Here is a 72,089-nt window from a genome sequence, read left to right on the forward strand (position 1 = left end):
TCATAAATTTAATGGTGGCAACAACACAAGACACATTGATAAATATATACATATACATATACAAAGATATGGAATATATATATATACATATATATATATAATAAATTTAATGGTGGCAACAACACAAGACACATTGATAAATATATACATAAACATATACAAAGATATGGAATATATATATATACATACATATATATATATATATATGTATAATAAATTTAATGGTGGCAACAACACAAGACACATTGATAAATATATACATATACATATACAAAGATATGGACCTATATTACCTGTTGGTGGATACTTTTAACTGATTTAGGGGTGATAATCTAAGCTGGTTTTAAGCGAATTCATTGCTGCAGATTTTCTTTTTGCCTCCTCAATTTGCAGTTATTTTTTTGAATTGACGTGAACACTAGAATAGTTCAATTAAAAGTCAAATATGAACACATAAAATTATAGAAGAATAAAAGACCAATCAAATGAGGTATATTCTCTTTATACAGTTACATTAAATTTAGCTTAAATTTGCAGTTTTTGAAAAAATTAGTGCTGGCTTTTTGGACGCCATCGAAATAGCTTTCAGTAATGCGATTCCTTTGGGTTTTTACTTCTCAATACCGACTTTTTTTTATTTTATCGTTATTGGATATTCTACTCTTCTCTAAATCATTTTTCCTTTTTCCTCCATTCCCTTTGCTTCACTATTTTTTAACTTTTACCAAGTAAGCTCTATGTCTTACTTGTAGTTTCATTAAATACTTTGCAAGCAAAATCCGATTCAACATTTTGCTAATTCTAACTTTCTAATGAGAAGGAAAGTATTTCTTTTGAAACTCTGCAGAGTAATAGACAATCCACTTAATTTGTGTTTTCTTTTTGAAAATTAAATGCTTTTAACGCTTCTTAAAGGTTTTTTAACATGTTTTATTAATTCTTTGTTCTTACACACACACACACACACATATATATATATATATATATATATATATATATATATATATATATATATAAAAAGGACATACTGAAGATGATGGTTTTCGTCGAAATATATTTATTGACTTTAACATAAATTTCTAACAAAATAAATATCTGTTTATTTTGTAACAATGCATTGGGTCTGGCTTCAAACGTATATAATACGTATCTTATTTAATTCAAACTCAACCAGCGCTTCCAAGGAACAAAATCTTTACATATATATATATATATATATATATATATATATATATATATATATATATATACACACATATGCATATACATAGGCATATATATATATACAAACATATTTATGTACATATACCTGCACATATATACAGATATATAAATATTTACATATACATGCAAACAAATGCATACACATGCATATAATTATATTTAGGCAGCATTTTTCTTTTAAGCATATTTTCTTAAATAGTATAGACCTTTTTTTGGAGGGGATCATTGCAAACTTCAGAATAACGGTCTTTACTTCTGGCATGAACTGGCTGATGCAATTGCGATATTTGGCATAAGTATGAGTACTTGCAAATCATTCTGGATTCATAGCCAAGAATAGATTAACTGATATTGAACAATATATATATAACGTTTTATGGTGCGTTTAATTTATGATTAGTTTATTATTTTATAAAATTTCGAAACATTTCAGGATGTTACTAACATTGGTAATGTTTACATTATAAATATTAGTTTTGGTTCGTTTTTATTGGTAATGATTCCAGTATTTCAAGTTGACATTTATTATATCTATTCCTAAATAGGGACAAAAATACGAATGTTGATTAGTCAGGTGGTTAAATATAGCACTGTTTTTAGAGCGATGCATGGTTAATCTCCTCGACAAAGTGGTGGCAATGAAACCTATGTAAATGTTTTCTTCTTTATTGTCGGAGCAAGTCTGTCAAAGAGCATTTGAATTCATAAATTTTAGTCCTATCAAGCAACTCATTCGATTAATGCTAAAATAATGCCGTTTTTAGTCACATGCAAGCAGCTCTATAAGTCATTCCGTCGGTCAGTCGGTCTGTCAGTCAATCTGTCGGTCGGTCTGTCCATAACACTTTTGTGCTTGACCTTTTTGGGTAAGATCAATGGTCTGTTGTTAATAGATGCCGTTCTTAGCTTTTTAAGCTTTTCTTTGTCTTTTGGCCAAGATCAAAGTGTAGTATCTGTTCTTACTACATGCTGTACTTATTGTAATATAAAGTGGGGGATCAGTTTTCTGTATTAATTTAATGTAAAATGATCACCCACTTTACAACCAGTCATTCTCAAAGTCATTCAAGTAATTCTCCAGATTATTTAAGTTGTTTTTTTTAACGCTTCCAGTTATTTTTTAAGCATTCAAGTCATTCTTAAGGTCATTCAATTCATCCTTAAGTTCATTAAAGTTGTTCTAAGTCATTTACTTTTTATTTATTTAAGTCATTCCAGCCCATTTTTCAGTCATTTTAGTTTATCTTTAAGAATTTCATGTCAATCCTACATTCACACATTCATTCATTACACGAGAGCATGCGACTAATGGCTATCGGCCTGTTTGACTTGACGTTGAACGTCAAAAAATGATATTAATTTTGCACAAACTTAATATATAATAAGGTTAGATGTTTTAAATTTATTATAGTAAATGATTAATTTTATATTTTGTTATGGCCTACGGTTTGCACATTTTTATTAATATTTTAATACTGTTTCTCCTACTATATAGTTATAATTAATTCGATAATGATAGAATAGTTTAATATGTGTAGTAGATTTGGGTGTGGATTATGTATTATTTTGATAAATATTGCAAAATTTCCGAATTTATTCATCCATTAAAAAAGCTACAGTAAAATCTATACGTTTTAGCATTGAAAGTATAATCCATAAAGAAAATAAATAACCCACTTTTAACGGAGAAATTACGAGATTTTTATATTTTATTTACAGTTTCGTGTTAGGGGTGTCAAAAATTCCTACAAAAATTTTGATACTTGATAGTTAATCTATATCTTTAACTATACATTAACAAATACTTTTAAAATAATACAAAAGCTGCTTCAAAGAAGGTAATTTTTCTCAACCCTGCAATTATTTGGACAATCGAGTATGCTAGATGTGTATATGGTAATTATTATTATTATTATTATTATTATTATTATTTCGAGTTAAATTATTGTGTATATGGTAATTATTATTATTATTATTATTTCGAGTTAACTTATTGTGAATATGGTAATTATTATTATTATTATTATTATTATTATTATTTCGAGTTAAATTATTGTGTATATGGTAATTATTATTATTTTGAGTTAAATTATTGTGTATATGGTAATTATTATTATTATTTCGAGTTAAATTATTGTGTATATGGTAATTATTATTATTTCAAGTTAAATTATTGTGTATATGGTAATTATTATTATTATTATTATTATTATTATTATTATTTCGAGTTAAATTATTGTGTATATGGTAATTATTATTATTTCGAGTTAAATTATTGTGTATATGGTAATTATTATTATTATTTCGAGTTAAATTATTGTGTATATGGTAATTATTATTATTATTTCGAGTTAAATTATTGTGTATATGGTAATTATTATTATTATTATTATTATTATTATTTCGAGTTAAATTATTGTGTATATGGTAATTATTATTATTTCGAGTTAAATTATTGTGTATATGGTAATTATTATTTTCTATGCTATCATAAGGTTTACTAAAATAAACACATTTTGTACAGTGTGTTAATCTATAGGTGTGTAAGAAATTTCGTGAAAATAATGAATAATTCCACCCCATCTTTCCAAGCTTATAACTCCTCGAAAAATGTAATTCAAGCCCTATTTTTTTTTCAATTAAAGGAGCAAGGACCAAGGTTTCATTAAAAAAAAAAAGTGTTTTTTTTTTAAAAAAAAGGTTTTAAACTTCGGACTTTACTGGTAAATTTCTAAAAAACAGTTCTTTTTTTTGTTTTAAATTTGAATATATTATTTATTGACCTTTTCTCTTCAATTTGTGATTTATAAGACTTTGGTACATAAATTATTTACTTTTTAATAGACATTTCAAAATGGGAGGCGTGAACTATTCGAGCCCCTGTCTTTCGAAGCTTATAACTCCTCGAAAAATGTAATTCAAGCCCTAATTGTTTTCAATTAAAGGAGCAAGGACCAAGTTTCCATTAAAAAAAAGAAGACAAAACAAATAACGTGGTTTTAAAAAAAAGATTTTAAACTTCAAACTTTACAGGTAAAATTCTAAAAAACACTACGATCTTTTTTGTTTTAAATTTGAATATATTATTTATTGACCTTTTCTCTTCAATTTGTGAGTAAATTAATTGTTTACTTTTCGGTGAGTAAATTAATTATTTACTTTTTAATAGAAACTTGAAAATGAGGGGGGGCGTGAATTTAAAAAAAAACATTTGTCTAAAATATTATATTCGGTTTGTTGGAAAGAACATAAAATTTCACATTGACCCTGAAAATATCGTAAAAATAGAATCAATAGAAAAATTTTGATAGATTTTTAAAGTTTAAAAATTGAAAAATATTGAGTTCGGAAAATTCATTACTTTAAAAAAATATATATTTCTATTACTTTTAAAACAACTTTAATAGTTTATTTTGGAAGTATAATCCATAAAGAAAATAAATAACCCACTTTTAACGGAGAAATTACGAGATTTTTATATTTTATTCGCAGTTTCGTGTTAGGGGTGTCAAAAATTCCTACAAAAATTCTGATACTTGATAGTTAATCTATATCTTTAACTATACATTAACAAATACTTTTAAAAATAATACAAAAGCTGCTTCAAAGAAGGTAATTTTTCTCAACCCTGCAATTACTTGGACAATCGAGTATGCTAGATGTGTATATGGTAATTATTATTATTATTATTATTATTATTTCGAGTTAAATTATTGTGTATATGGTAATTATTATTATTATTATTATTTTGAGTTAAATTATTGTGTATATGGTAATTATTATTATTTCGAGTTAAATTTTTGTGTATACGGTAATTATAATTATTTCGAGTTAAATTATTGTGTATATTATTATTATTATTATTATTATTATTTCCAGTTAAATTATTGTGTATATGGTAATTATTATTATTTCGAGTTAAATTATTGTGCATATTATCATTATTATTATTTCGAGTTAAATTATTGTGTATATGGTAATTATTATTATTTCGAGTTAAATTATTGTGTATATGGTAATTATTATTATTATTATTTCGAGTTAAATTATTGTGTATATGGTAATTATTATTATTTCAAATTAAATTATTGTGTATATTATTATTATTATTATTATTATTTCAAGTTAAATTATTGTGTATGTGGTAATTATTATTATTATTATTATTATTTCGAGTTAAATTATTGTGTATATGGTAATTATTATTATTATTATTATTATTATTATTTCGAGTTAAAATATTGTGTATATGGTAATTATTATTATTTCGAGTTAAATTATTGTGTATATGGTAATTATTATTATTATTATTATTTCGAGTTAAATTATTGTGTATATGGTAATTATTATTATTATTATTATTATTATTTCGAGTTAAATTATTGTGTATATGGTAATTATTATTATTATTATTATTATTATTTCGAGTTAAATTATTGTGTATATGGTAATTATTATTATTATTATTGTTATTATTTCGAGTTAAATTATTATGTATATGGTAATTATTATCATTATTATTATTATTATTATTAGTATTATTTCGAGTTAAATTATTGTGTATATGGTAATTATTATTATTATTATTTCGAGTTAAATTATTGTGTATATGGTAATTATTATCATTATTATTATTATTATTATTTTGAGTTAAATTATTGTGTATATGGTAATTATTATTATTATTATTATTATTATTATTTTGAGTTAAATTATTGTGTATATGGTAATTATTATTATTATTATTATTATTATTTCGAGTTAAATTATTTTGTATATGGTAATTATTATTATTTTCTATGCTATCATAAGGTTTACTAAAATAAACACATTTTGTACAAAATTCTATATGTTAGATTGAAAAAAATATTTTTAGGAGATTATTTTGAAATAGAAGCTTCACACATTTTTTTTATTTGCGAAATCAATATTTTTATTAGATTGCAATAAAAAAAAAACCGGGTTTGTATTACTGTACACATAGATTCGAAAAAGTTGTCAAAAAACAAATATAGAAAAAATAAATGTTATCAAAGGCAAGATAAGTTACTTTTCTACCTAACTGGATATATTTTTTGTGTTTTTATTCAGTGTAACATGTTTATTCAGCTCGAAAAACATGCAGTGTTTACCGATATATTCGAAAATTCAAAATGGCGCCCGACCGTCTCTTTAACACGGTAAGTTTGGGAAAAGATGTTATAAATAATAAACTAGACAAAATACTATTAAAAATCACCGAATATATGTTAACTTATGTCACGGTAACATATATTGAGCGAATTTCTAACAGTATTTTTTCTAGTTTATTATTTATAATACCTTTTCCCAAACTTACCCTCTCCGAGAGAGAATCGGCCGCCATTTTGAATTTTCCAATACATCGGTAAACACTGTATGCTCTTCGAGCTGAATAAACATGTTACACTGAATAAAAACACAAAGAATATATCCAGTTAGGTAGAAAAGTAACTTATCTTGCCTTTGATAACATTTATTTGTTCTATATTTGTTTTTTGACAACTTTTTCGAATCTATGTGTACAGTAATACAAACCCAAATAAACTTATTTTAATGTTTCTAATTAATTTAAAACTTATTGGATTTAAATTTTTTAAAGTGTATAAAGAAAGAAAAAATAATAACTTACCTTTTTTTTTTCCTGGAATTCATTACGAAAAAAAAAAACATCGGAATAATTTCGTTTTTCTTTTGTCTTCAAAATACAAACATTGTTTTGTTTGTTAGGATTTCTTCAGACAGTTGATACAATTTTTGTTTTGTGTGTCCAATTCATGAAGAAATTAAATATGTAAAAATATAAAAGAATCAAAATTAAAAGATGAAAAACACTATTTAAACATGAAATTGTTAAAACAGAAATTCAACTGCTAAAGAAAAATGAATATAGGTCATCGTAACACGGTGTAATCATTATTTCGTTCCTCGTGTAAAAATGTCCGTTTATTAGTTAACCGTGCCGAATTGTTCTGTTCTCCTATCAAGTTTAGATTATATTTGTCCACGCTTCAGGTTTGCTGTAAGATTAAGACTGGGCATTTAATTATTTGGGCTAGTCGAACTACTATTAACGTCCATTAACGAGAACAATCGTCTGAATAATCCAAATAGTTCTCATAAAATATTTCACATAAACAACTCAAATTTAGGTTAATAATCGGCGAAGCTACCAAAAAGTAACCCTTTCGAATGAAGATGGATATAAACAATATTTTTTATATAATTTTTTAATTTTACTTAAAATATATATGAACAAAATATTTTAGAAAATACTTTCTTAATTTTAAATAAAAATTGATTGTAAACATTTTTAAAAAATAATTATTGGAAAATATTGCAAAGTGTTTACATAGCTGGTTCTTTTAGCGAATTCTTAATAGGATGCTATAAAAAAGGTATAATCAAGGACCAAGGTCTGAGGCTAAGAAATTTATCCTAACACATCAATGACAACTGGCTGAGAGAGAAAGAGAAAAAGAACGTCTTACCTCTTGCAACAGATGCCGTCGGTTGCGACCTCAGGTATTAGTCCTTGTGGTCCCGTAATAATTCTTTATCAATACAATAATTGATTGAGAAAGAAAAAACAAAGGAACTACCAAGACGGTGTCCCAATAGTAAATAAGAGAAGAAGAAAAGAAAAGGAAAGAGAAGAAAAGGAACAACTTCAGACACGGTGTGAACCGATTGTAAAGATGGGGGTAAAAATTAACACACAAGCTAGTCAACCCATACAATTTTATAGAAGGTCTAGGGTCACATGATTTATCCATTAGTATAAAAAACAATCACAAAGGGAAAGACGCTTTCGCATCCATCTCTCAAAACCCGAGGTCATTGAAGGTAGGAAAGATTTTCTTATACACTCCCGTCTCAAGAGAAAAAATAAATAAATAAATAAAATAAATGAATAAATAAATAGTAAACAGTGAAGTTGTCTGAGTACATTTTAATACAAATAACTGTTAATTTTGGGTCCAAACACTCAAAATTCTAAATTTAGATTCCCGGGACATGGATCCAACTTGATAAATTGAACACATCCAAGAAAAATAAGTTTTAAGGGGTCGAAGCAAAAACCCCCCCAAAAAACTGAACCTTCAGCCAATCCCTGGTCCAAACATTCCAAACCAACATAAAGTGTATTCAGACATAGGGCAAGCTTCGTAATCGGTTTTTGTCAAAATTTGACTGCCAAGCCGGCTGAACTGCTAGTAAATAAATAAAAATAAAGGATAAAGAGAAAAGGAAGAAAAAAAAATGGGAGAGGTAAATAAATAATTACCTATTTTCTGAGAGTGGACTGTTAGTGAATTGAATGTAGGCAATTCCAACAGTACCAATTCTCACCCTCTGGGGGAACTTGCTGAATACCTACGCAGTTGAAATGGTACCATTGATTGCATTCATCACAGCATATCATTGGACTACCATTATCCGGTAGAACACATCCTGGGCAAATACATGCATGTTCAGCATCATTTAATAAATTATCCACCATCATATCATGGGATAATGAAGGATCCTGGTTGAGGCAACTTCCACACCGCCAACTCTCCTCTTCTGGTGGAGGTCGATATAGACCAACACAGGAAAAATGGTACCAGTCATCACAGCAGTCACAACATATCATGGCACTGCCATTGTCTGGTTCACCACAATCAGGGCAAATCCAACCAAGCTCTGTGCCCTCTTCAATAGGGTCTTCAAGTACAGATGTACAGCCATTCAGATTGTCATCAGCATTCCCCATCAAGGAATCAAGTCCATCAATGGGTTCTTGAATAGACGACTCCAAGGGATAGAGGTGCTTCAGGGAATGAACTTGCAAGGAGCCATCTCCTCGTTTTATCTGAGCAGATCTCACCAATCCGTCATCTCCTGTAAATAGACGTGTGACCCTACCCAATGCCCAAAATGGTCGAGGTTTGTTAGGGAGTTTGATTGTGACTACATCTCCCACACAAACAACTGGTGAAGTCCCTCCTTGTTGTCTTTGAGCATGCTCTCTTACACTAAGCAGATAATCTTCGTACCAAATTTTCTTAAATCTTTTTAATGCATCATTCCTGCAATTTAAGGACTCTAAGAGTTGTTTCCGAGAGGGAGGTTCTAGTTGATAAATACCCTCCCCATCCATTCTCAAAATCAAACGAGGGTTTACTACAGGGCGTAAAAAGTGATTTGGACTTATTATTTCCAAACTTGAGTCAGATGAACTTCTGTAAGTCAAGGGACGGTCATTTATGGCATTTTGTACATCAGAAATAATTGTCAGGAGATCGAAATAATCATGACTAGCTCGTCCAATTAATTTATACAAGCAAGACTTGATGGTTTTAATCAGTCTTTCCCATACACCTCCATACCAAGGAGAGTGTACAGGGATCTTAACATGCTTGATTTGGCATGTCCCCAATTTCTCCCTGAATTCACTGGAAGCAATCACCTCATGAATCATGTCACATCCAGCCACAAATGACTTAGCATTGTCACTATAAATATGCAAAGGAATCCCATAAATATTTGAAAATCGAATCAAGGCCATTAGGAATGAGTGAACAGACATATCCTCAATCAGTTCTAGATGAACTGACCGTACCTCCAAACAAGTAAAGACCAGGATATACATCTTCACCCTCTCCCCACCTCTCAGAACCCACAGATGACCCGTATAGTCTACTCCTGTGTGCAAAAATGGTCTTATCATATTCACCCGATGTTTAGGTAAATCAGTCATTTTGGGGTAGGTAAATGGAATAGAGTTAAATTTCTGGCACAAGGAGCATCCTGATAAAATTCTCTTTACCGCCTGCCTACCCTGGGGTATCCAGTACCCAGATAACCTGACCTTATTCAAGGTAGCAGGAACACCCAGATGCTTACACTGGTGGTGACAGTCCAATATTATGAGATTAGTAAGATGGTGATCCTTAGCAATAAGCAAGGGATTAACTATTTCGTATTCATATACAGAGACCTTCCCAATTCTTCCCTTGGATCGAATTAATCCTTCCTTATCCAAAAAAAGGTTTAGACTTCCCACTCTCGGTGGTATTGACCTACCTGAAGGATTTTGTAAGTATTCTAATTCCTCCCAGAAGGATTGTTTCTGCATTACTTTCATCAAGTGTGTCCGAGCCATCTTACCAAAGTCGGAGTCTCTTTTCCTCAACCTATTAATAAACTTGAACACACATGTGGTGACATTTAATAGTTTAGACAATGAAGAATATCTATCATATTGCACAACTGGCTCCTCCTGGCTGTGCGAAACAGCACAAACCATCGAAGATACAATCTTTTTGCTTTCTGGGCTCAAACAACTCAAAGGATTTTCAGGCCAAGAAATCGGTTGGTCTCTTAGCCAAGACGGTCCAGATACCCAATATTCCAAATTGGCCCTCAGTTTAGAGGTAGGAATACCCCTGGTGATAAGGTCAGCGGGATTCTGTGCAGTAGGCACATATTTAAACTGAATGGCCACACCAAATTTAGACATCAATTCAGCCTCCCATTGACTAATGTCCTTCAATCTATTCATGGCAAAAACATTCTTGCTATTAGTCCGCCTTGTGACCAACCAGGATAATACTATTTGTGAATCAACTGCAAGAAATACCTTTTTGAAACTTACATTAGAATAGGCCTTCAACAAAGTCGGAAGGCACTTGATGGCCAAGAAGGCCGATAAAAGCTCCAGAGTTGGTAAACTCTTCGATTTAAGAGGCGCCACCTTTGCCTTGGAAAAAACCAGAGATGAAACCTTCCCCTGGACTGCATATGCTGCAAATCCATATGCCCTTTTGGATGCATCACAAAACAGAAATAATTCAGCTTCCCTCCCTTCGTCAAGGGTTTTTCTAGGGAAGGTAACAGAACCAAATTCTGACAATTCATGAGCGATGACTGCCCATTTGGATTGAAGTTCACTTGGCACAATTTCATCCCACTCAAAACCTAATTTCCACAACTCACTAACAAGAGTACGTGCCTGTATAGATACCGGCAAACATAATGAGAGTGGATCGAATATCCTTGATGCTTCAGACAGTATATGCCTTTTAGTTGCTGCTTCAGGGTTACAATTATAGGAAGCAATATTGATGGTATCAGTAAGAGGATCGTAACGATAACCTAATACCTTCTCCCAAGGACAGCTGTGACTCACAAGAGTACCATCTCTCCTCATTAAATCGTGTAATTCTGTATGATTAGAATTGCAAGATTGGAGTATGAATCCTCCTTCTTGCAATCTTTCTACTGCTCGTGTATACAAGCCCGTTAACTCATCCAAGGAATTGCTCGTTTTAATCAGATTATCTACATAAAAATTAGACTGTAACATCCCAGTGCAATCATCCAAAGGATAACGCCCAGCATGAAATTTTAGTATGCAATTCAAGATGAATGGGCTTGCACTAAACCCAAATAAGATTGTTGTGTAACGATAACACATTAGCTTATTATTTTTTCGCAGAAAGAAACAAAATTTATTCTTATCAGATTCACTAGATAATCGAATCATCAAGAATGCCTTCTTGATGTCTGCTAAAAATACATACCTATTTGTTCGGAAAAGCAGAGTTAAATCAAGCATGTCCCCTGTTAAGTTGATCCCAGGATAAGCAGCATCATTTAGAGAGACAGAGTTCTTAGTTTTAAAAGAACAGTTAAAAACTGGTCGAATTTTAGTTGTAGTTGTATGCTCGTCTTTGAACACAGGTCTATGTGGAACCCACACATAATGCTTGTATTCCTGAGGGGAGCATTCTAGGGGTTCAATTATCCCTTCTCTTTCTTGGTCTTCAAAAACCTTAATATACTCCTCATATAAGTCCTTCTTCTTTAAATTGAATACTACTCTGTCCAGCACCTTAAGTGCTATATGATGGTTAGATTGAACCTGAGATAACTTGTCCTTATGCCAAGGCAATTTAACCAAATAATGACCATCTTTATAAACTATGTTTTGCATGAATTCTTCCATCTTTTGATTGTCATAGTCAGAAACCGATTCTATGTCAGGCAGTCCCAAGGATTCTAGACTAAACATCCATTCCAAGCCCCGATCCACAGTGCTTCCTTCAAAAATGTCGGCAAATGGATCCACATAGGTCGGAACAGGATTCACAATACTATTAACCAAAGAATCGTTACAATAGTACTGCCTGTCAATTTCATAGCTCAAGGCTCCCGGAGTTATAGCAATCTTACTGATTTGGTTCTCATGCAAAAAATGTTTTGTATTTCCTATGGGGATAATGCCAGCGGATGTCTGCCAAGCCGCACCATTCATGCATCGTGTTATCTTCATGGGACGCATATATTGAATCAAATCAATTCCCATGAGACCCCACAATTGTACACTGCCACTCTCTATCTCTGCAGCAAAGGTATAATTCAGTTTTCTTAGGTTTTCCCAAACCAGAGGAAGGTCTGGTACTTTGTGAGACAGATTCAATTCGCAATCAATTAGAATAGGTAGTTGGGGGGCTACTCCTGGCAAGACCTCTACAACTGCTGTTAACTGCTTGAAAATGCGACGTTTTCTCCCCACAAAGGTCACAACGTCCATGGCCACCTCCTCCCACGAGTCTGGATCGCACTTCAGGTGCTGAAGAACCCTTTCAGAGAAATATGACCTCTGACTGCCTGAATCAATAAGGCAATTCAGAGAAACTGAGGAGGCTCCCCTTTTAATTGTGATGTTGACCATTGGCAGTAGGTTTTGAATGTCCCCAAGTTTTGTACTTATGCTAGTATTTATTTCTGTTTCCTCTAGTACAAATTGAGGACACATAGAAGCATAATGCCTCCGAGACTTACAATACCTGCAAGGGAATCTAAATCCCTTGACTCCTGGACAGGCTTTCTGATCATGGCTGGCAACTGTGCAGAACTCACATAATCCAAGTTGCCTACAGCGTTGCAGGCGCTCATTGTATGAGGGATAGGTAGTACACTGAGAACTAGTGTGTCCATTTCTTGCACAAAAATTGCAATAAGGAATCTTGTCTTCCAAGTCTAGGTCTGCGTGAAAACTTTGTAATGCAGAATTTTTAGATGGGCTTCTCGTCCAAACAGCATTTGACCTTGGCTTAAACCGTGGAATCAGTTCTGTCTTAGGAGTTGAAATAGGTTTAATCCGGAGTAATGCTTTAATAACTTCGTGACTATACTGCAGTATGCAGTTCAAGCCAGGATATGGTGTGCTAGAGCCTCTAATGAGCTCTGCCTTTATCTCATCAGGGATCTTATCAAATAGGATATGAGCCACCAGACATCCACTTCCGGAGTCCTCAACTAAAAAATCATAACCATAGTCTGAATCTAACTCACCAAGTTCATACTGAACCTGGGAAAGATATTCCTTTAGTTGTTCGTAAGACTTGTCCACCTTAGGTGTAGACTGCACTATTCCTTTAAAAATTTCTTCCCTAATGGCTTCTCTGTCCCAGTATTCCTCTTTTAAAATATTTATGGCCACATCATAATTATGGTCATTTTCTGACAGGTGATGGATCAGATGAAATGGCCGACCTATCACATATGCCTTAAGGCATATGAGTTTTTCCTTCTTTGAGCTCACTCCAGATGTGCAAAACTCAAAACGGGTTAGGAAATCCCGCAGGGCAAATTTATTGGTTTTATCAACGCCAGTAAATGTTGGACATGTTATTTTAGGCTTCGCTAATTCAATGCCAGATTGAGCTGGGGAAGGTAGAGTGGGAGGAGTTGAGGTTAGTAAAGGGGAATGGATCTCTGGAACCGGTAAGGAAGCATCTAACTGCGACAATAATTTATTCACCCTGGTTTTGTAAGTGAAACTGTCTGTCAAACAGCTCCTCATCTCAATCGATGGTGTCTCCTTCATTATTTTCTTGTCAATATGCAATAACTCTTGGAGCCACTGGAGAATGTCTCGTTTATGAAGTTCTAATACATCTCTCTCAAGAGGTTCAAGTCCACTAAGATTTTCTAGTGTTAAGTCTATCATCGTACGAGTGACTCTCTGATCTTCCAATAAGGATGACCGTGATGATTGTTCAACCTGTAAGGAATTCATTTTAATATAAAAAACAGTACCTGTTGCAATGTTTAGCGAATTCTTAATAGGATGCTATAAAAAAGGTATAATCAAGGACCAAGGTCTGAGGCTAAGAAATTTATCCTAACACATCAATGACAACTGGCTGAGAGAGAAAGAGAAAAAGAACGTCTTACCTCTTGCAACAGATGCCGTCGGTTGCGACCTCAGGTATTAGTCCTTGTGGTCCCGTAATAATTCTTTATCAATACAATAATTGATTGAGAAAGAAAAAACAAAGGAACTACCAAGACGGTGTCCCAATAGTAAATAAGAGAAGAAGAAAAGAAAAGGAAAGAGAAGAAAAGGAACAACTTCAGACACGGTGTGAACCGATTGTAAAGATGGGGGTAAAAATTAACACACAAGCTAGTCAACCCATACAATTTTATAGAAGGTCTAGGGTCACATGATTTATCCATTAGTATAAAAAACAATCACAAAGGGAAAGACGCTTTCGCATCCATCTCTCAAAACCCGAGGTCATTGAAGGTAGGAAAGATTTTCTTATAAGATAATAGGGGCGCCTCCTCAACCCCATTCCAAAAAAGGTTGAATCCAAGCCGAATGATTTTGTTTACTTTATCGACATCATGTAAATTGAAAATAAAAATGTTCGCTTGTCTTCGTCATAAAGTCATTCTTTGGTCTGATTAGTCGATTTTTTTTCTTCGAGAGTAACCTGCCCTTTGTCTTTTGGAGATGGGGGGGGCTCCTTTATTATTATTATTGTTATTATTGTTATTGTTGTTGCTGTTGTTATTATTATTATTATTGTTATTATTATTATTATTATTAAACAAACAAAAAAATTATTAAACAAGATTTGTTTTCTTTTTCCTTCAAGGAGTGGGGGGGGGGGTTTATTTTACATTTGTACAGAATAAAATAAATTTATTTTACATCTGTACAGAATAAAATAAATTTATTTTACATCTGTACAGAATAAAATAAATTTATTTTACATTTGTACAGAATAAAATAAATTTATTTTACATTTGTACAGAATAAAATAAATTTATTTTACATCTGTACAGAATAAAATAAATTTATTTTACATCTGTACAGAATAAAATAAATTTATTTTACATTTGTGCAGAATAAAATAAATTTATTTTACATTTGTACAGAATAAAATAAATTTATTTTACATTTGTGCAGAATAAAATAAATTTATTTTACATTTGTGCAGAATAAAATAAATTTATTTTACATTTGTACAGAATAAAATAAATTTATTTTACATTTGTACAGAATAAAATAAATTTATTTTACATTTGTACAGAATAAAATAAATTTATTTTACATTTGTACAGAATAAAATAAATTTATTTTACATTTGTGCAGAATAAAATAAATTTATTTTACATTTGTACAGAATAAAATAAATTTATTTTACATTTGTACAGAATAAAATAAATTTATTTTACATTTGTACAGAATAAAATAAATTTATTTTACATTTGTACAGAATAAAATAAATTTATTTTACATTTGTGCAGAATAAAATAAATTTATTTTACATTTGTACAGAATAAAATAAATTTATTTTACATTTGTACAGAATAAAATAAATTTATTTTACATTTGTGCAGAATAAAATAAATTTATTTTACATCTGTACAGAATAAAATAAATTTATTTTACATCTGTACAGAATAAAATAAATTTATTTTACATTTGTGCAGAATAAAATAAATTTATTTTACATTTGTACAGAATAAAATAAATTTATTTTACATTTGTGCAGAATAAAATAAATTTATTTTACATTTGTGCAGAATAAAATAAATTTATTTTACATTTGTACAGAATAAAATAAATTTATTTTACATCTGTACAGAATAAAATAAATTTATTTTACATTTGTGCAGAATAAAATAAATTTATTTTACATTTGTACAGAATAAAATAAATTTATTTTACATCTGTACAGAATAAAATAAATTTATTTTACATTTGTGCAGAATAAAATAAATTTATTTTACATTTGTACAGAATAAAATAAATTTATTTTACATTTGTACAGAATAAAATAAATTTATTTTACATTTGTACAGAATAAAATAAATTTATTTTACATTTGTACAGAATAAAATAAATTTATTTTACATTTGTACAGAATAAAATAAATTTATTTTACATTTGTACAGAATAAAATAAATTTATTTTACATTTGTACAGAATAAAATAAATTTATTTTACATTTGTACAGAATAAAATAAATTTATTTTACATTTGTACAGAATAAAATAAATTTATTTTACATTTGAACAGAATAAAATAAATTTATTTTACATTTGTACAGAATAAAATAAATTTATTTTACATTTGTACAGAATAAAATAAATTTATTTTACATTTGTGCAGAATAAAATAAATTTATTTTACATTTGTACAGAATAAAATAAATTTATTTTACATTTGTACAGAATAAAATAAATTTATTTTACATTTGTACAGAATAAAATAAATTTATTTTACATTTGTGCAGAATAAAATAAATTTATTTTACATTTGTACAGAATAAAATAAATTTATTTTACATCTGTACAGAATAAAATAAATTTATTTTACATTTGTGCAGAATAAAATAAATTTATTTTACATTTGTACAGAATAAAATAAATTTATTTTACATTTGTACAGAATAAAATAAATTTATTTTACATTTGTACAGAATAAAATAAATTTATTTTACATTTGTGCAGAATAAAATACCCCCCTCACTCCTTGAAGGAAAAAAAAAATCACCGGCTTCGATATTTTATTCTATGCTTAAAATACTTTTTAGCGCAAAATAATTCGTTTGGAAATAGTGCCGATCCTCAAAAATATTCTCTGGAATTTGTAACGCTAAACTTGGATTAAATCACTTTTTTCTTTCTTTTTTAAAAGTTTAAACCACAAGTAGTGCCTTTAGGGACTGCTAAACGAATGTGAAGAGCTGTAAAAAAAAGAATGCATGATCCCGTGACGTCAGACTTTTGTGTTACGAACTATGGAAAAGCAGAAGCGACTTGATGATTTTTTTAAAAAAAACCTTTGTTTATCTTCTTCAAACTGCAATAAATTCTTAATCTTTGTTATAATTTTGTTAGGTGTTAAGATTTACACATGTTACAAGGTGAGATCTTGCCCTGATGCGAGAAACGGAAGTTGTTGTCATCCCGAGTGCGGAGAAAAAGGGATTTTTGAACATCTGCAGGGGCAGGGCCGGCCATCCGCTCAGTCTTCCGGAAAAAAGAAGAAAAAAAAAAAAAAAAAAAAAGAGGCAGCACATACATGGCTGACCGGAAAATCGCAGCCGCTACGAGATTATCTATTCACAAGTGAGCGGTATTTATTTGTGTGCTTTTGTGGTTATTCCAGATTTAATGTATCACACGGCATCTCCACAACGTTACAATCAAACAAGCCACACCTATACCCCGCATCATCAAAACAATCACGTCTTAACAGACGAGCCGTCTCTAAACCCTGCTCTCGCCTCTAGACGACCCTTACAACCCGACAAGACTTTATTGTGACTATTACGGGTGCCGGGTAAAACCAACACAAAGTCAAGTATCTGCAGAATGTCTTCTTGGTTCCTCCTCTTCTCTTTTCTCTCTCCCAACAATCGAACACAGCATATAATAACAAAACTCTAAAGCACGTCTGACAGCACTGACTTCTGCCAACAGTCTGCCGCTCCTCTTAACAACACAGGCTTGTTATATCGCAAAATCGTTCACCTCTATTTGCATATTCTTCTAACTCACGTGGTGATCACTACTCTATAAATAAGAGTCTTGACCATTTCTTTTCTTTCTTTTTATTTATTTTTGGTGACCGACCCGCACGTGGTCTATCCAGGTAAGTCACGCATTTCTCCACACTCCCCCCTGATCTCATGATCACAAACAGGACATGCGGGCAATCGTCGTTGGCGGGTACTCCTTCGAAGAAGCACTTCCTCATTGCTGTTTTCTTCATTACCACCATCATTACTACCAGTCTGTTCCATTATCCCGTCTCGTGGTTCCATAGGCGGTGTCTCACAATCAGGGCAGGGGGGCAGTATCCGTCTTTGTCGGGTACTTCTCCGAAGAATCGGAGGCGTCATCTCCTCGGTATGCTCCATCATCCCTTCTCGCTGGGTTTCGCAATCACGGGGGGTGGGCAGTATTCGTCTCTGTCGAGTATTTCGATGAGGCATTACTTCCTTGTGTCCATCGCTCTCCTCACTATTGTCATCAGTATGTCCCATCATTCCCTCATCTGGTTCTGTTGGTGGTGTTTCTATGCTCACCTGAAGGGGCAGTAAGTGATCAGGATCATCTCTGAACGGTGTGTGATCCTCCTCATCGTCCTCAGAATCAGAAGAGGTATAACAAGGGCGGATATCTTTTACGTGACGTGGTATGCCACCAATCAACATGGTCTGAGGACTTATGATTTCATCTATTTTTCCCCGGAAAAATTTCGTAGTGCACCCAGCATTTGGGGTTTTTATCCAAACAAGGTCTCCCACCTGATATGGTGTATTGACAACACTCACCACTGATGGTATGGCATCAACTCCTTTCACACGCTGTTCATATTGGTAAATCCCATTGGCTGGTGCAGTTGCTGGTGTTGCATTGTCCTTGGGTGTTATATTATACCAGTACACAGCTTCTGGAATAGAGCACTGCGTCCTGGCTGCAATTCTTTTGATGGTGCGGTGACACCGTTCTGCTATACCATTACCCTCGGGATAATATGCACACCGATAATGCATTTTAATCCCCCATTCGTGCACGAATTTCTGAAATTCTTGACATCGAAATGTGGCGGCATTATCAGTCAGAATTTCAATCGGGGCACCACGTTAAAAAAAGACGGCTCTCAACTGTTGTATAATGCTGGCTGCATCCTGTCGTGTCAACAGGCGCCATATTGTGAAACGCGTCGGGCCACAATCCGTCATGGTCAAAAAATGTTTGCCCCCATAATGTGTTATGTCTATCCCTACTCGCTGCCAGTTGCCCTCCACCTCGAGCTTCCCTTTTTGCCATTGGGATGGTGCCGGATCAATTCTCTGACACTCTTCACACGAACGTATGGCTGCTTTCACTGATGCTTTTGTAGTTGCAGGGCATACTCTTCGGACAAAATATGCAGTCCTCTGAATTCCAGGATGTCCAATCTGCTGGTGTATCATACGGATCTGGTCAGGTGTTAATTGATCCGTTACAGTCGCGCATGTTTGTTGTTGAAGATCGGATCCCTGCCTCATTGCATCGATCCACCTCTTTGGTACTCGAGTCAAGCTATCAGCCAAATTCTGCATCGACGAGACTAACGTAATGTCTACCTGCAAGCTGTATTCGTCAACTAGACGCTTAATTATTGCTAGTCTCCTTCGTACTAGCATTTCACTTGCAGCTCTAGTCTTAACTCGAGCCTTTCCAGTCAAGGTGTCGGTTAACCAATGGTAAACACACAATGAGTCAGTGTGGAGATGCACAACATTAGTCTGCCATTGCAATGCGAGATTAAGACCTTTTAACGTGGCATCAAGTTCTGCCAAATTTATATGTTGGGCATCATTTTTCGGACGAAGCCAGCATGCATCTTCCACAACAACACCTAGTTGCTCCAACACGACACCTGTAGCCAACGAACTTGCGTCAACCTATGCATTTAGTTCGTTTCCAGACACTTGCCACTCACCCCGGGCAGGGTCATTCCTATGCACTCTGGACAACATTTCAGCCATCATTTGTTGGAGAGAATCATCATCCGCAACATCGTCCCATCCTTTTGTTACTGTAGTCACTCGTCTTTTCACCACTCCTGTTGCCGATCGGAGCCATCCACAGACAGGTAGATGTCCTACCAATTTACCACAGATAGAAAACACAGTACGTCTTGTTAATACATTGGGTAACTTTGGAAGTGGGCTCCCTCGTTTCCATCGCAACGTATTGCCCTCCTCCCAGACCTCGAGGCCTAGCACGGGCACTCCATCCTTTAGGCGCTTAGGGTCTTTGCTTATTAACCCAAACGCTTTCAGTTTTATTCGAACTGCATCCGCAGACATTATGTCCTCATTAACATAGATGTCATCTATGTAGGCTGAAGCAGCTTTTGCTGTGGTCTCATCCTGCATCAAAACAGTTTTAATAATGGTTGTCATAATCAAGGGTGCTACGTTTAGGCCAAAACCCAAACGTGTCAAACAATATAGTTTTCCCTTGAGTAGTACTGTCTGAAACGGCCATAATGACTCATGGACACGTATCTGCAGGTAGGCCCTCTTTAGATCCAGAAGTGCTACATTGCTCCCTTTTTGACGCCACTCTCTCAGTTTAGCAGCGCACACATCTGCGTTTCCGGTAAACGCATCAACATGCCGATTCAACTCTCGGTAATCCATTACGGGACGAATTTTTTCTTTGGTAGGTTGTTCAACAGCCATGAGCGGAATTAATCCCTTGGGTGGTCCCAGACGTTCCTGTGGGTATGGTATTAACCAACCGTTGTCAATCCACATCTGAAGTTCTTCTTCATATGCGGCCCTATTCTTGGTAGAAACTGCATACTCTGGAATCGTGTTGCACAGCCGATCTGGTTCCTGGCCCATGGCCCATTTCCACTTTGCAGTCCACACCCTTTCGTTGTCATCAAATGTAGCACAGAAGTCCTTTTCTTCAATCGACATGGCTGCACAGACGTCTTTCCCTTCTCCAAGCCTGATACCTCTAGCTGCTGTGATTGTAACGCCTCCTAGTGCTTGTATTGCATCAATTCCAAGCAACATGTCGTAGCCAAGGGGTTTCTCCTGCATCACCAGAACGTCAACTTTAGCTGTGTCACCCTTCTCAGTGCAGATTGTGACTGTCCCTTCACCACAACATACCCGTGATAAGCCATTGATGGTCATAACGCCAACTGGGTTCCTCCGCCACACCGGACAGCAATGGGCACTAACTATAGACCGGGAACACCCCGTGTCTATAAGTGCTGAACACTGCACATCATCAAGTTTAACGCTAATGACAGGCAATCCTGTGTTTATTGGTTGGCAGGGGGCAAGGGTAGCGATAGTACCTTGCCCCCAACTTCGTTTCCCGAACAGTTGCGAGATATGTGCCCAAACTTATTGCAGCGATAGCATTGCACTGGTCTCTTTGATTGTGGATATACACCTCTCCTATCACTCCGGCACTCTTTAGCAAAATGATTGGCCTCCCCACATTTATAGCACACTGGGGTGGCATGCTTATTACTATCTGGAAGAGAGTCCACATTGCCTCCATGTCGAAAACGAGCTGCTGCTGCAATTGGTTCCTGTTCCTTACAGATGTTTCGAGCTCGGGCCAATAACTCATCAGTTGACAATTCATCGATTCTTGATGATGCCCGCAACAGTTTACTGACCTCCTCGGGTAGGCCTACCAAAAAAGCACAGCTTAATATTTTATCGTCGACCCCACCAAACGGTACAGATAATTTTCGCAGGTCGGCTAGGTACACGTCGACTGTTTCCTTGGGTTGAAGTGTCCGGCTTGTGAACTGTTGCCACGCAACAAATGGATCTGTACCAAACGCTGTATACAGGCTCTGCTTGATTTCATCCCAGTCTGGTTCATCCCCGAGTTGTTGGTAGACTGCATAGGCCCCTCCGGTTAGCCTCAAAGGGATAACTGTGGCTGGTTCTTTAATTTTGCACAGTTTACAGATTTTCTCTGCCTTTTCAATCCATTCAACGACAGCCGGTCCAGTGGTAGATCCGTCGAACTCGGGTATTAAGCGAATGTCGAATCTGTCCATTGTTAGTAACCGCACACCAAGCGCCGAAATAGCTTAAAACCAACACAAAGTCAAGTATCTGCAGAATGTCTTCTTGGTTCCTCCTCTTCTCTTTTCTCTCTCCCAACAATCGAACACAGCATATAATAACAAAACTCTAAAGCACGTCTGACAGCACTGACTTCTGCCAACAGTCTGCCGCTCCTCTTAACAACACAGGCTTTTTATATCGCAAAATCGTTCACCTCTATTTGCATATTCTTCTAACTCACGTGATCACTACTCTATAAATAAGAGTCTTGACCATTTCTTTTCTTTCTTTTTATTTATTTTTGGTGACCGACCCGCACGTGGTCTATCCAGGTAAGTCACGCATTTCTCCACACCGGGAAATGATCCAAACAATAGCTCATTTGATTTGTGGTAAATAAATATATGTTCAACTTACTCAGTTATCGTATTCTCGTTTTTTGCAACCATATGAATTTTCTCGCCCACAATATATAGAATATAACACACAGTTTAGATATTAATAATAGTATAAACATTTGTATATTAAATATGCAATACGGTTTAACTAAATACGTGTAACCATAATGAATGGGGTTTATTATTTATTACTTATTATCCTAACTTTTACTAAATGTTACGAGTCTGTGTGTTCTTATCAATGTTCTTTAGGGACTGCCAAATTATTATGAAAAATGGACCGCATGTTTCCGTGACGTCAGATTTGTGTTAACTATATGAACTATGGAAAAGTAGAAGCAACTTAATGATTTTTTAAAACCTTTGTTTATCTTCTTCAAACTGCAATTAATAATTAATCCTTGTTATAATTTTGTTAGGTTTTAAGATTTACACAGTTTAATGATTAATAATATTATATAATATTATTAATCGTTAAACTGTGTAAATCTTAAATTTGTATATTAAACTGTGTAAATCTTAAATTTGTATATTAAATATGAAATGCGGTTTTACTGAATGTTCATTTGGTTACCTACGGGGTTCCATATTTTGTTCGGTAGAAAGAAATATACAAAATATGAGGCGGGGGCTACAAAATGCTTAATATTTGTGCCATAATATTTCCAAATTGGTTTTAATCTGGCGATAAAATAGCTGACAAGAGTCATGTTTATATTAAAATTAATATTAAAAAAAAAAATTAAACACAATTAAAAATCTATGTTGTAACGAAACATTTTGAAATAATGGAAGTTTAATCTTTTAAAAATTAATTACTTTTTAAGAAGTTTCTTTTTCTTAGCAATTCAACTGATCATAGTATATATTAATTCGAAAAAACGTTATTAAAAAAACATAATAATATTAAATTTATATCATTTTCTTAATTGCAACTTCAAGGTCATTTTTTGTTCAATATGTGTACTTAAATTTAAAAAAAATAAATATGTTTTACTTATTTGAACTCTTATGTTTCATAATAAATAGAAATGTCGACAGATTTAAATATATTTTGTTCAAATTTCGAAAAAAATAAATATGGGAGGGGGCACACACTAAAAAAAAATTCCCTTGTATATTTTACGGAAACTGCATTGTGATTTCATTCTAAAATGGATAAGTATCGAAAATTTCACGAAAATCTTACCATTAGTTGATTTTTGCTAGATTTATTAAACATAGCGATGTTTTCACGTTCCAAATGCTTAATACATGGGAACGTTATTTTAAAGCGCCAATTATGTAAACACGATTTTCGTCTCGCAATTTCATTATTTTCGTACGATGAATTTTTTTTTTAAATTATTACTAGTTTAAAATATCTCCCTATTTTATTAGTTGCACACGCCAGGCGCGGCATTTTGAGAGGTCAAAAATAAAAAAATAGAAAAAATAAATAAAAGCTAACAAAAAATCGTAATTTTTTTTACCGAAAATGTAGTAAAAAATCGGAACTTTTGGCGGTATCGGAATCAGAAAAATGTGTCCCTATTTGACGAGTGGCCGATGTCAGGGGGCGGCATTTTAAGAGAGTAAAAATAGAAAATAGAAAAAATAAATAAAAGCTAACAAAATATCTAAAATTTTATACAGAAAGTTTTTTTTTTTTTATAAAATCGGAACTTTTGGAGGTATTGGAATCGGAAAAATGTGTCCTTATTTTACGATCGGCACATGCCAGGGGGCGGCATTTTGAGAGGTGAAAAATAGAAAATAGAAAAAAAATAAATATAAATAAATAAAAGCTAACACAAAATTTGAAATTTTATACCGAAAAGTTTGCAAACAAATCGGAACTTTTGGAAATATCAGAATCAGAAAAATGTGTCCCTATTTTACAAGCGGCAAATGTCAGGGGTGGCATTTTGAGAGGGTAAAAATAGAAAATAGGAAAACCGAATACAAGTTAACAAAAAAATCTGAAGTTTTATACCGAAAAGGTCGTAAAAAATCGGAACTTTGAAGGTATCAGAATCAGAAAAATTTCCAATTCAAAGTGTTTTAAAATTTAATTTTTCATTATTATTTAATTTTTCATTATTAGTTAATTTTTCATTATTATTTAATTTTTCATTATTATTTAATTTTTCATTATTATCTAATTTTTCATTATTATCTAATTTTTTATTATTAGTGCTAATGATAACATTTATTGTTTTTAAACAATCACTATCATTAAAATGATAATAGCATCAAAATACGATGGAAATTTATTTTATTTGTAAAACAAAGTTTTAAAAAAAAGTTGTATAAATTCTCTAAGCAGTTGATTCCAAAAAATGTTGAAAAATTAAACAAAACATTTTTACCAAGTAAAATACTTTCAAACACCACTGATAATCAAATGATACAACGGAAAGTTAGCAACAGAAAATTATGTAATTTTGGAATTGTAGAAACATTAAGCAAGTGCGGAATAAAAATTGATAGTTTAAATACTGACGAATTTCTGTCAAGTTTCGAACAATCACAGAGTAATTGTTTTTTTTCAAACTATTAACAAAGCTTTATAATCACTGACGTATTTATAATTAAACCGAAATTTATTAAGAGGAATTAATTCTGGTAATAGGATGTTAATTTTTTACTTTTTTATTAATATAATAATTGTAAAGATAATAAAAGAAAAATCTCCTTAGAACGAGTACCTAACTTAGAAATATCGACTTACTTACTTTCAAACAAGAGTATTTAAAAACATGTATATTTCCCTGAGAGGCACTAACGGAATTTTGGGGTCGTCACCAAAATCCGCTTTTTAAGATAACAAATTAAAAGGGGGAAGGAAAAATTTACAAACAATGCAAAGAGAAATGAGCAAATGAAATAACGACCTGAAATGAATTTAAAATGATCCGAATTGATTCAAAGAAAATAGTTATGGTTGCTTATATTTTCCTAAGCTCAGATTTAAAAACCTAAGGTAAGGTAACATATGAAATAAAAAAATAACAATACAAATACAAAAAACAAATCTTACTTGAAAGAAAGGCTGAAATAAAGACACATAAAAATAGAAAATATTATTTTTCAAGTCTTTAAATTCAGTTTTTCAACAAAAAGTTATTTTTTCTTTTTTTTTCTGAAAAGAAAAACATGCATTTTTTCTTTTTCTCTTTTTCTGTCTTTTTTAAACAAACCAAACCTTCAAAAGGTTTAAAAGAAAGTTCTCTGAAAAAGAGGTTATCTTTTCTTCAGATACACCAGAAATAATCTTTCCTTTCTCTGATAGTTTTTTTTCTTCCGAAATAATTCTCCTTTTCTCTGAAAAGTGTGGTCTTGCTATTTCTTCATCCATTTGAAACAGGGACAAAGAAATAAATCACTGTTTACGAGTCTCCCGTCCACAGCTTGTAATAATTAGTGACAGGCTCTGCCACTGTTACGTCGGTCTTCTTTCTCTGAAAGGGGTTAACGTCTTCAGGAAATGGTGTTTTTTGAAACAGCAATTTCAACCTAAAGGCCTTCTATAGGACGGTTGATAATTTTACGTGCTCGCTGGGCCCGACGGAATTCCGAAAAACAGGACTTTACTGTCCGAAGTCTTATTTGGAATTGATTTGAAAATGGCGGAAGAAAGATTTCTGGAATTCACTTCATAGCCCAACCAATCAGTGTTAAGCAATGCTGATGGCTACCAAGAAAAAAGGAAAGGCATTAACAGAGAGAGAGAGAGAGAGAGAGAGAGAGAGAGAGAGAGAGAGAGAGAGAGAGAGAGAGAGAGAGAGAGAGTGGCGCACTCACATTAGCCAGCTGTAAAGGCCCATTAGGATACAATGACTGCAAGTCGCGGTCAAGAAGAGTAGGGAGTAGGGCTCAAGTGAATTTTACAAGTTAGCGAAAATGTTGACACCCCACTACTTGCCTTCCGTACTGTTGTTGGCGACGTTGATAAAAATAAAATATATAGTCTTTAAGAATGGCCTTAAACTCTATCTTCAATTGACATTTATTCCGTAGATGCTTAATTTTCATACTCTGTACAAATTAGTTCCCCGGTGTCTAATTTTCCTAAATTTAATTAAATTAAAAGAAAAATATAAAAAGTGATTTTTAATGTTTTTGATTAATTTTGTTTTTTGCTTAAATTAGCTGGTGAGTTTTGTCCCGCGTCCTTTTGTCCGATCCCGTAGGTGTATATATGTACACACACACACACACACACATACATACATATATATATATATATGTGTGTGTGTGTGTGTGTACATATGTGTATATATGTATGCATATATATATATATATATATGTATATATGTGTATATACTAGTGATGGGACGATTCCAAATGTTTCCCGATTCCGATTCAATAACCGATTCTGTCTTAAATTCCCAATCCGATACGAGTCCCGATTCCGATTCTTTAAAAATTTCTAGATATTTAATTAGTGATTTGTTTTTTATCGTTTTTTTCTAATTACTCTTAAACCTTCTTATGTCTACATATATTTATGCAGACAAAAATTGCACTTAATGTGCGTGTGGAGGGATATATATTAAATATACGGGGGGGGGGTTCTAAATACTTTTCTGCGGGGGGTTCCTTTTAATTGATTGAAAATAACGAAACAACTAAGGATGAATTTTTCTTGTAAAACAAAGCCGATTTGCATATTTGATTAGTTGGCAAAATACTATTTGAATGAATATTTCATAAACAATTGAAAATAATTAACGAGTGTTATGCAAAATAAAACGGTATAGGAACAGATTAGCAAACAAAGGCCCCTTTCCATTTTAAACAAGAGTTCTATATGACATAGTTACTATATAGAAAACAATTATCAACTTAAGAACGGATGTGAATGTATCTTATTCTATACGTTCTCTCAACCAAACAATATTCATGCATTCTTAACTATTCTATACATAGAATAGGCGACCCTCGCTCGCCTGCTCAGTGATGTTTACTACTCTTTTCAGTTGTAACCTTTTTACGTTGTTGTTCCAGTAATACATTGTTTAAACTCTATTCCGTTGTTCTGTTTTCTTTGTGGCTTATTTCAACCAAATTCTACCAAAGAATGTTCATGTGTTTACCATAATCATAAATATTTGCCCGGTTATTATTACTAAACATATTTTATTTTTATTTTTTCAGATGTTCGTGATTATTGGATTTTAATGGAATATAATTTTCTTTAAACATGATGATATAAACAATTATTGAACGACATATGTGTGACAACATACATTTTTTTTGGTGAAATTTTTTGTGTTTAAAATAAATCAAAACGATAAGAGATTGAATCACAAATCAAAATGGAAAAATCACTTAATGGAAAACAATCACAGTATGTTAAAACAGATCTATTAGGAATACATGAGATACTGTGAAAAGTATAATAGTGCTGTAGAATCCACGAACATGAAAATGTTTGGCATCTGGTAGAATGCTCCATCCTCGGCTTAAAAAACTTGAAAATAAACTAAAATAAAAAGGGAAAAGCAATAGTCCTGTAGAATTCATGAACCTTCTTATTCTGAATAAATCCTTAGTTAAAAATATGAGAACTCACACTTGATTAAGCACATTTATGTAAAGTTTGTGGATATTTTTGTTAAAAAACATTAGTGACACATATGATAATTCACACTAGAGAAAAGCCATATTATATATATATATATAAATAATATGCCTGCTGAAATAAAAAAGACTGCTCAGCAAATAGAAAAGATATCCCGAAAGATTGGAAAAAAGAATAACTCCATCGTGTTTAATACGACATGTCTAAATAATGACTTGCTGTTAAAATATACAAATATATATATATATATATGTGTGTGTGTGTGTGTGTGTGTGTGTGTGTGTGTGTGTGTGTGTGTGAGTGAGTGAGATAATTCATAGAAAGTAATTCCAATGCAGAGATGTAATAAAGGGAAATGAGGAGTTTTTCAGTTTCTTCTCTTATATTATTATATTATATAATTATATTACTATATTATTATATAATTATATTATATTATTATATGATTATATAATTATACTATTATATTATATTATTATATAATTATATCTATATATATAAAAATGTAACTCTTGGTTCGTTCGTAATTAATAGTCTAAATAACTAAAAAAATGATTGCTTCGACATTTTGGATTTAATGCAAAAAAAAACGAAACAAATGATATTTTTCTTTTGCTTCATTTGACTTTCATTACGTTTTATGCGATTAAATTTAAACTTTCGTATATTAATTTAATCAAAAATGATGAATAATCATCATTTCCAGGCTACTCTAACATTGTAGAAATATTCACTAGTCCGAAATCTGACTGGCAAGGTTGTAAAACTATGCAAAATAAGTTAGACCCCCCTCCTCTTCAAAACAATCCTTAAGGACGGTTGATAATTTTACGTCGCTCGCTGGGCCCGACGGAATTCCGAAAAACAGGACTTTACTGTCCGAAGTCTTCTTTGGAATTGATTTTAAAATGGCGGAAGAAAGATTTCTGGAATTCACTTCACAGCCCAACCAATCAGTGTTAAGCAATGCTGATGGCTACCAAGAAAAAAGGAAAGGCATTAACAGAGAGAGAGGGAGAGAGAGAGAGAGAGAGGGAGAGAGAGAGAGAGAGAGTGGCGCACCCACATTAGCCAGCTGTAAAGGCCCTTCAGGATACAATGACTGCAAGTTGCGGTCAAGAAGAAATATTCACTAGTCCGAAATCTGACTGGCAAGGTTGTAAAACTATGCAAAATAAGTTAGACCCCCCCTCTTCAAAACAAAAAGCTTACAGAATTTATTTCCATGAGGAAAGTAATAACTTTTGTTAGTGTTCTAAAATGCTAAAATGTCTCTGAAATGAAAAATCATTTTACGTCCAATTAATATTGCCCAAGCGTTTCTCAACTGGAAGGATCTAGAGATTCGACTTGCTGAAGGAAAGGTAGTTGACAAAGTAGAGAAACATCTTATTGCAAAGGAAACTAAGAAGTGGCGGGAAATTCTAGCTAGGTTGCTGGACATCATCAGGTGTCACCCCAAGCAGAATCTGGCACTACAGGAAACAAAGGGAATTTTTTTACAATTGGTAAATTTATTGGCCAAGTATTTTGTGAAAGTGTTGTGGGGGAATCACCCTCCAAATGGATTGTTCTATCCATTATATAAACCATAGACCTTTTGATCCCAGGTGTGGATTAAACACCAGTGCGACCCTCGCCTGCTCAGTGATGTTTACTACTCTTTTCAGTTGTAACCTTTTTACGTTGTTGTTCCAGTAATACATTGTTTAAACTCTATTCCGTTGTTCTGTTTTCTTTGTGGCTTATTTCAAGCCATAACACAGTGTTCTAAAAAAACTAAATACTGACGACATTGGATTCAAGGAGCATACTAAAATCGAAACCAGTAACGGCATTGAAAAAGAAAATACTCGCGTTGAAATAGTATTTTAAAAATACTAACGACATCGGACTCAAATGTTATCAAGCCTAAGGAAATGTCTAACATAACACTTGCAAGTGAAAGGTTTACGATAACTAAAAAAAACGCAGATCATTACGGAAAAAAGGAGTTGAAAAGAAAAAAGTCTGTCACGACTTTCAAAGATAGCACTGTACTTTTGCAAAAAGAAAAAGGGTCGTTACGATTAGAAAGGTAAATTTTTTATACTTTTGGAAAAAGAATTTGTCACTTGTGGTTTTCACTGCTAAAATCGGGCATTATTTTTTTTCTCTGGAGAAAAATATACACTAGATTTTTTTCTTTAGACAATGAACTTTTTATATATTTATGTTTTTTCTGTTCGTTTTATTGTCTGAAGGAAGAAATAAGAAAAAATAAAACGGTTTTGTAAAATTCAGCGAACGTTTTGAAATTGCTAATGCTGACAAAGCAAAATGAACGAATTGAAAGTAGCGTTGGAACATTTGACCAAGATGCATATCGATGCCGTAAAGCGTCAGTCACAATCCGAAAAACACTGGACCGAACGTCAAATACGATTCGAGACAGAGCAAAAGGAATTGCAAAAACAGTTAGCGGAATGTCAAATACTAGCTGGGGAACAGCAAAAGGAAGTTCAAAAACAGTTAGCCGAACATCAATTAGAAGTTCAAAAACAGTTAGCCGAACGTCAATTACGAACAGAGGAATTGCTTACAGAAATTGTTAAGAATAATGCGAATGCGGAAAGCAATTCAGCATTTTCTCAGAATAAAATATGGACTGAGGAAAAATCATTCACAGCGTATTTTCGGCGTTATGAAGATTTTTTTAAATATTGACTGCAGCAACTGGTCTGATCAAAAGAAAACCAGACTTCTACTACGGAAATTGGAAACGGCTGAGCATGATACATTCGTGGATTATAACTTGCCTCGGAAAACAGCAGATTTATCATTCACTGAAACGATAAATTTGTTAACAGAACTTTTCTTGCCAAAAAGCGTTGGAGATGTTTTAATGTGGTAAAAGACGATAATGACGATTTTGCCACCTATGCAGCTGTAGTGAACAAACACTGTGATGACTTTAAGTTGTCTGAACTGACAGCAGACAATTTTAAATGTCTTCTGTTTGCACAAAGGTTAACCTCGGGGAAAAAATGCGGAAATCAGGCGCAGAGTCCTTAGAAAATTAGAAATTGAACCGAACTTAACACGTCAAAAATTGACTGAGGATTGTCCAAACGTAGAAATTATAAATAAAGATGCAAGAAATATCGAAGCAGGCATCGTGAATATAAAATAAATAACCAAGAAAAAACTGTCGAAATGGCACACAGACACTACTAACCACCGAAACTCAGAAAAACTAAAAGCACCGGGCGCTTGTTTCAGGTGTGGTGGAATACATTGGGTAAGGGATTGCCCATTTTTAACAAAAAGATGCCATTTATGCAATAAGATCGGCCATAAAAGTTCGCACTGTAGGAAAACTCAGAATAGAAGCTGTGTACGTCAAACCAAAACTAAGGACGTCGTAGATGAAAATCTACGCAAATATGTAACGGTTAACATTTTCAGCAAGGCTATTAAATTCCAATTAGACAGTGGATCGGATCTTTCAATAATAAATCTGAAAACGTGGAAAATATTACGAAAGCCGACTATGTTAAAAACTTACAGAACGGCGACGGCCGTTAATGGTACAAAAATTCATTTTGAAGGTGAATTAATTACAAACGTTACTTTACGGGGGAAAACAAAAAAAAAAACTAAGATTGTATGTGCTAAAAGATAGTGAAAACCTGTTCGGTTCTGACAGCATGGAGGAGTTTCGTCTCTGGGATCTTCCTATATCCACATTCTGCAAGAAAATAGATACCCGCCCAGCAGAAACGGAGAACCTTATAAATTGTTTTAAAAAGAATTCACAAACGTATTTACTCATGGCCTGGGGAGATGTACAAAAATGGCCGCAGATTTTAAGTTGAAACCTGGCACACAACCGGTGTTTAAAAAGAAACGTAATGTCCTGTTCGCTTCCCTGAACAAAATAAATCAGGAACTAGACAGATTAGAAAGCATCGGTACACTGGCTAAAATTGAATATAGTGAGTGGGTTGCTCCGGCAGTTTACGTAAAGAAAAGGTCCGGGGAAATTCAACGGGTCCTTAAAAGATTTTCACTATCCATTACCTAGTCCAGAAGAAGTGTTCACGAAATTAAATGGCGGCAAGTTTTTTTCTAAGATCGACCTAAGCGACGCTTACCTACATATTCCGGTAAACAACAAAAGTGCTAACCTCCTCTGTATTAACACTCATCGGGGTTTGTACAGACATGAAAGATTCGCGTTTGGTATCAAGGTGGCACCCACAATATTCCAGCAAGTAATGGATACTATGCTGTCTGGCTTGGACACCGCAATCGCATATCTTGATGACATTTTCATAGCGAGCAAAAGCAGAGAGGAACATGAAAAACATATCAGACAAGTATTCAGTCGAATACAAGATTATGGATTTCAAATCAAAGCAGATAAATGCGAGTTCTTTTTACAAACAATAAAATACCTGAGTCAAATAATCGATAAAGATGGCAGAGGCCCAGACCCAGACAGGGCGACTGCTATTAAAGAAATGCCGGCACCAGTAAACATAACTCAATTGCAGAGTTTTTTAGGTTTGGCAAATTATTACAAGGGGTTCATCCTAAATATGAACAAATTGCGCGCACCACTTAATGAATTATTGAAAAAGGATAAGGCTTGGAAGTGGACAGAAGATTGTCAGACATCATTCCAAGAAATAAAAAGAATCCTGACTTCAAAACTATTCCTAGCGCATTTAAACCCGCAGTTGGACATAATAGTAGCTAGCAACGCTAGTCAATATGGCGTCGGGGCGTGCATGCTACATCGAATGCCAGATGGCTCGAAACAGCCTATTGCTTTCGCATCACGGACTCTCTTGCGAGCGGAAAAGAATTAGTCTCAGATAGAGAAAGAGGCCCTAGGAATTATATTTGCAGTTTCAAAATTCCACCGGTTCTTGTATGGAAGACATTTTTTCTACAAACCGACCATAAGCCGTTGATATCCATTTTTGGATCAAAAAATGACTTCCAACATTCACTGCGAACCGATTCTTAAGATGGGGAACTATTCTGCTGAACCATAATTTTATAATTCAATTTCTCCCCTCTAAATAACTAGCCTATGCAGACGGTCTATCGAGACTGATTCCTGCCAAAATGGAACCTCTTGAAGATTCAGTAATCGCGGCACTACGTATTAATAGTGATGTAAAAACCATGATAAACAATATTATCCGCGAACCGCCGGTCACACTTCAGGAAATTAAGTCAGAATCCATAAATGGAAATTTCATTCCAACCACGAAGCAGAAATTAGCACTGGGTGACATCAGTTCAGACATTTTTTCTAGTTGCGACGAAATACTGTTATACGATAAAAAGGGTTTTCATCCCCCAAACCCTTCAAAAAAGAATTCTCAGGGATTTTCACATGGGGCATCCAAGAATCAACAGAATGAAAAGTCTAATGAGAAGTTTTGTTTATTGGCCAGCTATGGACCAAGATATTACCGACATGGTGAACAGATGCAAAGGCTGTGCTTTGGCTGTGCTTTGGCTGCAAAAGCACCACCGATAAGATATAAACCTTGGCCTAAGGCTGAACAACCATGGTCGAGGATCCACATCGATTATGCGGGACCTGTAGAGGATTTTTACTACCTGATAGTAGTTGACTCTTACTCTAAATGGCCAGAGGTACTAAGATGCAAAAAAAAAACGGCAATTTTTTTATTGGAATTGTTTGCTCGATTTGGGGTTGTAGATTGTTATGTTAGCGACAACGCTACACAGTTCACCTCGACAGAGTTCAGAGAATTCTGTGAGACGTATCAAGTCAAGCATATTACGACACCCCAGTACCACGCCAGAAGCAACAGCCAGGCCGAACGCTTCATCGATGCGCTTAAAAGAGCATTAAAAAAGGCGTCCGGTACACCGATAGAAAATGCCCTTCAGCAATTTCTGCAGGTTTACAGAATCACGAGAAATCCTAACAAACCAGATGCGGGATCCCCAGCAAAAATCATGTCCGGACGGAAAATAAAAGTCGTAATTGATAAACTGCTACCCAAACACATAGTACACAACAGGGATTCTACAATGCCAACGAAACGGTTTAACAGTGGCTATAACGTGTATTTGAGACATTTTAGAAATAACGTTTCTTTTTGGGAGCAAGGCACGATCTTACAAAGAATCGGCCATGTTACATACATCATTCAGGGCCCAAAGTTCCAACATAAGAGGCACCTGAACAAAATCAGGAAACGCTTCTACGAGGATAAAGAAGAACCACAACAGGACGGCAGTGTATGATTGTTTTGACATGGACCCTCCAAAAGGGATATCAGAACCGAGACGCTCCAGCAAAAAGAGGAAACGCAATACCCCTTGGTGGTCTGCCCCAAAAGAAAGAAATACTGATTTTCACAACTGTGGAAATCAGCTTGGGAGGGGGTGTTGTGGCGGAATCACCCTCCAAATGGACTGTTCTTTACATTATATAAACCATAGACCTTTTGATCCCAGGTGTGGATTAAACACCAGAGTGACCCTTTCCTGCTCGGTGACGTTTACTACTCTTTTCAGTTGTAACGTTTTTCCATTGTTCAAGTAATACATTGTTTAAACTCTATTCAGTTGTGAAGTGTATCAACATTAACAATGCATAATGAATAAAAATGCACAAGACAAAATAACATTATAGATAGATCGGCAAACGGTACGTCTCGTAGGGAAAGATCGTCTCCCGGTCCTTTTATTTACAAAAAGAAAGATTTAAAGACTGTCGCGCCCTCTAGTTGTAGTTCATTGAAGTGCAAGGGAGATAATCCGTAGTTCATTGAAGTGCAAGGGAGATAATCCTGTCCAATATATTACATCCCTTCAATCTTACTCTGGATCACGAACATAGTCTTCAAATTTTTTTGGTGGTCTCCGAATACGCCCTGACTTGCGAGAGGGTGGTGATGCCGATTTTTCTACCACTGCTGGAGTCTCTGCAACCTCTTCCATATGCCTGCTCTCAGGTATTAAACTTTCCTCAGGACTGTCGGGTGTGCTGGAAACTTCAGGTGTGCCGAAACTCTCAAGATTCTTTGCAGCATTATCAGCTTGTATCTCAGGCGTAAGTTCCACTGCTACTGGTGATGAGAGTTTCACAAGCTGGTCCACATGCCTCCTTACTAGCCCTCTACCGGTTTCCACTTCAAAATTCACTGCTCCCAACTGTCTGGTAATGGTACCTTCAATCCATCGCTGAGTAGATCCATAGTTACGCACAAGCACAGGATCGGCTACTTTAAATTCACGGAGCGGCACCATTACCATGCTCCCCCTTTCCATTTTATTTTTTATATCCATAGCCTTGTACGTGTCTGGCTTTGCCAAATGAAACGCTGTTCGTAACTGCCGTTTGAACATCAGCTCGGCAGGAGAAACCCCAGTTGATGAGTTTGGAGTTATCCTATAAGTGAATAAAAATCGGTTCACCTTGGTTTCAAGTGTTGCCTTGCCGTCTGTATTCATCCTTTTAAGCGCTTCCTTGAAGGTGCGTACACTGCGTTCTGCTAGTCCATTCGAGGAAGGATGGTAAGGAGCTGTGAAAATGTGCCAAATTCCATTAGCATTCATGAATGCTTTGAATTCTTCACTTGTAAAACAGGAACCGTTGTCACTCACAATTAATACCGGTAGTCCATGAGTTGCGAAGATCCCTCTCAATTTTTCAATTGTGGTCATAGCAGAAGATGATTTTGTAATGCAAACTTCAGTCCACTTTGAATGAGCATCCACTACTATCAAAAACATGTGCCCCAAAAATGGACCCGCATAATCTAAGTGAACTCTCTCCCATGGTGAACTTGGATATTCCCAGCAATGAATGGGAGCCTTGCCGGGGTTGCTTTGATAATGTATGCAGGTTCCACAAGCTTTACCTGCTCTCTCAATATCTGCATCAAGATTTGGCCACCACACATAGCTGCGAGCAAGGGCCTTCATTCGCACGATCCCTATGTGTGTCTGATGTAATTGCTGCAACACTTTTGTTCTGAGTATAGCTGGAATTACTACTCTACTCCCCCATAATACGGTACCATCTTCACATGTCAACTCTATCCGTTTGTTGAAGTAGGGCTTCATTGCCGTGTCTGGAATACACCTACTCCAGCCATTCAGGATGTATTCGTACACCCGACTCAAAGTAGGGTCTCTTCTTGTCTCCAATCTCACTGCCGCCACAGTCACTGGAGCATCAACCAAGTTCATCATGTGTATCCTGTTAGAATTAGGTGTGACATCTTGCTCCTGCACACTGATTGGAAGACGACTGAGGCAATCTGCATTTCCATTAAGGGACCCGGCAAGATACTCCAACCTGTAATTATAGGCAGCCAGAAATATGGCCCAGCGTTGAACTCTGGCAGCAGCAAGAGAAGGGATCGGCTTGTTTTCAGCAAACAACCCCAATAACGATTTGTGGTCAGTGAACAACGTAAAATTATTCCCATACAGATATTGGTGCAACTTTTTCACCGCAAAGACTAGGGCCAGCCCCTCCTTCTCAATGTGCGCATAATTCCGTTCTGCCTCAGACAGCGTTCGTGATACGTAGCATACTGGTTTCTCCCTTCCATCTTCCATTTTGTGAGCCATTACAGCTCCCAGTCCATAGGGAGAAGCATCTACTTGCACCAGAATCGGTCTAGATGGATCAAAATGAGTTAAAAGAGGTGCAGAACACAGCATTTTCTTTGTTTCTTCAAAAGCCCTGGTTTGTCCAGCACCCCATACCCAGGGAGCACCCTTCCTCATTAAGTTGTGAAGCGGTTCAAGTATAGTTGATAAGTTTGGCAAATGACTATAGGCTCTTAATTCTGTGATGTTTTGCGGTCGAGGTGCCTCTGTCATGGCGGCTACTTTGTCTGGAAGAGGCGCTATGCCTTCCTTACTAATTCTGAAACCCAGATATGTCACTTCAGGAAGGAGAAACTTGCACTTACTTCTCTTTAATTTTAATCCGGCCTTATCTAGAGCAGCAAATACACTGTATAAATTCTTCAGATGACTACTGTCATCACTACCTGAAACCAGGATGTCATCCACACGCACCTTGCAAAAAGGAATGTTCTTCAATCTTTTGTCCATCTCCCTTTGAAAAATCCCTGTAGCACTGTGTACCCCAAATTGTAGTCTGGTGGGCTGGTATAATCGTTGGTGAGTGTTTACTGTTAGCAGTTCCTGGGTTTCTGCATCCAATTCCAGCTGCTGATAGGTATGGCTCAAGTCGAGCTTGCTAAATTTTTGACCCCCTTTCAAAGTAGCAAATATATCTTCTGTCCGAGGAAGAGGGTAATAGTCACATGGCGATGCCCGGTTTACTGCTTGTTTGTAATCTCCACAGATCCGGATGCCTTCATTATTATTTTTGGCAACCGGTACAATGGAGGCAGCCCACCTAGAGTATTCCACTCTTTTGTAAATTCCCTGGTTTTCCAGGCGATCTAGCTCCTTTTCCACATCCGCTTTTATGGCATAAGGTACTGGTCTTGCCCGACAAAATTTGGGACTCACCGTTTTATCAATGGGTATTTTGACCTTAAAATCCTTTAAACACCCCATTTCTTCACTGAACAGCGAATCAAATTCTTTTAAAAGCCTTTCCAACCTCGAAGGGGAATCTTCCTGGTATAAAGGAAACATGCTTCTCCAATCCAGCTTTCATGTATCTCGTTGGGGGCCGGCCTGATGTGCCTCTCCATCAGAATACATAGCTCTTCAAATGTTTTCTGCTCTGGCCTGTTTTCGGCTAAACCCCTGAGAATAGCATAATATTTTGCCCCAATAACCGACAAAAATATAGCACGTTTCTTACCTTCATTCAACACATCATTGGCAGTAAAAAAAAAACTTTACTCTCTCAATATAGTGCGACCATTCTTCTTCCGCACTATTCCATTCTCCAATGGTGACTAATAAAGCCATTTTTATCCGCTACTCGGCAACTTTCCTCGTTCGATTTGTTGTGGGTGTTCGCTTTTAATTTTAAATTGTCTTGTTACTCCTCCGCATTATTCGTTCTTCGTCGCCAATTGAAGTGTATCAACATTAACAATGCATAATGAATAAAAATGCACAAGATAAAATAACATTATAGATAGATCGGCAGACGGTTCGTCTCGTAGGGAAAGATCGTCTCCCGGTCCTTTTATTTACAAAAAGAAAGATTTAAAGACTGTCGCGCCCTCTAGTTGTAGTTCATTGAAGTGAAAGGGAGATAATCCGTAGTTCATTGAAGTGCAAGGGAGATAATCCTGTCCAATATATTACAAGTTGTTCTGTTTTCTTTGTGGCTTATTGCAAGCCATAACAGAAAGCTTCAGGAAGAGATAAAAATCGATGGACATCTTGATCTTTTGAACTTTATACGGATTCCGTTCCTAATATTTTGATCTTGCTGCACCTGAGCTATTAGCATTGCTAGCTGTGAGTGCTCTTTCTCGAAACTGAAGCTCATAAAAACTACCTTCGATCAAAAATGAGCCAGACAAGGCTTAGAAACTTGGCAATGCTCTCCATAGATAGTGAACTTGTCGATAGAGTGAATTTTAATAGTTATTGATAACTTTGCCGAAAAAAAAGCCCGAAAAGTATGTTTGTAAATTTTCAACCGACTTGATACCTTGCAATAGTTCTTTCACAAAAAATAAATTGATCACCTTATTTTCAATTCATAAATACATTTATTTAAAAAAGTAAAACTATTTTGTAAAGGATGTAAACATTATTAGCAAGAACACATTTCTTAAATTTCGCGCTTAAACCGAGCGATTATACACAAGGATTTCAAAAAGCATGGATATAAGACATTTATTCTCTTCAGGAGGCTCGACCTCTTAGTAATAACATTATGAAGAAAAAGAAAATCTACATCGGAGTAAGCTCTCCTTGATACAGCCATGTTTTTGTGAACATTCGGAAATAACAACAATAAAAAAAAGTAAATAAAAACGATTTTATAAGTTCTTAACCTTTTCATGTTTTCAAATGTTCTCATTTAAATTTATAAATTCAACTTCTAAATATACTCATTTAAATTTATTTATAAAAAAATGTTTTCTAAAATGTGCGACTTTCTATTTCTTAAATTTTGCGCTTAAACCGAGCAATTACACAAAGAATTTCAAAAAGCTCCGATTCAGGACATTTGTTTTTCTTTTCGAGAGGATTGACCTCTTAATAATAACATTATGAGGAAAAAGAAAAGAATGCTCCATCGGACTATCCTCTCTTTGATACAGCCATGTTATTTGGCGAAATTCTAACTTTAACAACAGCAAAAAAGTAAATAAAAATGATTTTATCATTTCATAACTTTTTCAGGTGTCCAAATGTTCTCATTTAAATTTATTATTATATTTGTTTGTGTAGCCAATTTATTTAACATTTTTATAATTTGAATTATACGTTTTTGTTTTGAAAAAAAAATGTTTCTTTTGTTTTATATTAACGTTTACATAATTCTCTTCAGATCAATTTTTGCATAGTTATTATTCAAATTATTGAAAAGAAATTGTTAAGTTAAATTAAAATTTTAAAAAAGCATAATTGTGTAACATTAATCTGAAGGGAATTGGGTAAACATTAGTTCAATGAAAATAAATATTTTGAGGGCTTTTTGGCACGTTGAAGGTTTTAATAGGTATCATATGTCAGCAGTGGGAGGCGGCAAAACAGGTAATCATATGCCAGACTGGGGGGGTAATCATATGCCAGCGAGGAGGAGGTAAAACATGTAATTATATGCCAGCGGGGATGGGCAAACAGAACAGGTATTATACACCTGCTGGGGGGGGCAAAACCAGTAATTATATGCAAACTTGCGGGGCGGCAAAGTTTATGGCCACCCCAGGCGGTAACGCCACTGGTTAAATATATTGTAATGCTTTTATTGATGTCGAAAAACGTTTTTCAGCCGCATATTACTTCCTATTTACTTGCCTCCCAACCTACAGTCGATTCCTCTGTCTCAACGACCCTTCCCATCTTAGTGAATCGACGTGGGTATTTACCGTCCTGGTTTTGGATCTGGACAACATTTCCTACTTGGAGTTCATGAAGTGGACGACAATGTTGGTTACAGAACTGTTCGTTCTGTATATACCTCTTGACCATTGCCACATCTCTTAATTCGCCTATTTCTCTCTGCTGTTTCCTTGTTTAGTATTTATCCCGTAACATAAGACGGTGGGTGTTAATAATCCTACAATATAGCATTATGTCAGGAATATGTCAAGGTCTTGAGCAGGAGTGTGTTACCTTTTTGTGTGTCTAGAGGCCTTCACTGCAACACACACACATATATATATATGCATTAATATAGTGATATTGAAATAATCGACATGTTAGAATATAACTGAGGCAAGGTCTCCCTTATCTTCATCGCGTATCTGCTGGTAAATTGTGAGGGCTTCCCCCTCTTAGTATAGCGGCAGCAGGGTGACCACGTCTTCAATTTTTTGCAAACTTGCCACCATCTTTAATTTTTCCAGCCATTGAATAAGGTCACCCTCTGTAATGAAAAATAAAGACCTTTTAAGATATTAGAAAGGTTTTATTCAACATAAAATTCAGCAGGTACAACAACATGGTCGGTAACGAACGACTAAGTTGGGAAAAGGCGCCAATTTCGTTCTATTTGTAAACATCTGGTGTGCATGCGCACTAGCGCTCCAAACTCACAACATCCTCTTCAGTGAAGGGTCTCAACATCTCTGTTCAGTTTCCAGTCAGCCATGTTAACCTGCTTGACACACCGAAATAGCTTCTAAGGTTACAATCAGGATTCAGTCCTGGGGTTTGGGAAGGAGTGAGTCACTCGCTCGACAACAGCACATCTCTGCCTTCTTCTTTTCCAATTGACCATACCGGGCCTCTCGCCACCATTGTCACACCGCACAATCTGAACGTCAACAACACGAACTACTTTTCAAGAGAAGATGTTCACGACTCTTTTCTTTTTTCTCTAACCATATACCCCACATTCAGCATGTGGTGTATTCAGGGCTGGTACTCTATTATGTATAGCAGTGGCACATGCGAACCAGGACAATGATTTCCGGAGTCTCTTGAAAGAATACCCTTAAATTTCTATACCCTCCATAGATTTACCACACTCCATCACACTTTATATCAAAACAAAAGGTCCGCCAGTCCATCATAAAGCTAGGTGTTTAGCAGCAGAAAAGATAGCAGCTGTTAGTAATGAATTTCAGCAAATGATGAAGTTAGTTCGCTCCTCAAAGAGCAAATGGGCTTCACCTCTTCATCTAGCCCTAATACATAACGTGTATGTGGGTACTATAGATCACAGAATGCTGTTACAAAACTGGATAGGTACCCAGTACCACACATATAGGACATAACAGCAGTGGCCCAAAATAATCGTTTTTACGAATTTAGACCTAATCCGAGCATATCACGAAATACCGGTGGAGCCCAAACACATTCCCAAAACGACTATCATGACACAATTTGGAATGTTTGAGTTTTTGTGAGTTCCTTTTGGGCTGCAAAATGCAGCGCAAACATTTCAATGGTTCATAGACCCGGTATTGTTGGATTTGCCATTCGTCTGTGCATATATATCGATGATGCTAGCAAAAATAGACAGGAGCACATCGATCACATGCGCCAAATATTCGAACGCCTGAAGCAATATGGGGTCGTTTTAAACCCATTGAAATGTGTTTTTGGTCAATCCGAAGTCACATTATTGAGACACCATATCTCAGCGGAGGGAATTTCACTATTGCCAGAAAGTCCATTCAGGATTTACCTATTCCTGTTACTATGAAACACCTGAGCCAATTCTTAGGCTTAGTAAACTTTTACCATAGGTTCCTTGTGCGGAAGTACTTTTTCCATTGACAAACTTGCTGACAAATGTGAAGAATTGTAGCAGCAGGATGTGACCATGTTTATATAACAATAAACAAGTATTATCAGCTCTTTTTATTGAGCACTATCTAACAACCTCGTTGAATTCATTAGTCCATTACTTTTGAATAAAAAACCCGAGTATATATATATATATATATATATATATATATATATATCGTTTATGAAAAATAAGTACACTGTTATAAAGTTCATTCTTCTCTTAATAATCGCTGAAAATTTCGTATTGATCGGATACTTACCTGATTTTTGGTAGATTTTTTAAAAGACGGTCCGTCAAAAAGTACTGACCTGCCCCCCCCCCAGTTTTGGCGGTGCCTATACTTCTGTCTTTTTATAAACTTTTATAAGTTTTTAATAATAATTAGAAACAGTTCGAATCAGACTTTTTTTTTACAGATTATATTGCCTTTTACTTTAAATATGATGTGCACGTTAAATTCGATTCTTATGGTTTCTTTCTTATTAAATGTCAGATGTAACTAGAGAACATCTTTTTATGTTATAGGTCACAATGTAACTACATATTTAGGGTTTTTTTAATGTTCCGAGTTACATAGCATTTTTTTTAATACTAACGTTAGTATTTCAGCACGGTGCGTGTTTTGTCTAAGGACCAAAAGGTTAAATTGTAATTTGGATATTTAGCAAAGAAACCAACAAGCAACTATACAAAAAAAAAATGGCGGAGGTTGAGAATCCTGCCACTTTCTCAAAATCGCTAAAAACATGGCGGACGACCTACGCGCACGTCACTGAAAGTAGTTAACTCTCCCTCTGACACGTGACCGGAAGTTTGGGACGTATGTCTATCTGTTTTGATTTCACAGCATGCAATAGGAGCATTCAACAAAAACAAGTCTATATTGCAGAAGACCATCAAATTGTCTCACGTTCTACCCAACCATTAACTGTGCCTTGCAGTGGACGCATCTGCAATTGGTATTGGAGCGGTTCTACAACAAAAATGTGATATGGATTCGAAACCCATTTCCTTCTTCTCCAGGAAATTAACAAAGACAGAAAAACGCTACAGTGCATTTTCCAGTGTGCTGTTAGTCACATTCTCCGCAATATGCCATTTCCAGCAACTCCTGAAAGATCAGCAGTTCCATATACTCACAGACCACTGTTGGGCGCTTTGCTGTCTTTCTCAGACAAATATTCGCCCAGAGAGATTCGCCAGATGGATTATATCCTCCAATTTACATCGGATATTCGGCATGTCAAGGGAGCAAACAACATCTTAGCTGACACCTTATCACGAGGAGTCAATTATTTCCTGTAGGAGCCTTCCATTGATATCGACACCTTGTCTAACGAACAACAGAAGGATGAACATTTACAAAATCTCATGCTAAACAATACAACTTCATTGCATCTGGTGACGATTACCAACCCTGCCAGCAACAAAAAGGTTGTGTTTGACACAAGCACAAAAACATTGCGTCCATACATTCCAGCTTCTTTACGAAAAGACATATCAGGGCAGTGCACGGCCTATTGCACACGGGAGCTAATGCATCGGTAAGGCTACTAACGGACCAATACATCTGACTGTGGATCAAAGCAGATGTAAGAGCATGGGCGAAAACATGTGTGCCGCGCCAAAAAGCCAAAATCAGTCGTCATACTCAAACTCCTCTAGGTACATTCCCGGTTCAAGATGAGAGATTCAAGCACATATACATTGACATCATCGGATCATTTCCTACATGTGAAGGTCAGTGCTATCTGCTGACATATATCGACAGATTCTCACGATGGTTCGAAGCTCTACCTATACACAACTGCCAGGACATTCCTTGCCGGCTGAGTAGCAAGATTCAGTGTCCCTAAAAACAACAACAGACAGATGCCGACAGTTTGAGTCAGACTTATTCCATAAACTAGCGAACCCCTTAGGCACCAGACACACCCACATTATGGCTTATCGCCCCCATGCAAATGGCATGGTCGAGCAATTACATCGCAGCTTAAAAGCCTCCCTACGGCCACAGCTTACTAACAAAGCAAAGTGGCTAGAACAACTTCCACTAATATTGTTGGGGCTGTACACCACAGTAAAGACAGATATGGAGTTCTCAGTAGCAGAAGCCTTGTATGAAACCACATTGCGGTTACCAGCACAATATTTTTTGGAAGCCCCAAAGAAGGTTTGGGATGTGACTGCATTTGTCGACCAACTGATAGCAAACATTGCCAAGATGGCGTATTCTCCATCAGGAATAAACAAAAACATAAACACGTATGTACCTAAGGAGTTAGAAACTTGCACTCATGTCTTTATCCGGGATATGGCCAGGATACATTCTCTGCAACCACCATATCGTGGTCCTTATAAAGTCATCGAGAGACACAAGAAATTCTTCCAAGTTCTTAATAAAAACGAAGAGCAGAACATTTCGGTCGACAGATTAAAACTTGCAGCATTAGAAGAAAAGTATCAAGAAATGACATCCCCAAACACTGTGCCTACAGATATGACGCTTGAGAAGAGTGCCCTCAAGAAAAACACACGTTTAGGTAGGCATGTCAGATGGCCTGCCCATTTTAAGGACATTGTTTTGCGGGAATAGCATAAAAATAACATAAAAATAAATGTTCGTACTTTTTTTTCAGATACACCATATTTTTTTTTGGGGGGGGGGGGAGTATTGTAGGGGAATTTGGGTAAGGAGCACTCGTTGTGAGTTGTTTCCCTTTGGAAGAAAAATAAAGACAGAGATGCTTTTGGCCAAAACTGAAATACAAGGCTTTATCTGTGTAGTGAAAATTGAGTGTGACTGCAGTCACGGAGGTGGGCTGCATGTGCGAACTCGAAACCCAAGCAATGGGAGATGAGAAGGCGACGAATTAGTAGTTTGGATTGCGCATTAATTTGCATAAATAAGATAATATAAGGCTGAGATTTAAGATGTTTGACAGAGTCGAGCCGTTTAGTTCTCGAGAACCGGATGGAACCTGGTTAGAGCGGAGAGTGTCATTGAGAATCGAGTCCAGGTTTTTTTTTCAATGGAAGCTATTTCGGTGTTAAATATGAAACCAATGCGGCCGAGATGAAATGGGAAATTTTAAATGATTTGCGTCGAAACAGAAAAATTAAAAGTCGCATTGAAAATTGAAAATCGTTGTCAAAGAGAGAATTGAATGAGTCGTGTTAAACTGTGAAGGTTGAAGATATAAAGTGAGTCGGACTTTTTTTGTCTTTTTGTTTGTTAATCCCAGTGGGATTCGTTGGATTTCTTTAACTATTGTCATCAAATGAACGTGTTGGAATGCAGTTCGGTCTACTTGTTTGTATTAAAGTCGTCACTTTTAAACGAGGAATTTAAAATGAAGTCCTGTTGTGTTTAAAAGAAAAGGTGTCATTTTTAAACGACTTTCATTTTTAATGAAAGTGCAATTCGAGTCGGATTTTATTGCATTTGAAAAAGTCGTCACTGTAAAAAAGAACTTAAAATATGATTCGGACGACGTGTATGTATTTAAAAGTTATTTTTAAATACAGAATTTAACATGAAATTGTGTCGTGCTGGAAAGCAGAAAAAAGGTGTCGTTTTTGAACGATAGTTATTTTGGTGAGAGTACAATTCAGGTCGATTTTGTTTTTGAAGAAAAAGTAGTTGTTGTTAAACAGAATTAAAGTGCGATTTAGTCGACTTGTATGTAAAGTCGGTTTTAAATGAGAAATTTAAAAATTAATTTGTGTCTAGCCATGTAGCCCCACTTTTGCTAAGTAATATCTCTTTGTCGGAGAGTAGTGAGCGCTAGCTGTGTCTAATGGAGTAGTGAATGCTGGCTGTGTCTAGCAAAATAGTGAGCGCTAGCTGTGTCTAGCAGAATAGTGAGCACTAGCTGTGTGTCTAGTGGAGTAGTGAGCACTAGCTGTGTCTAGCAGAGTAGTGAACGCTAGCTGTGTGTCTAGCGAAGTGTTGAGCACTAGCTGTGTGTCTAGCGGAGTGTTGAGCACTAGCTGTGTCTATGGAGTGTTGAGCGCTAGCTGTGTCTAGCAGAGTGTTGAGCGCTAGCTGTGTCTAGCAAAGACGGATACTACTTCCCTACCCAGTCTATGATCATGAGATCAGGGGGGCGTGTAGTGAAAATTGAGTGTGACTGCAGTCACGGAGGTGGGCTGCATGTGCGAACTCGAAACCCGACCGATGGGAGACGAGAAGGCGACGAATCAGCAGGTTGGATTGCACATTAATTTACATAAGTGAGATAATATAAGGCCAGAAGTTAAGACGTTTGACAAAGTCGAGCCGTTGAGTTCTCAAGAACCGGATGGAACCTGATTAGAGTGGAGAGTGTCGCTGAGACTCGAGCCCAGGTTTTTTTTTTTTTATTAGAACCTGGGTGTGAACTTGTCCCACTATGATACAAGACACCGTCAACCACTTTTGAGTGAGTATTTAGATTTGTAATGTTGTATGACTTTTCATGTTTGTCAACGAGCAATAAAAATGTGTATATATGTACTAGTGAATTATCTGAGTTTATTAAGCATTTATGTCTGTAAATTTTTCTAGTTTCGACTGACCATGAATTCCCTAACATTAACAGCAAGTTAAATGCAAGCTAAAGCTTATTGATATAAAAAAAAATTAATTGATTTTTATGAATCATAACTCATTCCTTACACAGTTTGTGTAGACACTGGCTGAGTTGTTTCCCTTTGGAAGAAAAATAAGGAGAGATGCTTTTGGCCAAAACTGAAATGTAAAGGTTTACCTGGGTGTGAACTTTTTCCCCACTACGATACAAGACACTTCTGAGTAAGTAGCTGGATTTGTAATGTTGTCTGATTTTTCATGTTTGTCAACGAGCAATAAAAATGTGTATATATGTACTAGTGAATTATCTGAGTTTATTAAGCATTATGTCTGTAAATCTTTCTGGATTCGGTAATTCGACTGACCATGAAATGTGTATATATGTACTAGTGAATTATCTGAGTTTATTAAGCATTATGTCTGTAAATCTTTCTGGATTCGGTAATTCGACTGACCATGAATTCACGTTAAATGCAAGCTAAAGCTTATTTATAAAAAAAATAATTGATTTTTATGAAGCATAACTCATACCTACACAAAGTATTACGGTTTTATTTTGTTAGACATATAATTCTTTTTAGATTAAAATATATAGAAAATAAAACTCTTGGTATAACAACAATTGTAAAATTCAAATGATAAATTTATTCTAAAAAAATTGGCAGATAATTAAGTATTTATCTATTCTTCATTATTTATTTTCTTTGTAGCAAAATCGTCAGGATTATTATGTATGGTTGTTTGCTGACGATTTTCGTTTTACTTCATAAAAAAAAATAATGTACTGAAAACACACATTGCAACTGAAACATGACGAGATAATATGCAATCGAAGTGAGTTGTGATGTGATGTTTGTTTAAATCACAATAAAGTGTTTGCAAGTTTATATAGTCAAGAAAACAGGGAGCAGGGAAAGAATTACAAATGATTTTTATGAACTACATTTTCTTTTCTTCATTGTTTATTGACAATTAAAAGGGAGAGATGTATAATAGAAACAAAAACTTATGTTAAAATTGAAACATAAAATAAGATTTATTATTCATCGGACTACTGTTCTCATCTTGAGTGTGATTTTCACAACGTTTCGGTCGACATAACCTCCGACCTTCTTCTGGTGTATCTTGTTGAACTCAGGAATTTGGCCGCAAGGACCCGTAGCGCAGTGGTTAGAGTATTGGGAAAAATCAATTGTAAAAGTGATATTCTCCTCAAGGTTGAAGGTTCAATCCTCAGTGTGGGCGACCGAAATATACATTTGCGAATTACTTAGGACGTCTATCCAGTCATGGCTGATGGAACAAGAGCATGCTACCTCCATGAAGTAAATAAAGGATTATGCTCCAAATTTTGTCCAAATTCCCGAGTTCGACATAAACATTCCCGAGAGCGACAAGACACACCAGAAGAAGGTCGGAGGTTATCGACCGAAACGTTGTTAAAATCAAACTCAAGATGAGAACAGTAGTCTGATACATATGACGAATCCTCATCTCAAAAATTCAGAAACATAAAATAAATAAAACATGGGAAAATAAAACATGGAATAAAATAAACACAAATTAATTTAAAAAATGTAAATAGAACAAAATACTGTAAAACAAGAATAAACAATTATGCAAGGGAGAAAGAAAAATTGTCGATATTTCCTACCGACGAGTGGGGGGGGGGAGAAAAGACGTTCAGCTTGCAACGAAAAATTACCTCGTTGCTTACAAGCAAACGTATTCTTGTAAATATAACGCGCTGTTAACAGTTGTCGTACCGGTCTGATAGATCTCTAACAACGACAAGAACAAACTACAACAACAACAAGCCTACAAAGGTGACTCTTTTTATAGTCTCAATCTCTGGTTCAGCGAGATTGAAACGAGACGGGAATGTCTATTTAAGCTATAAGGAATAGACATCCTATTTTCTTCATTAACAAGCACCAGGCCGGGCCGTTCACAGCCATGAGTGTCTTTCCCTTCCCACCGAGCCACTCTCGGTAAGTCAATCAATTTAATTATCACAAAATGGCTAGGAATTTTAACGGATTTAATTATTAAAACATGCATAAACAATATGGTTACAATTTATTGCGGCAGAGGAGTTTATATTGGTTTTAGCTTTTCTACATTTATTGATGGAAAAATAGAGCCAAGTGTCGTTAACTATAGTGTACTTTCACTTAAAAATTTACTAAACATAAGATACTGTAACATATCGTTTTTGGTGTTATTAAATTTGAATATTGAAATTTATAATTGATGTTTAAAAAAAGTGACATCCTATTTATTTATTGCTTTTGGGGAAATCTTTTTTGTTTTAATATTCTGCCTTAGATTCAGAAAGGGGGATTTGTTTTATTCATCCATTTTATATAGGTTCCGTTTCATTAAAAAGTCCTCCACTCATGATATTAAGGTTATTATTTAGAAAGCCATTCTTAATATACAGGAAATGAATCCTTTCTAACTTGTATTTTCATTTTAAAATTTAATAAACAAAAGTGGATCTTTTTAGTCTAATAAAAAACGAAAACTTACAAAACATATATAGCATATAAATATTACCAAAGGCAATATAAGTTATTTTCTGGATACGTTTTTTTTTTAATGTTTTCACTGATTTCGAAGTGTTTATTTACTTTGAAAAATACTGCTGAATATTCCGTAAAAAAAAAAAAAAAAAAAAAAATGGCTGATTTTTTATGATAATTTTTGGAGTTCCGAAAGTTCATTAATCGAAAATTAAATCAAAAACTTGCAGAAATAAGCCATATATATGTCACGGTGACACTTTTTTTCAAAGTTTTGTTATGCTCAACTATATTCTTATGGTAACTTTCCTTTATTAAATTGTTAGGTGAAAGTACAGAATAGTAAACAACACGTGGGCCTCACCCCCAACACAAAAGCGTAATAAAGAAAAATAGATATGATCCCCTTGTGGGGGAATAAATAAGAGCACCGGATTACCGGTGTAGAGTAAGGAGTGAGGTCCCTTGAGAAATGAAGAGGAGAGTCCGTACACATGAGGCACGGACGCAAAAAGTTCTTCTCCTAAAAGACAATGTTGGACAGGCAGAGTACAACTCTAGAATACAGTCCTCACTCCTCCCGTAAACCCCACTATTGAAGTGAGTAATCTTTTTACCTTCATGTTCTGCATTGCAGTGTTGTCATGTTTTCATGTTTGTTAATAAATTCTTGTCGTTTATACTTGTTGTACGTTTAGTAATTATTAAAGCTGGTCGGTAGTTTTGGGACTTGGAAGAACCTAAACCCGTACCAACAGTGGTGACCCCAACTAGCAACATAGAATACGCAAAGCAACGTTTTTTTTATGTTTTAATAACAAAAGGAAAATGCGTAAAATTAAAGTTTATTTTTAAATAAAAATAATCCATAACATGAATCCCGGCGTCAGAGTAGTTAAAAATAAATAAACAAAACATTTACGTACGTAAGTTAAAAATAAAAAATAAAAAATAATGACTAGTTACGTTTTTGTGCCGAGATTTATTTTATACAAGTATCGTTACCCTTTCATCGGGATATTCACATTTTTCTCGCACAACAAATATGGCCGACCGCGTCTTCTTCAATTTGCACGCGGCGCGGCGCCAGTCTCGTGATTGGCTGATGTGAACACTACGTCACACTTCGTCTTCCTCTTGCTCTGTCCCTACTATTACTGCTATACGGTGTCATCTAGCTAACTGTCGCTATAAATAAATAAATAAGATAAAAATAAATAAATAATAATAATAATAATAATAATAATAAATAAATGTGAAATGGCGTCGCCCACATTCAGTCTGATTCCAACGGATGTACGGAATGACCCTGCTTTGTTTTTCGCATAGCTAGATTTATATTTTCGGCAGAAAACGATATCAGGACAGACTGAAAAGTTTTGCCATGTGGCGACTATATTACCTCAGGATGTTATCGTCGAGGTGAGAGACCTAATTATATCTCCTCCCACGGAGAAACCATATGACACCCTACGAAAAAGAGTGACAACTGGTGCTGTGTCAGTTTCAGCACACAGGCGAATCTCACAATTATTAGAACAGGAAACGATGGGGGATAGCACGCCGTCACAGTTTCTAAAGCGCCTGCAGAAGTTGGCTGAAGGGACAATGGACAATAATATTGTCAAACACATCTTCCTACAGCGCATACCAACCGAGTATAAGGTGGCAATAGCTGCACAAGATGAATCTATGCCAGTGGAACGAGTGGCTGAGATAGCCGACCATATTGCCGATATAATGTCGACACGGTCGTCAATGCTGGCTGGCGTTCAGACATCGGAGAAAGACGAGCTACTCTCCAAACTAATGGAGGGACAGACCAGATTGGAAGCTCGCATGGACAAAATGGCGGAGGACATCGCGAGACTTACCCTAGAGAATAAGCAAAGGTGGGGGGGGGGGCGCAGCCACTCCAGAGAACGGAGGCAGGATAGGACCATTTGCTGGAAGCACAAGAGATTTTGGGAGAAGGAAAACTCCTGTATCCCACCGTGTAGTTACAAGAGTTTGGGAAAAGCTTAAACCGACAGAAGAATGCGGCATCAACTGTCGGTGCATCTCGTTCAGGCCGCCTATTGTATGTGGTGGACAAAAACTCAGGTACGTCCTTTTTGGTGGACAGCGGGGCACAGGTGTCTCTCATTCCTGCGACTGCAGCTGACAAGAAATCCCCTCCCTGTAAATTCACACTACGAGCTGTGAATGACTCGTTAATACACACATATGGGGAGAAGTGTATGGACCTTAATTTAGGCCTGCATAGAACATTTACCCACATTTTTATAGTGGCGGATGTAGACAGTGCTATTTTAGGTACCGATTTTTTTTACAGGCGTTCGGTTTGGTGGTGGATATAACAGGCCAGTGTCTGAAAGATCCAGAAACGCATCTCACAACGTGTGGGGTAGTTAGGACTGGTACTCCATTGCGTCCAGCAGTGGCACATGCAAACTAGGATAACGATTTTCTGAGTCTCTTGAAGGAATACCCTTCAATTTCAGTGCCTTCTTTCCATAGGGACGTTTTGCCACACTCCACCACACACTATATCGAAACAAAGGGTCCGCCCGTTCATAGCAAAGCTAGGCGCTTAGCACCAGAAAAGGTAACAGCGGCCAAGGCTGAATTTCAGCAAATGATGAAGTTAGGCATAGTTCGCACTTCAAAGAGCGAATGGGCTTCACCTCTTCATCTTGTCAACAAAGGTGTTAACACATGGCGGGCATGTGGTGACTACAGAGCACTGAATGCAGTCACTAAACCAGATAGATACCCAGTACCACATGTCCAGGACGTGACAGCAGTGGCTCAAAATAACCGTTTTTTTTACAAAATTGGATTTAATTCGAGCATATCACCAAATACCGGTGGAGCCCGAACACATTCCTAAAACGGCTATCATCACCCCATTCAGGATGTTCGAGTTCATGCGAGTTCCTTTTGGGTTGCGGAATGCAGCACAAACATTCCAACGGTTCATAGACCAGGTGTTGTCAGATTTGCCATTCGTCTGTGCATATATTGACGATGTACTTATTGCTAGCCAAACTAGAAAGGAACACATCGGTCATGTGCGACAGGTCTTCGAACGTTTGAAGCAATATGGGATAGTCCTAAACCCATTAAAATGTGCTTTTGGTCAATCCGAAGTAATTTTTTTAGGACACAATATTTCAGAGGGGGGAATATCCCCATCACCAGAGATGGTCAAGTCCATTCAAAATTTCCCTATCCCTGCCACAATGAGGCAGCTGCGTCAATTCTTGGGGCTGATAAACTTTTATCGTAGGTTCTTACCTCACTGTGCACAAGTACTTTTACCATTGACAAGTTTGTTGACAAATGTGAGGAAGTGTGACATTGTATTTTCAAAGCACCCGGTAGAAGCATTCGACAAGATCAAGGCTATGTTGCAGGAGACTGCAAAATTGTCTCACATCCAACCCAACCAGGAGCTGTGCCTAGCAGTGGATGTATCCGCAATTGGAATTGGAGCGGTCCTACAACAAAAATGTGATGCAGACTGGAAACCCATTTCCTTTTTCTCAAAAAAATAAACAGAGACTGAGAAACGCTATAGTACATTTTCCAGAGAGCTGTTAGCTGCATTCTCTGCGATACGCCATTTCCAGCAGCTCTTGGAAGGTCAGCAGTTCCATATCCTCACGGACCACAAACCCCTGTTAGGCGCTTTACAGTCTTCCTCGGACAAATATTCTCCCAGAGAGATTTGCCAGATGGATTATATCCTTCAATTGACACCGGATATCCGGCACATCAAGGGAGCAGACAACATCCCAGCAGACACCTTATCGCGGGGAATTAATTCCTTCCTGTTGCAGCCGGCAATTGACGTCGACACCTTTTCTAAATAACAACAGAAGTATGAACATTTACAAAATCTCCTGCAGAATAATCCAACTTCATTGACTCTAGTGACAATTACCAACCCTACCAGCCACACAAAAGTTGTGTGTGACACAAGCACAAACAAACTGCGACCATACGTTCCAGCATCACTACGCAAAGACATATTTAAGGCAGTACACGGTCTATCACATCCAGGAGCCAATGCCTCTGTAAGGCTACTAACAGACCGATATGTCTGGCCGCGAATAAAAGCTGATACAAGAGCATGGGCAAAAACGTGTGTGGAGTGTCAAAAAGCCAAGGTCGGTCGTCACACGCGGGCTCCTCTAGGCACGTTTCCAGTTCCAGATGAGAGATTTCAGCACATTCATATCGACATCACCGGACCATTTCCGACATGTGAAGGTCAGTGCTATCTGCTGACATGTATCGACAGATTCTCACGATGGTTTGAAGCTCTACCGATGCCAGACATGACGGCATACACAACTGCCAGGACATTCCTTGCTGGCTGGGTGGCCAGATTCGGTGTACCACAAAATGTTACATCAGACAGAGGTCGACAGTTGTAGTCAGACCTTTTTCATAAACTTGCAAAACTTTTGGGCACCAAGAGTATACACACCACGGCTTATCACCCCCAGGCAAACGGCATGGTCGAGCGACTACATCGCAGTCTGAAAGCCTCCTTACGGGCACAGCTTACGGACAATACAAGGTGGTTAGAACATCTGCCACTAATATTGTTGGGACTGCGGACAACTGTGAAAAGAGATATGGAGTGCTCAGCAGCGGAGGCTCTATATGGAACCACATTGCAGTTGCCAGCACAATATTATTTTGAAGACCAAAAAAAGTTATGGACATGACAGCGTTTGTCAACCGGCTAACAACAAAAATGGCCAAGATGGCATATTCTCCCTCAGGCTCGAATAGGAACATGGTCCCATATGTACCTAAGGGTTTAGAGACTTGCACGCACGTCTTTATCCGTGATACAGAAAGGAGGCATTCCCTGCAACCGCCGTATCGTGGCCCCTTTAAGGTTGTGGAGAGACAAAGTAAGTTTTTCAAGGTGCTTATCAAGAATGAGGAACAAAACATTTCGGTAGACAGGTTAAAACCCGCAGCACTGGAAGAGACATATCTGAAAGTATCACCCCCAAACGCCATGCTGGTAGATATGACGCTTCAGAAAGTAGAAAAGAAAAAGACACGGTCAGGTAGACATGTCAGATGGCCAGCACATTTAAAAAATTTTGTGACGGTTTAAATAAAATTAAAAATGTTGCCCATTTATTTCAGGTACTCCGTATTTGGGGGGGGGAGTACTGTAGGGGAATCAATAAGAGCACCGGATTACCGGTGTAGGGTAAGGAGTGAGGCCCCTTGAAAAAAGAAGAGGAGAGTCCGTACACATGAGGCACGGACGCAAAAAGTTCTTCTCCTAAAGACAATGTTGGACAGGCAGAGTACAACTCTAGAATACAGTCCTCACTCCTCCCGTAAACCCCACTATTGAAGTGAGTAATTTTTTTACCTTAATGTTCTGAATTGCAGTGTTGTCATGTTTTCATGTTTGTTAATAAACTCTTGTCGTTTATACTTGTTGTACGTTTAGTAATTATTAAAGCTGGTCGGTAGTTTTGGGACTTGGAAGAACCTAAACCCGTACCAACACCCTTGTATCACCACCACAAAAATTGGAAACTGCGAACGATTACATGTCGCATTGTACGTTAAACTCATATAAGAAAATCTTGAATGTTTTTTTTTTATTATTTAAATTTGCGGATATTTTTTTCACGCAACTGAAACGTAATATATATTTAAAAAATACTGTTAGAACCTCGCTCAATATATGTTACCGTGGCTTTGGTTGACATATATTCAGTGGGTTTTTAATAGTATTTTGTCTAGTTTTTTATTTATAACATCTTTTCCCAAACATACCGTGTTAAAAAGAGAGTCGGGCGCCATTTTGAATTTTCCAATACATCGGTAAACACTGTATATTTTTCGAGCTGAATAAACATGTTATAATCGATAAAAACACAAACAATATATCCAATTTGGTAGAAAAGTAACTTATCTTGCCTTTGATAACATTTATTTGTTTTGTTATATATTTGTTTTTTTACAACTTTTTCGAATCTATGTGTACAGTAATACAAACCTAAAAAAGGCATATTTTGATTTTGATTTTGGTAATATTTTTTTCCACGTGAAGTTTATTCTAATTGATGATGGCCAAGAAATGGGTGCTTATTTTATGTAAAGATTTATATAAGAATGTGATCCCCATTCAAATAGCAAACAATTCTCCAGCGACAAAATACATAAGACGTACAATAAACAAAAAATGTGAAAAAATGGACAAACAATAAAAAAAATAGACATACAATAAAAAAAAACAATTAAATATCGAAAAAGCATTTTTTGTGTCCAGTTGTTTAACAATTCGACAAACTTCGAAATAAATTACTGTCACAATAGTAAAAATTATTATTTTCTCAGAAATAACATAAGTTTTACTAAAATAAGCATGTATTTTTGTTACGAAAATCTAAGTGCCAGATTGAATTTAAGGTAATTTCATTTAAGGTGATTTATTATTTTTGATTGGAGATTCATAATGTTTTATTCACGTCTGTTATTAACGCAAGGCGAAATCAATAAACATATCAAAATTTTTAAGACTATTTTAAAAGTTAATGAATGATATTAGTGGAAAAAAGAAGAAAATAACTAACCTTTCATTCCAGGAATTCATTACGAAAAAAAAAAATACGGTGTGATGCCACCTATTGTGGTTACTTTGATGTTCTGCTTTGTCCAGTTTCGACACATCTTGGCACTCATGATGGTGTGTGAGCACCCGGCGTCGAGAAGAGCTGAACAAGGCACTTGGTTCACGTACACATTTATTGTCGGTTGCGCCTCAATTAAATCTTGTCCGGGGAACAGGGCGGCGCTGACGTCCTGCCCCTGATGCATTTCCCACACAATTTTGGGATAAATGTCCATAACTACCACATTGGAAACAGCGCGGGCGCCCCCGCCCCTTATTAGTACAACTTCTTGCGAAATGGCCTCGCTGGCCGCAGCAGAAACATCTTCCATTGGTCGTTGGTCTCAAACTGGGACTCTTTTCAGCATTAGTCTTGGCTGCCTGCGCCATCATTACAACCGGTTCCCTCAGGTTCTCCTCATCTCTGATAATGGCTCGAACGCGTTCCAACAAATGTTCCATGGGCGTTACAGATACGCTGGTGGAAGCCCTCAACAGTTGCTTAACATGGGTGGGAAGGCCGGCTACAAACGCATATGCCAGTGTTTGCTCTGACACTCCATTGCCAAATAGAACTGCAAGTTTCTTCAGCTCTGCAAAGAAGACGTCCACGGTTTCTCCTGGCATGATCTTCCTAGAGGCAAATGTTTCGTAGGCCGTGCAGGGATCCATGGCAAATCCCTTGTATAAAGCATTTTTTATAGAGGTAACATCAGCCTTCTCCATGGCACTAAGTTGCTAATACACGCTCAGGGCGCTTCCAGCCAATCTCAAGGGAATCACGATATGCACCCCCTTTACTTCACAGAGGTTGCAGGTTAGTTCAACCCTTTCGACCCATTCGACAACAGAAGTGGATCCATCGAATTCGGGTATCAGTTTTAAATCAAACTTTGCTCCAGCCATAGTTGTCCAGGAAAAGAGACAAAACGAAATCTCCGAAATAGCTTATGACCTTCAACTTCACCGAGGTGCACAATTTATATGACCTTCACCTTCACCGAGGTGCACGACTTGACACAAAAAAACAACTTCTTAATCAACTGCTAACGCACGCGTCACTGTAACGTCTAATGACAACAACAACAACCTTCTCACTCGACCTGCCTTTTATACCACTCTCTCACTCCCTCCTCTTGCGCATGCGCCCGTAGATTCTTGACAACCTCGAGACTTCCGCTTATAAAAACCCAAGTTTTGTTGTCGCGCATGCTTACACAAGGCACAAACATGTGGGCGTTTGTTTTGTTGGTAAGTACTACAATTGTTGCAATATCCAAATTGGATCGTGCAAAAAACGATTCTGTGCGCAATGATGCCCATTGTCTACATTGTCCATTATTACACCACCAGGAGAAGCCATCCTTTACGCACGTTCTTTTTTTTTTTTAGTAAACATTTGTGTTTACAATTGGTGCAGTGGTGCACCTTATTCTTTGGGAAAGCAATTTCTTTTCCTGACAATATCGGCGTTTCCATTTGTTTTTCTAGCATGCACAGATTTATTTCCTTGCCTGTCATTTTTTCTGTTTGGCGAGTCTGAAAATATAGTTGTTTGGCAGCTTTTTTGGGGGGGCGGGTCAGTCGATTTCTTCCATTCGAATGTCGTCTGCTTTCATTTACATATCGCTTTTTCATTGGCTAATCAAACTCTCAGAAATTGAAGTACAAAAAAGATTCAAAATAAATAAATCATTAAAAATAACTAATCATAAATTAAAAAATTACCAAAAACATTAAAAAAAAAAACTTTTTAAAATCGAGTTAGTATTTCAACATTTGAACAACACTCGGCTGACATCCATGATTGCTGGTTTCGCCCGATCCGGACTTGACGGGACATCACGAGAATTCGGGTCAAATTATGCAAGAGTACTTTGGATTAATTACAATCGTTTCAAATAAGTTTATTTAGCTTTTGTTGTTGATTAATTAACATCGTTACATTGTAACAGGTCGTTTACTTTTGTTTTATGTTAATTAATAAGTTTATTTTGTTACTTAACACTGTTATATTTTAACGTTCGCTGATTAACTTGTTTTCTTGTTGTTGAAATTTCCGGGGCTTACTTAACTCAGCGCTTGTAGGTATAGTATTTGTGTACTGTTTTCTTTTTTTTTTTTTTTATTGCTTCGACAATTTCTGAGACGAATCTCATTCGGGTATAGTTTGATCGCTAACTTGTTTATTTTTGGTAAACTGCTTCGGCAATTTCCGGAACTCGGCTACAGTAATCATGTAACCATTTTTTTTTTTTTAATTAACATTTTTCATTGTTCCACTGATTATTTAGCGTCCAAAATTATACATGGGAAATATGATTAAGTCTATGCTGGTTATCGCCCTTAGATTTAAGTATCCGTTGCCATAAGTGGTACGAAATAATGATTACACCGTTTTACAATTACCTCAAACGTTGTTTTTAACAGTTAATTTTTTATTTAAAAATTTCACGTTTAAATCGTAATTACATTTACATGGTTCGAGGGTGTTTTTACAACTAAATTTGAAACGATTGTAATTAATCCAAGAAATCGACTGATCCGACTCCCCAAAAAAGCTGCCAAACACCTATATTTTCAGACTCGCCAAACAGAAAAAATGACAGGCAAGGAAATAAATCTGTGCATGCTAGAAAAACGAATGGATACGCCGATATTGTCAGGAAAAGAAATTGCTTTCCCAAAGAATAAGGTGCACCACTGCACCAATTGTAAACACAAATGTTTACTAAAAAAAAAAAAAAAAACGTGCGTAAAGGATGGCTTCTCCTGGTGGTGTAATAATGGACAATGTAGACAATGGGCATCATTGCGCACAGAATCGTTTTTTGCACGATCCAATTTGGATATTGCAACAATTGTAGTACTTACCAACAAAACAAACGCCCACGTGTTTGTGCCTTGTGTAAGCATGCGCGACAACAAAACTTGGGTTTTTATAAGCGGAAGTCTCGAGGTTGTCAGGAATCTACGGGCGCATGCGCAAGAGGAGGGAGTGAGAGAGTGGTATAAAAGGCAGGTCGAGTGAGAAGGTTGTTGTTGTTGTCATTAGACGTTACAGTGACGCGTGCGTTAGCAGTTGATTAAGAAGTTTTTTTTGTGTCAAGTCATGCACCTCGGTGAAGGTGAAGGTCATATAAATCGTGCACCTCGGTGAAGTTGAAGGTCATAAGCTATTTCGGAGATTTCGTTTTGTCTCTTTTCCTGGACAACTATGGCTGGGGCAAAGTTTGATTTAAAACTGATACCCGAATTCGATGGATCCACTTCTGTTGTCGACTGGGTCGAAAGGGTTGAACTGACCTGCAACCTCTGTGAAGTAGAGGGGGTGCATACCGTGATTCCCTTGAGATTGGCTGGAGGCGCCCTGAGTGTGTATCAGCAACTTAGTGCCGTGGAGAAGGCTGATGTTACCTCTATAAAAAATGCTTTATACAAGGGATTTGCCATGGATCCCTGCACGGCCTACGAAACATTTGCCTCTAGGAAGATCATGCCAGGAGAAACCGTGGACGTCTTCTTCACGGAGCTGAAGAAACTTGCAGTTCTATTTGGCAATGGAGTGTCAGAGCAAACACTGGCGTATGCGTTTGTGGCCGGCCTTCCCACCCATGTTAAGCAACTGTTGAGGGCTTCCACCAGCGTATCTGTAACACCCATGGAACATTTGTTGGAACGCGTTCGAGCCATTATCAGAGATGAGAACCTGAGGGAACCGGTTGTAATGATGGCGCAAACAGCCAAGACTAATGCTGAAAAGAATACCAGTTTGAGACCAACGACCAATGGGAGATGTTTCTGCTGCGGCCAGCGAGGCCATTTCGCAAGAAGTTGTACTAATAAGGGGTGGGGGCGCCCGCGCTGTTTCCAATGTGGTAGTTATGGACATTTATCCCAAAATTGTGTGGGAAATGCATCAGGGGGCAGGACGTCAGCGCCGCCCTGTTCCCCGGACAAGATTTAATTGAGGTGCAACCGACAATAAATGTGTATGTGAACCAAGTGCCTTGTTCAGCTCTTCTCGACTCCGGGTGCTCAAACACCATCATGAGTGCCAAGTTGTGTCGAAACTGGACAAAGCAGAACATCAAAGTAACCACAATAGGTGGCAATACGCAAGCTTGCTGTGGAGCCGGAACTGTCAAAGTCCACACAGACTCTGGTGTGGCCACAGACATTAATGTGCTGGTGATGCAAGGGGATTTGCTGGGATTCGATGTACTGTTCGGATATGATGTTATTAAGGCACTGGGGGGGGGGGAGTTGTTATCAGAAGAGATGGGATTGTGCGGTTTTTGGAAACCCCAGTGTGTGCTGCAGTTCACATTGATCGGCCTGATTTTAAGATGGACTACGACCATCACCAAAAAGCATGGACTGCATCGTGGAAGCGGACAGGAGGAAGGGTGCCAACTGAACTCAAGAATAGCATTACAGAGTACTGAATACCCGACAAGGCCCATAATGAATACGAGAAGGAGCTTGAGGCATGGATCCAGGATGGATGGCTGATCCCCTACCCCAACAAGCTGGGACCACCCAAGGGTCTGATTCCCTTAATGGCGGTAGTCCAGCATAACAAATCAAAGTTCGTCCGGTGCTGGACTATCGTGAACTCAATAGATACATTGAGACGTACACTGCCAATGCTGATGTGTGCACCAGCAAGCTGATAGAATGGCGCCATATATAGTAGACTTGCAGAAGGCTTATTTGCAGGTGCGAGTGGATGAGACATTGTGGCCGTTCCAGACAGTGTGGTTCCGGGGTCAGAAATACTGCCTTACTCGACTTGGCTTTGGGCTGAATGTGGCACCGCAAATCATGATGATCATTGTAAATGCAGTGTTGTCCCAGGAAAAGACCACTGAGGACGCAACATCGGCCTATATTGACGATGTGTACGTCAATGAAGATATACAATCTGCGTCGCACATCAGAGAAAAGTTAGCTCAATTCAGGTTGGAGTGCAAGGATTCCGAACGTCTGAGGGATGGAGCACGGGTATTAGGATTGGACGTCTGCAGGAAAGACGGTACCTTATGATGGAGGCGTGGCAGTGAGATTCCAAACATCCCTGATGTTATTACACGACGGACTATTTTTTCCTTGTGTGGGAAACTTATTGGTCACTTACCAGCGTGTGGCTGGCTCCGAGCAGCTGTGGGCGTCATCAAACACAGGACAAGTTTAGTAACTACAGGTTAGGATGATGTATCTGATGATGCTCTTCTAACTCTGATGACAACGGAAACTCTAGAGAGAGTTGACAAGAAGGAACCTGCCCGTGGAGAATGGTGTGTCGATGGGGACACTGTGAATGTGTGGGTTGACGCTAGTTCTTTGGCATTGGGAGTGTTATTGGAGCAATGTGGAAACATAATTGAAGACGCGTGCTGGCTGCGACCCGTGAATGATGCTCAACACATCAACCTGGTGGAACTGGATGCTGTTGTGAAGGGTTTAAATCTGGCACTGCAATGGCAGTTAAAGAAGTTGCACTTATACACGGATTCTCTCTGCGTCTACCACTGGGTGTCTGACACTCTTTCGGGATGAACGAGAGTCCGCACTAAGGCAACCAGTGAGATGTTAATCCAGCGAAGGCTAACTTTTCTCTGATGTGCGACGCAGATTGTATATCTTCATTGACGTACACATCGTCAATATAGGCCGATGTTGCGTCCTCAGTGGTCTTTTCCTGGGACAACACCCTGAAGAGTCTGGTATTGGAGTATGACCTGTCGGTGAGTGTAACGCTCATGGCATCACACTGTAATCGTGCAGACCAACTAACCTGTGTGCTTCACAAATGGTATGAAGCTGTGAGGACAGGCGTGGAGTTCGCTGCTCAATCTTGCGCACTTGGCGCGATTAGCTCATGCCAAATACAAAGAATTCATGTGCAGAGTGGACATCCAGGTATCAAAAGAACTCTGTATTTTGCGAGGCGTGTGGACCCGGCAGTGACAAGGGCAGATGTCAGGCAGATCATCAAGCACTGTGAGGCATGCCAGTCTATCGATCCTGCACCTGAGCAATGGCAGAAGGGGCGATTGGAGGTTGAGCATGTATGGCAACGAGTAGCGATGGATATTGCCATTACATTGGTAAGCCCTTTCTAACCCTTATCGACTGTGGACCCACTCGTTTTGCGGTGTGGCGGCAAATGACCAGGCAGGACTCAGCGAATGTTGTCCACCAACTGTCATCTATCTTTTCTGAGTGAGGTGCGCCAGAAGAGATATTGACAGACAACGATGCTGCTTTTTGTAGCCACCAAGTTCGGCAGTTGATGAATGAGTGGGGTGTCCGACTACGACTGCGATGTGCTCATGTGCCATCAGGGAATGGCATTGCTGAGAGGAGCCATCGCAGCATCAAGAGAATTGCTGCCAGAAAGCAATGCATCATTACGGAGGCCACGTATTGGTATAACATCACACCAAAGGATGGGAAGACACTAACAAGAGCACCGGCCAATGCCATACGCACATACCGTGTTAGGATAAAGGACATTGACACTGTCCAGCCAATCGACGAGGAGAGTCATGACAAATACAAGGTAGGGAATCCAGTTTGGGTAAGACACTCTGGAAACTGGTGCACCACCTAGTCCAAGCAAGGACGAATATCTGGAGTGGTCAGCCAGCAGTCGGTCCTTGTTGATGGAACCCCACGCCATGTGCGCGATCTTCACCCAGCTAGTGAATTACATCCCACAACTACAGAGAGCGATGAATCATCAGATGATGAGCCACTGATAAGTGAGGTCACCGAGCAAGAGAGTGGTAGTTGTAGTTCATCTGATCAGACAGGATCAGAACCAGAACCAGAACCACACCCAGAACCAGAACCAGAACCTGAATCCGAGATTGTAAATACCACCCTTCGCAGAAGCCAGCGAACTAAGAGGCCACCCCCGGAATGCACTCTGTGTTATCATCAATACTTGGGTTTTTATAAGCGGAAGTCTTGAGGTTGTCAGGAATCTCCGGGCGCATGCGCAAGAGGAGGGATTGAGAGAGTGGTATAAAGGGCAGGTCCAGTGAGAAGGTTGTTGTTGCTGTCATTGGACGTTACAGTGACGTGTGCGTTAGCAGTTGATTAAGAAGTTGTTTTTTTTTTGTGTCAAGTCGTGCACCTCGGTGAAGGTGAAGGTCATGTAAGTTGTGAACCTCGGTGAAGGTGAAGGTCATAACAATAATAAAAATAATCTATTTATGAGCGTTCGAAATGGCAACCCTAAAAAATATTAAAAGAGAATGTGGTGTTATATCCGAACACACATACACTTTTCTGTGTAATCCCCCTCCCCCCAAAATAACCAGCAAACAAAAAAAAAAACACAACCAGACTGAACAAAAAGTCTTGAAAATAAAATAAAAAACCAAGAAAAAAATACAGTTAAAGAAAAACCAAAAAATTGTACTTACATAGGCACCGCCAAACCTGGGGGGGGGGGGGCAGGTAAGTACTTTTTTATGGACCGTCTTTTTAAAATTCTACCAAAAATCAGGTAATTATCCAATCAATACGAAATTTTCAAATAAATAAAATAATCATCTGAAACTGAACAAAACATATTCCGTTGTTGTAAGGAACAGGATTATAGATAAAAAAAAAATTGTTTACATACCTTATTTTGACGTCTGAATATCAGAACTTTGATTGTGTTTAATTATTCCGCTTTTGACTTTTGGAGTGTGAAATAATTAATTTAAGTTAAGCAAAAAAAAAATTTTTTTTTAACTATTTATACGAAGAAAGCCATTTTAAAACATTTGATAAATAAATTAACAATTTTTTTTTTAGCGAGCCGAATAATGCATGACTATTATTAAACAGGGAATGTTTTGAAGAATCGATACAAAAAAAAAATCGATAAATATTGTGCCCTTTGTGTTAAAAATATCATCAGTTTTTCGATCCCGTTTGATAACGTTTGCCGCCTTTCGACTACGGTGGACCATATGCGCTGAAATGATTTTGTGGGATCTCCGTGACTGCCAAAACTGGTGCAAGCCTGAATCAGTACAGTAGTACCCAATTTTGGTTGGTCACACTCACATAGAAACGAGACGCTTCTCTTTTCATCGCGAGACAAACTTATGGATGGTAAATAAAAATTTATTATTATTTTTATTATTACACGTGTTTATTTTTTTTTTACCGAAACTATAGCGGACATTTGTTCGTCCGTCTGCCATAAACGAAACTTTACAGTGAAAAATTGATTTTAAACTAGAAACAGTACTTTTTTTATACTGCGAAAAATACACACCATAAAAAAAATGGTTAAACCTTCTTCATTGAATTATTAGGTGAAAGTGCAGAATAGTTGAACACCCCTATGTTAAGAATGGCTTTCTAAATAAAGTTATTATTTTAGTATGGCCCGTATACTTGCAGCCTCAAGGTTGCTTATGTAGTTTAGTTTAATTTTTATTCTGCTTTAAATTCCCCCCACCATTTGGGGGAGCCTGACCCCCCCCCACATAAACATTAAAAACCAAACTCATCAAAATCGTCACCCATCTGGTATTGGCCAGCCTCGGGGTTGCTTATGTAGTCAAAAAACCCTACAGTTCTTCCTTGTTCAATGAAGGAGAAATCTTTCTAGACTGGGTCAATTTTAATTTTTATTCTGCTTTAACCCCCCCCCTCCACTTTTGGGAGCCTCACCCCCACACATACACATTAAAAACCAAACTCATCAAAATGGTCACCCATCTGGTGCTGGCCAGCCTCAGCGTTAATAATACATTGAAATTTTTTCACTGAAAAATAAGTTTTTTTGTGCAAGTTTGGTCTTCCGTAGTTTGCTTTTTATCAAGTACAAACGTAAATAGGAACGTAAACACTATCAAATCGATGCGTAGTAACTGGTTGCCTATATGAATAAGTTGAATTATTTGAAATCCAGGTACTTATTTTTGCATATTCTCATAGAAAATAACCCTAAATCTTAGTTAGACTAAAAATAAACAACTTAATTTTTTCAAAAACCTTTTTTTTTTTTTTTTTTTTAAATATTTATATACGCTTTTTGTGCAAGACAACAAATGTCAATTGTTAACTTTTGGGAAAATTTTAACATTTAAAATTGAATTAAAAATAGTAGAAAAAGTTTTACATTATTCTGTTTTCTATATGATAAAATTCAGGGTTTTATCTTTCTGGGAAAAAAAAAGTTACTCAGAAATCATGGTTTTTAATAAATGTAATTTCGTTTTAAAAAACAACAACAACTTGATTTTTCGGCCATTTTTTGGCGGTGCCTAGACTTACACCTCACATTTATACGGGTAAACAACCTTTTCTTGAAGATAACATTTTAAAAAATAACTTGCTGTTGATAAATATTTTGCAAAAAAAATAAAATAAAAATAAATAAATAAAATAAATAAATACTAAAATAAATTAAATAAACATATTTGCTTTTTTCAAGGTAGTTTTTTTGTTGTTATTTTTTGACAATTTGCATCTGTCTTTTTTATTTATTTATTTATTTCGTTTATTTATTTATTTTATTTTTATTTTTAGTCTGCGTCTATTACGCCGCGGCGCTCGCTCGGCTGTCACCGATGATTGATTGCCGGTCTCGCCCGATCCGGGCTTGACGGGAAATCACGAGAATTCGGGTCAAATTATGCAAGAGTACTCTCGGATGTAACAAAGAGTTATTGCCCTTAGTTTTTGTTGATTTTACTGTTTCATAAATAATGCATGAGATAAATTACCGCTTCGTCCGTTCGTTATTAAACCCATTTTATCATATGGCCACATCATAGCTTAAGTTTAATCGAATTAGGTTTGGTAACAATAATAAGCAAGTTTCATAATTTAATCATGTGGATATAGTGTATTTTGCTCAAATTTCTTTTTGTTAATCTCGTGAATTCGTCGTTTGTCTAATTGGTTTTCTTGAAGTAACGTTTCATAAATAATTTTATCATTTGCCTGACTTCGTTGTTTTTGCAATTCCCTCCTCTTCGTTTAGTTGTTTATGTGAAATATTCAGTTTTGTCATTTTTTTATGTTAGGATTATTTGGATCATTTGAACTACTGTTGTCATCTTAGATGCTAACAGTAGTTCGAATAATCCAAATAATAATGAAATGTTCAGCCTTAAAAAATAAACCTGATTTTTATATATTCACGTATCTGATTTATTTTTAATTAATTAGACATAAAAAAGAAGTTGAATAAAAAATAAAATAAAGCAAAAATCAGAAATTTATAAAAAAAATCCTATGATTTAAAATGATAGGAAATCAATTTGACACACTTAACTAATAAACGGACACTTTTTTTACTGGAGGAACGAAATAATGATTACACCGTCTTACGATGACCTAAATTCATTGTTCTTTAGAAGATGATTGTATTTTTAAATAATTTCATGTTTAAATCATGTTCTTCATGCTTTAATTTTGATTCTTTTATATTTTCATATATTTTCATATATTTTATTTCTTAATGAATTGAACACACAAAACAAAAGTTGTTTCAATTTACTAAAGAAATCCTAACAAAAAAAACAAAAAAACAACAACAATTTTTCTGTTTTGAACACAAAAGAAAGACGAATTCATCCGGCTTTTTTGTTTTTGTATTGAATTCCTGGAATGAAAGGTAAGTGTGTACCTTTCTCTTTGTTACGCTAAAAAATTTGTTCAATAATTTTTTCAATAGTTTAACAAAAAATAACTTAAATTCATTTCTATCGCAATCGAAAAAAAAAAAAAATTGATTATGCCATGCATTACAAAAAAAAAAAAAAAGTATGATGTAAGAATTGAAATTGATTTGACTTACCGGGAGTGGGTCGGAGGGAAGAAAAGACACTGAACTAGTGAACTGCTGTTTTGCCATTACGGAGAAACTGGGTGTCTATTTCCTAGTAAGTTAAATAAGCTAATCTCGTTGGAAATCACGTTGGAATTCTCGCCACTGAGAGTTAGTATGTAAAAAGGAGTTGTCTCACTACGGGTTAGTGATTAGTTAAGAAGCTACTTACCTGGAGTCTTTATCGTCACGTTGGTTTGTTATTTTTTCATGCGATTGTTTCACATATTGTTATTATTATTGTTATTGCCGTGTTAAATTTGTTTTATTTGTTAAAGTTGTTATTGCTGTTATCTTCCTGCTGTTATTTTTGAACAGGACTTTTTACTCTATTTTAAAAAAATTTTTTTTTTTTTTTCCCCCTCTCTAACCCGTCGGCCATGGCGTCCGCCAAGCAATGTGCCGTCGGAAGAGGACAAAAGTGGCGAACAAAAGAATGGGTGGGCGAAACCATCCAAATTTAAAATTGATGTTAACAACTTTTTAACGGAAGCAAGGAAATGTCTGCAATATGTTACAGAAACAGGAGTTACTCTGGAAGCACCACGGCTACAGGAATTTGCCAAGAAAAAAATTTCACTTTTTGTGGTTGATCGCAAGACCAAAAAATTGATCAGGTCAACTAAGGAAACGGTGACCAAATTACTGGCAATGGCAGGAATGCGTGCGGATCGTGTAACGAAATGCAGAGGCTACAATACCTGGGCTGTTTAAAACAGAGGAAGAATGCGTCGCACTAACCAAAAAGGAAATCATCACACAAGACTACGTATTAAGAATGGAGTACCTAGGACGGAGGAGAACAACTGTTTCCATTTTCGAAGTTCCAGGAGCGGTCCCAGGTGAATATCTAGCTGCCTACCTCCTGTAATTCGGTGATATTACTGGTATAGAGGTGGACCAGTACAACGGAGTCTGGTCCTTCGACATCCTATTAAACAAAGAAGCTTTCCTCGAAATACCCTACTTCCTGGAAGCGGGAGCTGAAAAACTCCCCATTGTGGTCACAGGGAGGAGGCCGACCTGCTGGATTTGTAGTGAAGTAGGTCACTTAACTTACACCTGTCCGAAAAAGATAAAAACCAATGTGACAAACACAACAAACCCTAAAGAGGTGATTGTTGGGTACCTCAAACCTGAGGCTAGAACGCCAAATACAAGTGAAACAATTGAAGTGATTAAATAAATCACAACAGAAGAATTCGAGGAAAAATTCAACTCCGAGATGGAATCGCCCAAAAAGAGAGAATGGACACTGGTACCGTTTACTAAATCGCCTCGTAAAACGTACGCAGATAAACTGACCAAAAAGCAGATATTAGACATTAGGACCAGTAAAGACCCGGGGGGCAACAAGTTTAAGGCCCTGCTAAAAATAAAGGACTCGCTTGATGAAAAGCGCAAGCAAAGCGAGAAGAAAAAAGAAAAAGAAAAAAAAAAAAGATAATAGATTTCCCCGAAAAGCCTGCCCCTCCTCCAAAAGAGAAAAGATCACCCCGTAAAGCGCCACCCCTCTCTCCCGCAAACGTACCAAAAAGAGACCCAAAGTTGACAACCCTTGGCTCCCCATCCAAAAAGACCCCTAAACCGTCTCCATTCTGCTCCCCAAACAATACACCCAAAAACTCCCCCCCCCCGCTTCCCCTATGAAAATTGACATGCCCCCTCCTCCATCACCTCGCCCTTCTACTTCTGAAAAGAAAAGACACAGAAGTCCCTCCCTGGAAAAAGATCAAAAAAAGAAAAGACCCCCTTTTTGTCAGGGCAAAGACGTGTGTAAGATCACGGCTAATATAGAGGCCATATCAAAAAATCACGGTAGAAAAGACTACTGAAACCTCTACGCGGTGAAGCAGATAAGCAAACTGGACATTACAAACCCAGAAAATTTTCCCAATGCCAAAAGGCTTTTAACCGTGGTTAGAAGTCGTGAAGAGGCCAAAGGAGTTTGGACTATGCTGGAGGAAGCAAACTCTGCTTTTAATATCATTCCTCCAGCAGCCTTTTTTAGCGACTCCGACATACTTAAAATGGAGAAACTATGTGTTGGACGGGTCCCCATAAAAATCCACCCTTCACTTTATAGAGCGATTAAGTTAACATTTCCTCTAGACATCGGTGGTCTGTCCCCTGATGGGGCCATCACTAATGAGATGACCTCTGGATCATTGGGGACAGCTGTCGGTGTCTTGGCACCGTCCATGTTTGTTAAGGATACCCAACCCTAGATAGATCACAATGGCTTTAAGGTTAGCTACTTTGAATGTCCGAGGGTTGAGGGACGCCTCTCGTAAACTTCGAGTTGCACGTGACCTTCAACGCCTCGGGGTGGATATATGCTGGGTACAGAAAACTCACTTCATTCCCAGTGATTATCAGGGTGTGCTGCTTAGAGACTTTCAGCTCTATTCAGCACATTTTGATTCCCACTCGAGGGGTGTTTCCTGGCTAGTTAGACACGCTCTTGATGCTTCGTGTGACCCAGTCTATGCTGATCCAGAGGGAAGAGTGCACGTGCTGGATGTTACCGTAAAGGATGTGGCATTTCGATTTATTGGGGTTTATGGTCCCAATAGCCATGGCGAGAGGGTTTCCTTTTTCCGGGGGATCGAGCCCTTCATGAATTCGTCTCGGCGGATAGTTTTAGCGGGAGACTGGAACGCGGTCCGTGATCCCGATTTAGATCGCGGGGGTAATACTTCAAGGGCTACTAACCAGAACCGGGATGCTAAGGCATTTCAAGACTTTATTGACAAGTTTGATCTTGTCGATAAATTTCGAAACGAAAAGCCCGGGGATGTAGTTTGGACTTGGACAGGTAGACGCGGCTCCGATCCGGTGCAACTTTTGAGTTACATCGATCGGTTCTTAGTTAGGAGAGTCGACTTAGGGCTTTTAGACTGTCCAAGTTTTCATAACAGTTTATTTTGACTATAGGTTAGTCCGGGTTCGGGTAAACTTAGATAGCGTTAAACCTAGGATGGCTAGTTACTGGAAGTTTAACACGTCGTTGTTTGACGTGAAGGGCTTCTGGGAACAGCTTTTACTAACAATACAGAGGGAATTGACGGGAGCCATTATCGGGAATAAGTGGTGGGGAAAACTTAAACAAGTAATTAGGTCCTTCGCTGTTGATTTTAGTCATCGACTCAATCTTAGTTCTAGAGCAGCGAAAGCGGCACTAGATGATAGATTAAAAAGGGTGGTGGAGGAGGGGGATAGTGATAGTTATACCTTAATTAAGGCTGAACTGGACTCCCTGGATAACAGGAAGGACCAGGGTCTAGTAGTTAGGGCTAGGTTAAAAAGAGTGCCGAACGAGGCAACAAACATGGGCGCGTCAATGCGTGCGGAGGAGCGTCGACGTGCGACTGATCGACACATCGCCAGTGTCACATTGCCGGACGGACGAACCGTAACATCAAATGATGGAATCCTGGAGGGTTTTCGAGCTCATTTGCAGGAGCTTTTTACCATGGAGCCCGGTCTGGAGATTGAACAGTTTGACACGTATTTAGCTGACTTTTCTCGCCTTGAAGCGACCAAAGCAGCTACGTGTGAAGGTAGCATAAAAGAGGAAGAAGTCCTTGAGGCTCTGAAACAAGTCGGGCTAGACAGGACCCTGGGATTGATGGTCTGCCTTACGAGGTGTACTTGAGGCTGTCGCCCATTTTTATTCCTTTGCTGGTCACACTCTTCAACTCCTGGTTTAGGAACGGGTCTATACCTCAGTACTTTACCAGGGGGATCATTAAATTGCTTCGCAAAGATAAAAATGGAGGGGATGGGATTAGCAATTTTCGGGCCTTAACGATGTTAAACACAGAGTAAAAGATTTTGGCCAAGATCTTAGCAAATCGTCTGCAGGTTGTTTTACATCGTCTCATAAGTCCCGAACAGATGTGTTCTGTTAAGGGCCGGACGATTCAAGATAATTTGAATGCGATACGCTTGATCATAGAGAAAGTCGACACAAGCCGCGCTGATCAATTTAGATCAGTCCAAAGCATCTGATAGGGTGGACCATCGTTACCTAGGGACTGTTCTTTGCTTGGCTGGGTTTGGACCCCAGTTTCGCTCATGGATTCGCCTCGTGTATGCTAACCCCGATGCTATGGTGGAGGTGAATGGGGTGAGATCGAAGCCCTTCAGGTTAACAAGATCTATCCGTCAAGGTTGTCCGTTATCACACATGCTGTATGTCATCGCGCTTGAGCCCTTTTTGCGCCAGCTTAGGGTGAATCCGGTCCTTCGCGGGATTACTTTGCCAGGTGGTTCTACCCCAGTAAAGTATACCGCCTATGCCGACGATGTGACTGTGCTTGTAACGAGCAATGCCGAGATTAGAGTCGTCGACATGGAAACAAGACTGTATGCACAGGTAACAGGGGCCATAATCAACCACGTTAAGTCTATTGGCTTACGTGTTGGTGCCTGGAGGGGAACGCCCCTTCAGGGGCCCTTTGGCTGGACTGATGGGCCCTGCAAGCTACTCGGCGTCTGGTTTTGCCCCGACCTCCAGCTGGAGAAAAATTGGTTGGAAGTGTTGAAAGCGGTCAAGACCACAGCTCATTTGTGGTCTTTGAGAAATCTAACTTTAAAGGGTCGGGCGGAGGTATGCAATACTCATATCTACCCCCTGATCCTATACCGTCTATCAGTGCTTCCACTCCCGGAGTCCTCACTACTTGAACTAGTGCGTGCTCTTTTTGCGTTCTTATGGCGTGGAAAGCAAGCCATGGTTGCTCGGGAGATCTGTTGCCTGCATCCGTCTGAAGGCGGTCTGGGTATGCCTAATATCAAAATACGTAGACACACTCTAAGACTGATATACCTGGACCGAATGTGTACACCTGACTTAGGGAACGGTGTCTTCTGGATGGAAGACACTAAGAAAGCCTTTCCGGCTTTGGAGAGTGTGCATTCGGCTGAGTGGGAGGCACGCAGGAGGCCCCGAAACGAATGCCATTTCTATCGCGAGTGTCGACAGGCATTGAGCTTCCTTCAACGGGTGAATAAAAGCCTCTCTGACACCCGGCTGTTGTCTCGCAAAGCGCTATATAGGGTTTTAGTGAGGGGATCTGTCCGAGACGAAAAGATTGAGGAGTTCAGTTTCACGAATGAGGAGCGTCGCTCGATATGGCCTTGGGCGCCCGGGATGAGCTGTTTCGATAACTATGAGGCATCGCTCACCTGGCTGGTAATCCGAGATGCCCTCTGGGTTCACAAAAAACTTTTCATAGCGGGTTTTACAATGACACCTAGTTGTGTCCGATGCGGAGATTGGGAGGAAGACCTAAGCCATGCTTTCTTCCACTGCGCTATCGTTCGACCGTTATGTGAGTTAGTTGAGAGCTTCACGGTTCGCATACTAAATGGGCGTTTTTTTGTACTGGATGCGGTTTCCCTGTGCTGCAATTGGGCGTTGAGTATGAAGAAAGAGGAACGTTA

At 37.1% G+C, this 72,089-nt stretch overlaps 2 protein-coding genes across 2 annotated transcripts; one reads left to right on the plus strand and one right to left on the minus strand.

Annotated features, from left to right (window-relative positions):
• Positions 1–8,551: 8,551 nt before the first annotated feature.
• LOC145270231 (uncharacterized) lies at positions 8,552–14,122 on the minus strand. Its single transcript, XM_080125867.1, has 3 exons — positions 12,674–14,122; positions 10,312–12,556; positions 8,552–9,126 (listed from the first exon to the last, which is right to left on the minus strand). Exons 1-3 carry the CDS (start codon positions 14,120–14,122, stop codon positions 8,552–8,554), a joined length of 4,269 nt encoding a protein of 1,422 aa, XP_079981993.1.
• Positions 14,123–43,963: 29,841 nt separating this feature from the next.
• Positions 43,964–44,617, plus strand: LOC145270234 (uncharacterized). The gene has a single exon (XM_080125868.1). It carries the CDS (start codon positions 43,964–43,966, stop codon positions 44,615–44,617), a length of 654 nt encoding a protein of 217 aa, XP_079981994.1.
• Positions 44,618–72,089: the final 27,472 nt, after the last annotated feature.

The sequence above is a fragment of the Euprymna scolopes genome, chromosome 46 (genome assembly GCF_053919585.1).
Source record: "Euprymna scolopes isolate OS-2025 chromosome 46, ASM5391958v1, whole genome shotgun sequence".
Lineage (NCBI taxonomy): Eukaryota > Metazoa > Mollusca > Cephalopoda > Sepiida > Sepiolidae > Euprymna > Euprymna scolopes.

Excerpts from the sequence above, each read along its gene's own strand:
- LOC145270234 (XM_080125868.1), top strand. The coding sequence starts at position 43,964 with ATGGCTTATCGCCCCCATGCAAATGGCATGGTCGAGCAATTACATCGC.
- LOC145270231 (XM_080125867.1), bottom strand. The coding sequence starts at position 14,122 with ATGAAGGAGACACCATCGATTGAGATGAGGAGCTGTTTGACAGACAGT. Across the intron at positions 12,557-12,673 it reads AAGTACCAGACCTTCCTCTG|ATAACACGATGCATGAATGG; the intron begins GTTTGGGAAAAC and ends CGTCCCATGAAG. Across the intron at positions 9,127-10,311 it reads ATACTTACAAAATCCTTCAG|GAGATGACGGATTGGTGAGA; the intron begins GTAGGTCAATAC and ends GTCTATTTACAG.